At 34.5% G+C, this 72,089-nt stretch overlaps 1 protein-coding gene across 1 annotated transcript; it reads right to left on the bottom strand.

The window, feature by feature from the left end:
- Positions 1 to 37,563: 37,563 nt before the first annotated feature.
- On the bottom strand, positions 37,564 to 63,619 carry Inos (Inositol-3-phosphate synthase). Its single transcript, XM_081760456.1, has 6 exons — positions 63,444 to 63,619; positions 50,524 to 50,640; positions 47,417 to 48,112; positions 44,803 to 45,045; positions 41,916 to 42,024; positions 37,564 to 38,393 (listed from the first exon to the last, which is right to left on the bottom strand). The coding sequence occupies exons 2-6, from the start codon at positions 50,638 to 50,640 to the stop codon at positions 37,858 to 37,860; spliced, it is 1,701 nt and encodes a 566-aa protein (XP_081616582.1). The 5' UTR covers positions 63,444 to 63,619; the 3' UTR covers positions 37,564 to 37,857.
- Positions 63,620 to 72,089: the final 8,470 nt, after the last annotated feature.

The following is a 72,089-nucleotide window of genomic DNA, read 5'->3' as shown; positions in this document are numbered from 1 at the left end:
TCAAATGGAATAAAATCGACCAAAAACCAAACACGTGGTATAACGTATTGCTTACGTTTATATTTTGGCAATTTTGTACCCCTAAAAGGGAACGAGGTGGACCACCCAAATTTATCATAATACATGTTAGGGTCCAGTACTATAATACCAAATATATAAAATGAGCAATTTCTAAAATTTAAGGGGTGGGCCAAGGTACCCCTCCCAAAAATTTAAAGGAGTGCATCAATATACCCATGTCTTATGAAAGGTAATAGACTCCTATACATAACCATATAACCATATAAGGTAATAACACCTCATCCAAGAGGATAAATTGGGCCAAAAGACCAAACACGTGGTACAACGTATTGCTTACGTTTATATTTTGACAATTTGGTACCCCTAGAAGAAAATGAGGTGGACCACCCAAATTTATCATAATACATGTTAGGGTCCGGTACTATAATACCAAATGTTTAAATTGGGCAATTTCCAAAATTTAAGGGGTGGGCCAAGGTACCCCTCCCAAATTTTTAAAGGAGTGCACAAATATATCCATATCTTGTGAAAGGTAATGAACCCCTATACATGACCATATAGGATAATAACACGTCATCAAAGGGGATAAAATCGACCAAAAAACCAAGCACGTGGTACTACGTATTGCTTACGTTTATATTTTTGGCAATTTTGTACCCCTAGAAGGGAATGAGGTGGACCACCCAAATTTATCATGATACATATTAGGGTCCTGTACTATAATACCCAATGTTGAAATTGGTCAATTTCCAAAATTTAAGGGGTGGGCCATGGTACCCCTCCCAAATTTTTCAAGGGGTGCATTAATATACCCATGTCTTATGAAAGGTAATGGACCCCTGTATACGCCCATATAACTATATAGGGTAATAACACCTCATCAAAGGGGATAAATTAGGTCAAAAAACCCCGAAATTTGAATTTTTGGCAATTTTTTACCCATGAAAGGGAACGACATAGACACCTAATACTGATAGAGGTACATACTATGGTCCTAGGCTACCACACCCAATTTTTAGATTTGGCAATTTCCAAAATTTAAGGGGGGTGGTCCTATGTACCCCTGCCAAAATTTAGGGGGTGGGCCAAGGTACCCCTGCCAAAATTTAGAGGGGGTGGTCCTATGTACCCCTAGGTCATTGACCCCAGGCCAAGGTCATTGACCTTTGACCTATGACGTCACAAAAATTTTTGCTGACTCAGTTCGCCATACGGGGGGGACTACTACTCACATACATTATTCAGTGTAATAAAGGACAATACAGTATCACTAACATCAACATTTTGGAGATCTCTAATAACTCAAAAAGCATGGACAGTGCAATGGGCATCAATTGTATCTTAGCATCAAATACTATGATCATGGTGTAATGTATTTCGAATGAAGGAAGAAACAAAGTTACAAGAAATGAAAAATTTAACTTTTTCTAAAGACTTTACTTCGAGAACGTGCTGATATATCACGTCTCATCATGTAGATGCTTCCAAAAGAGTTAAGTGATCATAATGTCATTTACAACAATTGTTATTTCAAACCGTTTCAGAGATACCAAACACATGGATAGTGATTGTTTTATTGCTTAAAATAACGCATTTGTGTTAAGTTTTTATAATGATTGTTGTTTTAGTTTACTTCTATAACATTACAACAATAGTTTTCGGTTGTTTTAATTACAAGTTGCATTTCCATTATTTTAAGCAGTGTTGCCAACTTAAATAAATTGCTAAATATTATTCTAAATATAGTACAAACAACGTAACTAAGTGCAAAATATTTTAATAGCTCGTAATTTAATTTATGGTGCAAGAATGGTTTCAAAAGACGACGTTTTTCATAGTCTTTGGGCTATTTATAATGTTAATGTCAAAGTTTTCGTTCCAGCAATACATGTAAATGCAAATTGTAACTGAAATTAAATGTAACTTATAACTTTTCAGTAACACTAGTTGTTCCCCTAAGCTTTACCATGCTTAATTAAAAGTTCTAAATATACCCTAGTTACATTTCATTTGTTTTAGTTTGACCACCGACTACCTCAAATTCGATCCATACCATATAGCTATATGCAAGTATTCTAGGACTTACAGTTAGTAATACACATTGTCAGTGACGTATTTACGATTTTCTTTCGGGGGGGCTTTGCTAACTTTCGGGGAGGGCTTTGCCTGAAAATGTGAAAATTCTGCAAGATATTTCATATACTTTACTATAGTAAGTAAGATTTCGGGGGGGGGGCTTAAGCCCGGAAGCCCCCCCCTAAATACGCCACTGTACATTGTGTTGATTTTTGGTTTGGTTTTTTTTAGTTTAACGTCCCATGATTATGCTAGGGCGTCTAAAGGAGACGTGGAGCTAATGATTATAATGGACACCAAACCAACGGTCGTTCAACTGTACCCCCACCGGAAATCGAATTCGGGACCACGCGTACCGAAGTCAAGCGTGCTAGCCGCTAGACCAAATGGAGGTCCTCACATTGTATTGATTTAAATCATTGAGTCAGTGTTGCCAGATTCGAAGATCAAAAAGTAGCGTGTCTGTGCTCCTAACGTAGTGGATTTGAACTATTTGTAGGCCAAATATATACAGTAGAAATGAATTATTTGACAATTAATGACTGGTACTAATTGAATAACTTTTAACATGGACTGGAAAATGTGCTGGACATATTGCAAGAAATTATGATCGATGAACAAAAACAATTCTAGAGAGGATACCACGAGATAAAAACAGCCTAGGAAACGTTCTTATACAAGAAGGTTTGACGAAATCAAGAACAAATGGGGAGTAACCTGAAAAAGAATTGCTCAAGATAGATAGTTGTGGAGAAGACTTGGAAAGACCTTCATCCAGCAGTGGATTGACAATGGTTGATTATGATTATGGCTATGATTTTATTATATCTGGACCTCAGAGGTAAACTAAACCAAGTCATAATTTCGTAATTTTACAAGAGAAGCGAAAAACCAGTTCTTGTAAGACATATAGTACTGTTTTCAAACTATACTAAGTAGTTACAAAGTAATAGGATGCTTTTAGACTTACATTGTTACACCACTAGAAAGAACATAGTCTATTAAAAAGTATTCTTAACTCAATTTCGACCAAAAAATGACTTAGCATAATCTACCTCTAAAGTTCATGTATATATATATAATTTTTACTAGGTAAGGTAGGGTAAAAACAGATTCAAAATTTAACGAAATTCATACAGCGAAAAACAAATTTGATCCTTCATATTGCTGCAAAACTACGAAAATTAACACAAAAGAAAACTAGAAAGTTAAGAATCACTTGTTTTGCCGGGACAGAGAAAATAAATACATATAGCTCGAATTACGTATATACTTATATAATGTGTATGTTCATGTTTCGCAAGTAATTTTCAAGCAATATAAAATTTCAGCGTAATGAATGCATGATTAATGTTCTCGAATAAAGATCACATGCACCACTGAGAAAAATAAAATGAAATCTTTGAGTTTTACGTCCAACGGTTATGCCGGTTAGGCTAAAGGAGACGATGATGATGAGTAATGAATGAAATGGTGGAATGAAAAATGTGGGAGGAAACGGGAGAACCCCGAGGAAAACTACGCACACTGTGTTTATCCACCATAAAGTTCACTTGGCGGGGATTGGGATCGAACCAGGGACCCCAAGCACTAGAGGTGAACGCTCTACCACTGCGCCACCGCGGCCCCATGCATCGATGAGAACTCAGGAATAAGCTTAATCTATGTTACGGCACTGGATATATGCTTATATAATACATTACGACCTTATAAACTTGTATAAGAAACAGAATGTACTTAAAGTGAGACGCGAACTATACGAAACATAAGACTTTGAATCTAACTTGTTTAGTGATCCAACCCGAGACCACAGATAGCAAATATGAGTGCAGTAGCTCCCACCATAAGGTTAAGGAAGTGCCTGTTTTAAAGTGCCAATTAAACACTGAGATATGAAACGGTAATAAAGCAATTGATCAATTTGAAACAAAATATATGGTAGTAATAATTTACTCTATTTGTTAAGATAATGAACGTTATATTCTGTTTTTAAAATGACAATCAAAGCACAGTGTTTTGGATAATAACTGAGAAATTGTAAAATTTCAATTTCGGTACGATTAAATACATTCGTACTGCAATGTGTTGCGTTATCTGTTAGGAGTTATTAAACGATTCTGATTCAAAGGAAGTAAATAAACTACTGTATAGTACTGGAGTTAATTTAATAGAGTTTAATTGTATAGGCAGTACTGAGGCTATTTGAGACAAAGTCTATTGCTGAAAGTGAAATATGGGTTACTATTAGGATTTTATCCCAAGTATGTTACACCCACTGATGACTGAACCCGGAACACACGCATGGAAAGCATTAGCGTTAGCAATTTAGCAAGGAAGTAGTACATCATACCATAATTCTGTCAAGAATGAAGGCAAAAAGTAAGAACCGGAAACGACAGACTGTACGATAATAATACTTTCACAAATTTAATTTCATACTATTTATTTCGAGACTTTCGAGACGAGACCCGAGACGAGACCGAGACTTGGCCTTCGAGACCGAGACCGAGATCGAGACAAGCATCTGTTGACCGAGACGAGACCGAGACCGAGACGGCGATTTTTGACTCGAGACGAGATCGAGACCGAGACCGCTACTTATCAACCGAGACGAGACCGAGACTTACAAAGTCTCGTCTCGTCTCGTCTCGATACCATCCCTAGTTTGCACTAGATACATTTCCTCAATTTATTTTAAATTTTCTTGGATAAACTGTGAATAAAGCGTGTTCAATGGACATTTTTTTATAACACTAATCTCTGTTACGAACTCTCTTCAGTCAACGCTGAAGAGGAATTCGGATCACTGTCAGGGACTGAGTTTGCTAGAATGAATCCTTCGCAATAATCTAGAAAAAATATTTAGTGAATCTACAAAGCTTCTGAAATTAATATTAACTGTACCTATAGCGTCAGCAAAAGACGAGAAGTATTTTTCTACATGAAAAAGAATTGACACTTTCAAGGAATTGAATATCTCAAGAAAGGTTATCAGCATTGGTTATGCTTTCCATTGAAAAAGACCTGGCAATAAGAATACCAGATTTCAACCAGTATGTATTAGACAGATTTGCTCCAATCAAAGAGAGGAGAATGAACTTACTAATTAATTAAGGTGATTAATCGGATAGAATGTTCTGCATTTTTTAGTTTTTAAAAACAGAATTTTATTTAATATAACATGTCACATAGCATTTGCATCTAAAGTTATGCTGATTAGTCAATAAGTTCACTTTATATCTTCTGTCGCTTATCGTTCGTACTGCAACACCCGAAACCACAATCCACCGTCCGCCACTGCGTTGTAGGTTGAAAATACTCCAGGATATGTCTTACATATGGCTGTAAATATTATTAGTACAAGAAAGGATTCAAAAGTTGAGATAGGAGATTGATAATGTAAATTATCATTTTGTATCATTTTGTATTATATTTACATTGTTTTTAATGCGTTGATCAGGGGCGGATTAAGGCTTTTGAGGCACTGTAGCCGACTATTTCAAGGGGGACCTATGTTACGAATAGTTCCAGCGCATAAATTTTCTTTGCTGCCTTTCACAGCCTCATAGGTTTATCGAACCACCGAGAACTATGCTGTAATATTTTGATTTGCTCCAAGTTTACAATGATTAGTTTAGTTACATTCATTATTAACAGTTAAATAATTACATTCATTATTAACAGTTAAATGCTGCTAATGGAAAGACTTAAATCTAGCGATACCGCGACCGTAACGAGCGGTAAAAAAAAATTAAGATGGATGTGAAGCCTATAATATAATAAGTTGATTGCTATATTTTAGTATTAAACAGAAGGATTTTAAGGAGCCCCCTGAGCTTGGGGGCCCCGGAGCCTGGGCTCCTTAATCCGCTCCTGGCGTTGATTACAAAAATGCATTATTATACGCAGCAGGGTAACTACATGCCACCCCGCAAGAGAATACCCAGGGCTCCCCACCTTAACAACATTTTTTGTGGAATGATAAATAATAATAAATAATCGTATCTATGATAGGAGGACAATAGGAAGAAATGCAGAGATCTTATTAAACGCTTGCAGGGACATGGGTTTAGAAGTAAATGCAGAGAAAACTAAATACATGGAAGTGCGTCGGGACCGTAATACAGCAAATTATGGATGCGTTAAAATATTAAATAATACTTTTGATAAAGCGGATAGTTTCAAATATCTAGAATCAATATTAACAGAGGAAAATCATATTCACGAAGAAATTAAATGTCGACTAAAAGCAGGGAATTCGTGTTACTATTCGGTTCAAAATCTCTTGTCACCAATTCTGTCCAAAAATTTGAAGCTTAAAATATATAAAACGATAATCATGCCTGTTGTTCTGTATGGTTAGGAAACATGGTCACTTACTCTGAGGGAAGAACATAGACTGAAAGTATTTGAGAACAAGATCCTGAGAAAAATATTCGGACCCAAGAGTAAAGAGAATGGGGAATGGCGGAAACTTCATAACGAGGAACTACATAATTTATATGGTTCATCCAACATTGTTAGGGTTGTCAAGTTTAGGAGGCTTAGGTGGGCGGGTCATGTAGCTAGAATGGAAGAAAGTAAAAACGCTTTCAAAGTCTTGACTGGAAGACAAATCGGAAAACGACCATTAGGAAGACCTAGACGCAGATGGGAGGACAATATTAAGATGGATCTCGTAGAGATTGGAATACAACGTAGAAACTGGATGCAGTTAGCTAAGGATAGAAGTCAGTGGAGAGCTTTTGTGAACGCGGCATTGAACCTCCAGGTTCCATAGGCCATAGAGTTAGTTAGTTAGTTAGTTAATCGTATCTATGAATAATGAGTTAAATGCATGTACTAGGTCTAAATATTCATAAATGGAAACCAGTTTGTTATACATATATTTGGTCTAGGAATTAATTCGTGCGGTTGGTACGCACACATTGAAGCTGTAGTACAAACACAAAATACATAAATACCTTAAGAAAAATATTGTCCATCGCTAGCCACCACTTTCGCCCATCTGTCAGGCAATGTACGGATTCCGTGGCGAAAGAAGTCCTCATCCTTGGAAGCGATCCAGTCAGAGACCCATGTTTCGATATCTTCTGAAGAAGTAAACCGCTGTCCAATCAAATCGTTGTTCATGCAATCGAACAAGTAGTAGTCCGAAGGAGCAACGTCTGGTGAATACGGCGGGTGGGGTAAAACTTCCCATCCGACATTTTCTAAATAGGTTTTGACTGGTTTTGCGACATGTGGGCGAGCGTTATCATGTTGAACAATAAGTTTATCATGTCTGTTCTCCCATTCTGGTCGTGTTCTGGCCAGAGCTTGCTTCAAACGCATTAATTGTCGTCGATAACGTTCTCCATTCATAGTTTCACCCGGTTGCAGCAGCTCATAGTACACCACACCTTTCATATCCCACCATATGCACAGCATAACCTTTGCACAGTGAATATCTCGTTTTGGTTGTGATGGACCTGGTTCACCTGGTTTCACCCAGGCCTTTTTTCGTTTAGGGTTCTCGTAATGGATCCACTTCTCATCACCCGTAATAATTCGATGCAGAAACCCCTTTCTGCTCTGTCGTTGAAGCAGCAATTCGCAAATGGTTTTTCGTCTTTCAACGTCTCTATCTTTCAATTCATGCGGAACCCAATGTGACATCTTTTGAATCATTCCCATGGCTTTCAAGCGTTTGGAGACTGTTGTTTGATCAACGCCTAATGCTGCTGCAAGTTGTTCCTGCGTTTGACACGAATCCTGCTCGAGCAATGCTGTCAATTCTTCGTCTTGAAATTTTTTTGGCTGTCCAGCTTGCTCTTGGTCTGCCAAGCCGAAATCACCACTTCTAAACCGTGCAAACCACTTCTGACACGTTCGCTCAGCTAGAGCATGGTCACCATACACTTCCACCAAAATACGATGACTTTCAGTCGCACTTTTCTGCATGTTAAAGTAATGCAGCAGGACACCCCGCAAAAACACTTTATCAGGCACAAATTGCGCCATGTTCACTTAACTACAAACTGGTGTTGTTGACGCTTTAATCCACTGCCCTATACTACGAACGATACGCGATGACAGGGGTTTGCAACACATGTGTGGATACACGGAACTGTGGGACGCTCCGTTCGTTGCGCCATCTCTTGTCCACCCGCACGAATTAATTCCTAGACCAAATAATTTATTCAATAAGCTTCACAACAGAAGATGGACTTACCTCTTTGCACTGAGTGACATCAGTCTTCTTGCTTTCCTGTCAGCAAAATCTTTTACTAACTCCCGTACATCCATTTTTTCAGTTTCGTCCACATTTATTGAGAGCAGTTCTAAATTACTTAATCTATTTTGCCCCATTGTGCTTCTCACATAGCTTATTATTATTATTATTATTATTATTATTATTATTATTATTATTATTATTATTATTATTATTATTATTATTATTATTATTATTATTATTATGGGAACGACCTCTCCGCAGAACTGACAAAGACAGGGAGCGTGAAAAACAACAAATACGCGGTAATAAGTTCTGAAAAACTAGACGCCATTGACATATTCCATAATTGAAAGCCTTGTTAAGTCAAAGACAGAATTCTGAACACATATTTCAGATTTCAGCTGTTTCACAAAGCAAGTTACTACCATCGGAAACGAAGAACCAGAACTGTAAGTTGTTTGAAGTATCTGTGCCCTTCTTAGAATTACATCATCACCGAGATGAATTATATTGGCAGGAAACGAAAAAGAAAATCTGGATACTGTATCACGCAATGTTGTAAAATGACAATGGAACTGTGAATTTAGTATGTCAAATAGTTTAGTATAGATGTTAATTCTAAAATTTGATTCAATATTTCCCGCCGAAGGAAAATATATAGGCCTAGCCTATAAAAGCCCACCGGATCGGACCGACTTTCTCTCTTTTTTGTTTGCGGTGCTTGACCTGTACATCAAGCTTCTCAAAAACAGCTGAAAAAAAAGGAGGTTGGAAGAACATCGCCGACTAATATAAAACTGAAAAGCTTGTTGATTCGAGCTATTAGGAGGCTAGGGTGAAGGGCCCCCTTGGAAGTGTCGGACCCCCTTCCCCTGCATTGCGGGGTTTCGCGCCATAGTAGTTATTCCACTAACTATACGTGTGATTAAGATACAATCTAAAAGCACAATAGCTAGTTTTGTTACATAGTTTAAATATACATCATTGCTACAAGTGTATAATAATTAGCAGCAATATACTTTAAATATACAATATGAATAAGAATATGCTATAAGTACATAATTATTAACAGACTGGATCTTCGTATATTGCAGGTAGAGATGCAAAAAAGCCGACTTTTTTGAATCGATGGTTTTTGTACATAAAAAGCCGGGTTTTTAGGGAAAAAAACAAAATTTTTGGAAATTTTGGCTTTTTTCATTTTCATGATTTTTCTGTTTAAATAGCTTTCTTATAGTAGACTGTACTCTAAAGTTAAATAAGATTTCATGACCTAAATGCCATATTTCGCTATGGAATTCACCATCATGATGGATGGAGCACATGGTTTATGAATTAAAGTAAACATAAAGTACGTAGTATTTGAGGGCAATTTTAGAAACTACCGTATTTAACTTTATTTTAACTTCTGAATTATCGACATTTTTTCTTCTCTAGATCATTTCTTTTTAGCCATCCATTTTTCACATCTTACAGCTTAGTACTCTAGATTCTAGCACATAATTAAACTTACGTTTTTCAATATATCCATCAGAGCGTACGTTTTTCAATATATCTGTCAGTACTTCCACATTTCCCTTATACTGTAGCTGTGCAAAGATTTAACAATAATCTTCCGGACGCAACCTTGAATATCATTTGATAGAAATAATCAGTATCGGATTTAGAAAAAAATTTGGGGAGGGTTTTTTTCTGAATAATGTTTGGTTTTTCTAAAAATTCCTAACTTTTATTTAAGAGGAGCTTAAGTTTATGAGTAGAGGAGAGTTACCAAAGAGTACGCACGCCCTAAGAGCGCGCAGAGCCAATTATGCTGAAATGGTAACACAGAATTATTATTGCTACGCTGTTTGATGTGTCTTTGTGTGAGTGTTGATACGAAGAAAACAGAGGTTAACGTATAGCTCCAAACAGAAAATACAGATAAAAATAACATTTTTGAATTCTTGATGTAATATTTTAGTACTCTTAGTTAAGAAATTTTCTGATATAATAGCTAACTACAGTACCTTTGTTGCATGGTAGAAAACATGAATGTAGATAGAATTGTTTACTATGGCTTAGTTTCGGGGGTCTTGCATGTGTAGCCACCTGGATGAATTTCACTCGAATTGACTGCTGTTTCCCAAAGAGTGCGCGTTAGTGAGTTACCAAAGAGCGCGCGGGTACTCCTTGAGATAATTTCATTAAGAGTGTGTGGGGGTAGCGGCATTCATTATACAGACTATATGGTTATTCTCTGTAGTTAGTTAGTTTAAGAAAGCGGAGTGTAACAATATTTGAATGGATTGTAGAATTATTTGCAATTGTTTGTCTTCGATTCAAACACCAACTGTAAATCTTCTATAAGAAGTATTTTCAATTTACAGAATTTCTTAAATTACAATGATAATGAAGATGATCTTCTGTTCTGCCCGAAGATCCCCAGGCATGGTGAATCCATGGTAGTTTGCTATTGCCTTTCATGGTATGGCAATACCATAGAAAAAGGGAAACCTCATACACTTACAGAAGCCGTAACTTCAAACACGTCTGTTCATCCGAGATACATCATTCCAATTCCGAAATAAAAGAAATACACCAAACTGCACGTACCAAACTTCGATCTGAAATTTTTAATAGTGCTCCATTTCACAAGGTCCTTCAGAGCAAACGAATTAAAGGAAATGTTGATTCAAAAAGAAAACTTTTTCATCGTCTCAATGAACCATCCACTTCAACAGAGAAAACTGCAACTGAGATAAACCAAAATTCAAGCCCAATGTGTCACGAATTGTATGAAGAACCAGTTGACGAGGACTGGATTCAGTGCATTAATTGTGAACGATGATGACGTGTTCAGTGTTCGTCTTACGAAGGGGATTTGGGTTTCAAGTATGATAGGTGTTGAGTGCGCCCTCTTAGGGACCACAAAACGCACTCTTTGGGACAGTGGTTCTTAAGAGTACGCATTTGGTTTTTTTTTTTCACTTTTTAACGTATATCTCCATATATACATTTAATAGTAAAGTTTTCCATTTCCTACAATGTAGCTTAACCTTCAATTAAAATTATATTCAATTTATATCATTTTTACATCATTATTTTTGGAGCTTTTTCAAGATGAATATTAAGTGCGTGCTCTTTGGTAACCTTCCTCTACAGGCATAACAGATATTTCGTTTCATTTGTATATTCAGCTATAATCTTCCAGATACAACCTTGAAAACCATTTTATGCTGATAATCAGTGGCGGATTTAGAAAAGTATTTTGGGAGGGGCTTTTCTTATTAATGCTTAGTTTTTTTTCTAAAAATTCCTAATTTTTTATTTAAGGACTGCTTGGAGTTTATGAGTAAAGGCAAAATTAATATTTAGTTTGTTTTAGAACTTCCGTAATTTCGGGGTAGAGGTTTCAATCGGGAAGACATCCCCACCCTAACCCTCTTCGCAAATCCATCACTGCAGGTGATTAGTAATAACAAAGATTTAAAAACGATTAGAAAGGAAGTCGGCCAGGACTCACAGTACACGCACTATCTCTACATTCACAGATGGAATTAAGAAAAACTTTTGTCAAAATGGTCGAATGCGGGGTTGAATCCCGGACTTCACGATAGAAGCGCGAAAGCTAACCACTCACTCATGTTTGTTGTGCAGTTATGCTTAACTTAAATGTACCGTATTTACGCGTGTATGCCGCGCCCCCGTGTAAGCCGCGCACCCCCACCCCAATTTCTGGAACGTTAAAATTGAAAAAAAAAAAAAAAAACTCGTGTAAGCAGCGCACATCAATTTTCTAAAAAAAAAACGGTACAATGTATTTTTCATCCTACTTTTAATTATTAAAATCGTTATACACAAAGAAAATCCAACAATACTGTGATTATTAACAGAAATCACTCCCGTGCCTAGCTTTCTTCGTCGCCGTCGTCTCCCGAGGAGCTGGAGCACGCATCACCATCGGACTGAATAAAGTCTTCGCTCCCATCGCTGGCATTGGAAATGCAGCATTTTTTAAAGCTGGGGACGACAAGATCCTCTGGAATTGAATTCCATGCTTCAATAATCCATTCGCACAAAAGGCGAAGTGCAGGTTTCTTAATTCGGCCAGTTGGCGTAGTTTCGTGTCAGTGGCATAGCAGCTGCCCCCGCAACCCCCGCAGTGCGGGGGGGCCCCGAGGTGTAGGGGCCCCCGAAGTCTTGCTATGAATAAAGATTTAAAGAAGTAGAACTTCAACCTTACTTCTGTCGGCTTTACAACTAGGGCCCCTTCTCTATACTTTGCGGGGAGGGGGGGGGCGAAAAGTGTGCTACGCCACTGTTTCGTGTACTGTAGTCGCCATCTATTCAGTGTACAATCGCCGCAAGTGGTTCTTGAAAGGCCGATTGATGCAAAGAGGAAAGATGAGCTGTAACTTGTCATTTTATATTAAAACTTTTCTACTCTTGTAAAATTACTCACAATATTCCAGTATTAGGTTAATAAAAACTCCGCCTGATTTTAAATGCTTGGTGGTTCAGTCAATTCTTCATTTCCTCGTGTATGCCGCGCACCCTGTTTTTTGACTTCGTTTTTGTACAGAAAAGGTGCGCGGCATACACGGATAAATACGGTATTCTCTCTCTCTCTCTCTCTCTCTCTCTCTTTCTCTATGGCCACAAAAGCTCTCCATTGACTTCTGTCCTTATCCAATTCAATCCAGTTTCTACTCTGTATTCCTATTTTTGCTAGATCCATCTTCGGCCTCCATCTTGACCTAGGTTTTCCTAATAGACATTTCCCTATTGGATTTCCAGTTAAAGTTTTGAAAGCGTTCCTACTTTCTTCCATTCTGGCTACATAACCTGCTCACCTAAGACTCCTAGACTTGATGACTCGATGTTTGGTAATCCGTATAAATTATGTATTTCCTCCTTATGAAGTTTCCGCCATTCCCCATTCTTGTTCCTCTTGGGTCCAAATATTCGTCTAAGAATTTTATTCTCAAATAATTTCAGTCTGCGTTCTTCCCTCAGCATAAGCGACCATGTTTCACAACCATAAGACATAACAAGCATGATTATCATTTTATATATTTTAAGCTTTAAATTCCTTGACAGAATTCGCGACGATAAAATATTTTGAACTGAATAATAACAAGAATTTCCTGATTTCACATTCGACATTTAATTTCTTTGTGGGTATGATTTTGGTTTGGTAATACTGATCCAAGATATTTGAAAGTATCCACTGTGCCGAAAGTATTATTAGTAATTGATATTTTAACGCATTCATTATTTGCCGTAACTTCCTTGTATTTAGATTTCTCTGCATTTACTCATGTCCCTGCAAGCGTTTAATAAGGCCTCTGCATTTCTTTCGATCGTTCTATCAGATTTACATCATCAGCATACACCATAACCTGGTAAATATCATCCAACTCTAGGCCCTGGTTCCTATCTTTGATTTTTCTTATAGCGTACTCCGGAACAAAGCTGAATAATAACGGCGATAACGCATATCCTTGTTTCAGGCCAATCTCGACGTAGAAGCTCGCATTTTTCTACTCGGACTTTACTCTGGGATTCATTTAAACATTAATAAATCTACCTTTTTTCCGTATTCTGTAAGAATGTTGTACAATGTTTCTATCCTAACCGAGTCATAAGCCTTTCTAAAATCAATAATAGTTAATGTACCGGGCTACTGTATTTCCACTTCTTTTCGAGTATGTGGCTAATGGTAAATACTTCATCGATAGTTGATCGAATTCGTCTAAATCCACACTGATAATCTCCAATAATTTCATCTGCGTATGGGTCAATTTTATTAATAGAATGTTAAGAGAAATGCCTCGATAGTTATTACAATAAATTTTGTCGTCTTTCTTGTGAATTGGAACAGTGATTGATTCTTCCACTCTTTTTAAATGTATTCCATAGTTTTTCTTTTTTGTAAAAAAAAAAAAAAAAAAATGTTTCGGAACGATATGTTGAATTTTCTTGTTAAAAATTCAGAAACCTTCAGGACTGGGTAAACTGTGATGGTGGTTATATATTCTACAGCCTAGGAAACCATACGCTCAGATGAACAGTCTATTACTTATATGATCCATAAACAGAAAATTCGATACTTTCCCGATTCTGAACAAGCTTAAGGAACAGTCGGTGCACTACAGAAGTTGGAGCTTTACCGATTTTGCAGATCGGAAGCACCTGATAGGTGGTAACAGATTATTACATATGTATTCAGTGAAAAATTTGTTCGAAATATTCATACAATGTATATGAAAGTTAAAACTTAACTGAAACATTTCAAGAATGTACAGAATCACCTGAAACGAAGCTCTTGATGTGCAGATTTCTCTCAAGTTTTTCTTTATTTTGCTTCAAAAAATTGTGTGATATTTTGAAATAAAAATACTACATACAATTTTGCTAGTTATTTGTGTATCATTTTTAAAGTACTTATTGTATATAAGAGGTTAAAATATTATTACATATATTGGTTAATCCTTTAGAATTCATAATGTAAATATGTTAAGATATTTTTTTTAAAAAAATATTTTTGAAATTCATGGTTTATTTTTGAGGTTTCATATTATTATCTGCACCAACCACTAATTAAATGAGTTTTTTGTTGTAGAGAAGCGAAACAAAGTCTGCTTTATCAGTTTAAAGCAAAATTTTCAAAAAAGCCCAAAATTTCCCAAACAAAAAAGCGAAGCAAAAAAAAAAAAACGATTTTTTTTTCAAAAAAGCCGTTTTTGTTCGAGCCCTTGCATCTGTAATTACAGATTATGAATAATCCTCTTCCTCTTATGTATTATCTGTCAAGGTAATAAATGTACTCCTATTTGTAAGTGTGGCATTCTTGTACAATCTTGTAATATGAGAATTAGAATAGTCAAAGCTATAGTTTAGTGGAGAAAGGTAATGAAAATTTGCAATACAATACGAAAGAGGACAGAAATTGTAAACGCAAATAATGCATAGATTAAAAAGGTGAAGACAACATAAGAGAAATACGAAATAATCTTTGAAACTAAGAAGATTAGAATATTAGAAGATTAGAAGTGGGGACATTGAATTCAATTGTCCTAAATACATTAATGATGATGCATTCAGAGTAGTGATGAGCAAATGCAAGAACAAGACCAAGACCCGGGTGGTCTTGGTCTTGCACTGTAATCCTTGGTCTTGGTCTTGCACACCCAGTCTTGGTCTTGGTCTTGCTGTACGAGTCTTGCAAGTCTTGCTTTCAAAAAATTTTATGCTTTTCATAGGTAAATTTTACTCTTTGTATAAAGTATAATAAATTCTACAATGCGCCAATAGTGAGGAAAATACAATGATGTTTCTAAACGTAATACCGTTTAACTTCGTGTAAGTACGTATTTTACGTATGATGATAGTGTACAACATAGGTGATGATCTTAATTTTTATAAATAGGTGTCCACGCTCACTACTTATAAGATAAATCACAACGTTTCGTAATATATATATTAACAGATTCAAAACTTTACTGATTCCCAAACTGCGGAGGCTATCGGTGAGACGCATGAAGGGAAATCAAGATAGCATAGATTATTGAAATACCATGAATTGCAAAATTGTTTTTACACTCTACAGGAATCAGATTTTCTTTTCAACCATGATTAGCAAATCTTTGTATTGAACAAACTTCCAATTAAATATTGAGATTTTGCTTTACTGATTCCAATATGCACTCTATGAGGCAGAAATATGGACATTACGCAAAAGCGTTAAAAAAAATGCAGGCTTTCAAAACATGAGCGTGGAGAAAAAGGAGATAATTAGTTGTGTTGAACGGAAAACGAATGAGGTATTAGAAATAGTAGCAGTAGGGGAAAAGAAAAATTTTAGATATTGTTAAGAGGAGGTAGAGGAACTGGTTGGGATATTGGCTGAGGAGGAACTGTATTATGAGAGACGTACTAGAGGGTATGGTGGAAGGAAAGAGAGGGAGGGAGCGAAGGAGACTGTAGTTGAAGGAAGGTATTAAAACAAAAAATTGCTACGTCAAGACGAAGAGGCTAGCTGAGAAACCACCGTACATCGAAGTTTCTCAGTTGCAGCAATAATAACAGAATAGTTATGATGATGATGTTATGTTTAGCAATATTGACCAAGAAAAGAGTGAGAAAAAATTAATATAATAATAATTATTATCAAACCTCTTAATATTTTAGAATAATTTGAGTGAAAACTGAAAACGACTCAATTGTCTATGTCTTTTGTGTAAACTCAATTTATATAACTACTTTTGAACACAATCAAACTCCAAGTTATTTGAAATGACCGTATAAAATCAGTCTCACTTGTGAATATGGATTACTAGCATCAATTTCTCAGTCATTTTTTACTGTTACTAAAACGCTCTCTGATATCGGCCATTTTCGATTATTTTTATATTTCTCTCCCCTCCCACTCTCTAAGTTGCGGGGCTGATTTTGGATTTAAACGGCATCAGAAGTGTCACTGTTTATCTCAGAGACCCCGAAAACTATGGATTCGGCACTAATATAGGTCATTTTCAATAAATTTATATATCTTCCCCTCCCCCATTTTGCGAGACACGCATCGGAAGTGTCACTGTTCATTTCAATAACCTCGAAAATCATGGATTCGACATTGATAATGGTCACTTTCGATCATTTTTATATATCTCCTTCCTGCCCCTTCCCCAAGTTGCGGTACTGAATTTGCATTTAAATGGGATAAATAGTATCACTGTTCACCTTAGCGTACCCGCAAACTATGGATTCGACACTAATATTCGTCATTTTTAAAAATCATTTTTATGTATCTCCCCCTCCCCAAGTTACGGGGCTGAATTTTGATTTAAACAGCATCGGAAGTGTCACTGTTTATCTCAGCGTCTCCAAAACTATAGATTCTACACTAATATATTTCTTTTTCGATCATATTTAAATAGCTCTTCCCTCCCCCTCCCGTATGCAGAACCGTCAAAGTGATATGACAGAAACCATCTCAGGTTCGAACCTCATCTATGTTGAAAATTTGATCGCGATCGGTTGGGTGCTTCAAGAGATTAGAAGTCACAAACATAGTCATTTTCAATTTTATAATATAGATTTATTGTTGTACGTATATTGTTATACCTCGCTGTGCCGTATACCTAAGGTAGCTAAAGGTTATATCAATAAACAATTATTCAACGTATAAGCATCCGGGTCACATGCACTAAGTTTTTGTCAATGTCATGAAAATGTTATTTCGATATCAATTTTATGAGCATTTTCAACGGATGCTTGAGACTTGGAACCAAGGCCATACTCATGTAGTCGGCACCTATGCGTACGGAATTACGATGATCAATACCACATTTCTCTTTAGTTTCAGAGGAGGAACACCACTAATGTGCTTTGAAATGAAATGAAGTATCTAGTTTAACGTTGCACGATTATGCACCAAGGCCAGAGTTGGGTAATTATGCGTAAAAAAAGGTTTTCTACGTGACGTGTAAAATACGCGTAAAAAACGCGTAATTTACGTAAAATACGTAAAGTACGTAAAAAATTAGAAACAGATCTACAAATTAAAAGAAAACGTTCTACGCGCTGAGCTTAAAAAAAAATTCTTCCTAAAATTGTATGGAATCTAGCTAGATTTTGCAAAACTTAACCCGTAAGCATAAACTGGGAATTTTGTATTGGCTTTGTAAAGTAGCATTGTATAATACGGTTTGCATGCGTGACTGCTCAAAACCAATTTCATCATGTTTCATGTTTTAAACCCTTTGTAATCGAGAAAAGTTTTATGCCAGAGAAGCCATAGAAGAAACTATTGTGCAATATAACAACAATGGTAAGCCTTTGTGGTCTCCATTTGTGACGACTTTCTGCAATGTCTGAGAAAAGCATCACGAACAAGTAGAGGAATTTCTGTTGGAAAACCTCGGCCCTTCAGGAATAACTAGCTACCAGCAATATCGGGGAAAATGTGGAAATTTTGAAGAATTTATGAAGAAGGGAATTACAACACCACGCACATTCTGGTATTTCGCTACTCGGCAACATAAGGAGTTGTCGGAATTTGCTATGAAGTTACTGAACATCCTAGCATCTTCAGCGCAAATTGAAAGACTTTTTCTCAAATTGGTCCTTTGTCCATAACGTCACAAGAAACCGGCTCAGCTTCGAACGTTCGAAGAATTAAGTTGAATTAAAATAATGGCTAATTCAATTAAAACTTAGAATTAAAATAATGGCTAAGTTTTAAATGAAATGATACACGCAGTTTTATTGGAACCAAGTGAAATATATTCAGTATTCGAACTAGGAAGAAAGACAAATTGTTTCTTTTTTTTTTTTTTTAAAAAAAAAAAGTAGTTCAATATTCTGTTGAGTATTTTCTTCAGTTTTGTCTATTTATTATGAGCATGAAAAATGTCTATATTAAATGTTCAAATGATAGTCAAGTGCTAAGGGAAGTAATATATTTAGTGTTGTTGTTGGACTTGGGAAGAAAAGAGCAAAATAAATTAGTTCATTCCGAAAAATTTAGTATAATGCTCTGTTGGGTGCTTTTATATTTTTTCAGTTGTGAGTGTTTAAAATGAGAATCTAATAACTTTTACATCGAAAATTCAATATGTCCCAGTGCTAAGTGAAGTGGTATATATAGTATCGTTGAGATGTGGAAGAAAAACAAATCAGTTTATTCTAAAATTTCATTATTTCAATATTCTGATCAGTATTTTTCGTATCAGTTATGTGTGTGTGTTAGTGTGTAATATGAAGGTGAAATGAGCCTAACAGTCAATCTCTTTTTCTTTTCTAATAGAAGTTTCAAAGTATACTGAAATGTTTCGAGTTTTATACTAAAAGCTGCAAAGGTATAACAATAAATTGTTATAATCAAAAGGTTACTTGATACTTCAAACATATCCGAACCAACACATATTTTTAATGTGTGTGCTTATATGTTGGGTGGTTGTGCTTGGGTGTGCGCTAATAGGTGGAAAGTAGTAGTGAGCCGGCGAGGGGCTATCCAAAATTATCTTTTATTACTATGATTTGGCATGAAATAATTACTTTTAAATATAATGTTTAGAAGATAATAATGTTTTAATGCTTAAATAAGAAAACTAAGCTTACAATATACACCGTAACCGACTATTCAAAATGATCTTAGTTTTAATGAAAGAAATATAGTTTTCTACGTCTGCGTAAAAAACTGGTTTTCTACATGACGTATATTACTAGTAAATTACGCGTAATTTACGTAAAATACGTAACAAGTAAATTACCTTGCCAACCCTGACCAAGGCTAAGGAAGACGGTGATGATGAGAAATACCTGAAATGGTGGAATGAAGAAAGTAGCAGGAAACTGGAAATCCCCGAGAAAACTTACGTGATGATGAGAAATACCTGAAATGGTGGAATGAAGAAAGTAGCAGGAAACTGGAAATCCCCGAGAAAACTTACGTGATGATGAGAAATACCTGAAATGGTGGAATGAAGAAAGTAGCAGGAAACTGGAAATCCCCGAGAAAACTTACGTGATGATGAGAAATACCTGAAATGGTGGAATGAAGAAAGTAGCAGGAAACTGGAAATCCCCGAGAAAACTTACGTGATGATGAGAAATACCTGAAATAGTGGAATGAAGAAAGTAGCAGGGAACTGGAAATCCCCGAGAAAACATCGTGAAATTGTGTGTCAGAATGCCAGAATGCATCTTAAATAGCCACAGCATTTGGTTGTGACCGATGAACTGTCCACAGAGTTTAGATAAGCATAGAATGATGGACTTAAATAGGCAAAATCACCAAGATTAAGTAAACCTAGGGCAACACCATTATCTCAGAATGAAGGGCCGATAGAAGACGTGAGGAACAACCCAATACAGTACATATCTTTCCCAATTTGTGATCTAAGGACAACTAGGTTTTGCTATATCAAATTTATTGGGATCCGTGACATGACTAAAACCGGTAACATAATGCCCACCTAACCTACTGTACATTTCAACTACTTCTACTACTCAGATGCCAAAATTTAAAGGTCTGTAGGTCTACCTTGTCTTACAAATAAAAAGGGAGTCAGCAACTAACAAGTAATTGGGAACCATCACAAGATGCCATAAAGCCGTCTTGCAGGACAAGGCTATACAGTACGGCTATTGACATAAAACAATATGGTAAAGATTAAAGACAGCCTGCAAGAGGAACTAAGATCTTTTCTCACAGAGGCGCACAAGAGAAGATGGGCATAAAAATGGGATCTAACAATATGTAATGATGAGTAGGTATTTCAATCCGAACAGCGAGAAACACTCATGCTCTATAGTCGCAAGTGAAAAGGAATGTGCCTCAATATGTTGTACAGAGAGAACATTTCGGAAAGATTGCGGCATACTTCTGAAACTACATGACAGTAGTTTGAACAGGAAAAATTATTCCAGTGCCGGGGCAAATCACTAGCAAAGTTTACATTCTTAAGGTTCTGGAAATCACCTCACTATACAGTCTTCGCTTAAATTGTGCAGACCAAGAGGAGTTTGTGTTTATGTACAAAAATAGTACCAGTAATATCGATGAATCTCGCTTCGAGTTGAAAGTATTTTATGTGAAATGGTACTAAAAGGGTTTAGATTTCACTGATTTCTTAAGAATATTCAACATTTTTACTGTTTTTTTCGCAGTGTTACCACTCTAAAAAATCACATTTCCGATAATTTTGGCAATTATACATTGCAATAGCAATTACTCAATGTATATTAGCATTGTACTTTTATTACTCGCTTTACATTGCGAATTACCCTTACACTATTTATAACTCTAGATAGACTCTTTGTAGCAAATGTACTTAAAGTTCCATTTATTTAACTGTACAGTAACTATAAGCTGATAAAGTATAAGAAAATGCGAACTGAACAGAGTATACAACTTGTAATGCAATCGGGTAAAAATGCTAAGAGTCTATTAGTGCAGCCAAATTAGCAAAAAGTAAGGAACACATTAGTAACAAGCTGAAAATTGGTACCGGTGTTGGGAATGATGTTCTAAACAACATGCTAAAATTTCCCTGAAATCCCAGGTGACCTTCGCCGCCATATTGGAAAATGGCCACCGGAAGTGTCAAATAAACAATACCCAGATAAAAATAGCAATATCTTCGTTATAGTTGAACATAAAGAAATAAATTAATGTAGTTTTATAGAACATAGGTAAGACAATATTTTTTATAGAGAAACAATTTTTCATAAAACGCATACTTTTAGAAATATTTAGCTCTAAATTCTAAAATTCCGAAAACTACCGTCAAACTTATTTAAAATTTTATTGAACTTAAGATGTAATTATTAACAAGTTAAAATTTGACATAGATGTTGATAAGTATTATTTAAATGACATAGTAAAATCCCACAACTTCTTCGTTCGCCATATTGGAAAACGTACAAATGTCCGAAGTAATTGAAAGATATTTTGTTAAATGAAACACAAAATCTGGACCGGGCTAAATATTTGAGAAACGGTAAATGCAGTCGATCAGAAGCCAATTGCGATCAATGGTGGTGAAAGGGAGAAACATTATGACGTGTTTAAGGTTGTCCTCTCCATCTTGGTGACCGCCATCTTGGAATCAACTTGTTTATTTTAAATGGCAACATGGTCGTGTGACATATTAAACAACATTTTCGTCCGCAGAGAAACCCAATGGTAAGGTTATTTTTCCAAAACCTACAACTGTTTTGAAGTTGTGAATAGATTTAGGATATGTAATACGCTGTTAAGTTATTAATTGCATTAACTGAATGAGTTATAATGTAGAAGCAAACGTGTATATATAATACTTACCAAGTGTACTTACTGTGTCCTTCACCCAAGGTTAATAGAGTAGTAACGTTAAGTGATATCGGGAACATGACGTTAATTGGCTGGTCACTACAGGAGCAGAGCGAGAAGATCACAGCCACAAACAGACGATACTTTGCGTTTGCAGAAGAATTAGTGATGTTAATCACTGCGTACCTTTTTTCTGGATGATTGTTTGATTTGGGCTTTATTTTAGCTGATTTTTGAATGCTATTTTTCCTATTCATGTACTTCATGTGAATGAACATTCTGGTTTATTTATTTATTTACTTACTTATTCACTAAGTTTCATATAGCACAAGGCCAATTGGCTTAAACAGATCAACGTAAAAAAATATAAAATCATAGAAAATAAAAACAAACAAACAAACAAAAAAGAGAATAAAAATAAACTAACAAAACAAATAGAAAAAAGAAGGTTCATCTTTCAATATACAATATTCTCTTCAGTTTAGTTCTGAAGTTTCCTTCAGAAGTAAAAATGTTAAGATCTATTGAAACAGTATTTTAATCATGCGCTAGTCTGTAAAACAGTGTTGAGGATGCTTGGATTGAAATCAGAAATTGCATTAAAATTTCATCAAAAGAAAAATTGGGACACGCGGAAATACGTAGGACCAGGAATGCATTAAACTAGTAGAGAAGAGAAAACTGGCAAAATTACGTTGGCTACAAAATCCCAGTGAAACAACTACACAAAATTTCGTAGACAACAGCCGGGAAACTTTTAGAACAAAGAAACGCGATTTTCTGAAAACTAAAATTAAGGAACTTGAAGATAATAGGAAAAACAAAAATATTCGGGACATGTATAAGGGTATCAAAGAAATTTAAGAAAGGCTATCAACCGCATGCTTATATATTAAAGAAAGCCGACGGAACCATTCTCACTGATACAGATAGCATCTTAAAGAGATGGAAAGATTTCTTTGACGATTAACTTAACACGCAGCAAAAAAACTAATGTACGTGGAAAAGGGGAAATGCACACCGCAGAACCATATATTCCAGAACCTAACCGAATGAAAGTGGAAACTGCTATAAAGAAATTAAAGAAAATCACAAATCTCCGGGTGTAGACGAAATTCCGGCTGAGTTAATTTTAGCTGGAGGGGAAAATTGTGGAACAAGATACACAAACTTATTCTCCTTATATGGAACAAGGAATTGCCACAAGAGTGGAAAGAATCAATCATTGTTTCAATTCTCAAGAAAAGCCGACAAAGCTGATTGTAATAATTATCGAGGAATTTCTCTTCTGTCAACATCCTATAATACCCTTTTCAAACATTCTATTAGCAAGATTGATCCCATACGCAGATGAAATTATTGGAGATAATCAGTGCGGATTTAGACGAAATCGATCAACTATCGACCAAATATTCACCATTCGACAATACTCGAAAAAAATGGGAATACAATACACCGGTACATCAACTATTTATCGATTTTGGAAAGGCTTACGACTCAGTTAGAAGAGAAACATTGTACAACATTCTTACAGAATTTGGAATACCGAAAAAGCTAATTAGATTAATTATGACATGTTTAAATGAATCCCAAAGTAAAGTCCGGGTAGGAAAACTTTTGTTCATGAGCGTTCAATTCGATAACGGAGATGCGTTATCGCCATTATTATTCAACTTTGTCCTGGAATACGTTATAAAAAAAAATCAAAGATGGCAACAAGAGCCTAGACTTGAATGGTGTTCACCAGGTTATGGCGTATGCTGATGATGTAAATTTAATAGGTGATGATAGGAGAACAATAGAAAGAAATGCAGAGGCCTTATTAAACGCTTGTAGGGACATGGGTTTAGAAGTAAATGCATAGAAAACTAAATACATGGAGGTTCGTTTGGATCGTAGTACGGTAGATAATGGATGCATTAAAATATCAAAAAATGAAATGAAATCTTTAAGTTTTACGTCCCACGCTTATACCGGTAAGGCTAAAGAAGACGGTGATGATGAGAGATGAATGAAATGGTGGAATGAAGAAAGTGGGAAGAAACCTGAGAACTCTGGAAAAACCCACGAGCACGGTGATTGTTCACCACAAAGTCCACAAGGCGCGAGCTGGGATCGAACCAGGGTGCCCAAGCACCGGAGGTGAACGCTCTACCACTGAGCCACCGCGCCGTTAAAATATCAAATAATACTTTTGACAAAGTGGATACTTTCAAATATCTAGGTTCAATATTAACAGACGAAAACCATATTCACGAAGAAATTAAATGTCGAATTAAAGCAGGGAATTCGTGTTATTATTCTGTTCAAAATATCTTGTCGTCGCGAATTATGTCCAGGAATTTGCAACTTAAAATATATAAAACGATAATCATGCCTGTTGTTCTGTATGGTTGAGAAACTTGAGGGAAGAATGTCGACTGAAAGTATTTGAGAACAATATCCTGAGACGAATATTCGGACCCAAGAGAAAAGAGAATGGGGAATGGCGGAAACTTTATAAAGTGGAACTACACAATTTATATGGTTTACCAAACATTGTTAGGGCCATTAAGTCTAGGAGGATCAGGTGGCCAGGCCATGTAGCCAGAATGGAAGAGAGTAGGAACGCTTTTAAAGTCTTAACTGGAAATCCAATCGGAAAACGACCATTGGGAAGATTTAGCCGCAGATGGGAGGACAATATTAAGATGGATCTCACAGAAATAGGAATACAAAGTAGAAAGTGGATCCAGTTGGCTAACTATAGAAATCAGTGGAGAGCTTTTGTGAACGCTGCATTGAACCTTCGGGTTCCATAGGCCGTAGAGTTAGTTAGTTAGTCTGTAAAACAAGGAGCGCTTAACAATTGATAACCTAGGTAATTAAAAGAGCGACTTTGCCGCGGAGGAACCCGAAAGTTAATCTGCGATAGTAAAAACTCAGAATCAATTTTACTATTGATAATTTTATATAGATAAAGCAAATCAGCAGCAGCAAATGGGCATCGTTTATCAAGAGTACATAATTTCATTAAAGATATTAATTCTTGTCTTGAGTGATCACGTAACTCAGGAATCCTAAATCTAACTATGGCAAGCAAGATGTTTAAAACCGAGTAGATTAATAGGTACTGCAATATTCCATACAGATTAACAATATTCAATGATTGGGGAGATGAAAAAAGTTTAAAACCGAGTAGATTAATAGGCACTGCAATATTCCATACAGATTAACAATATTCAATGATTGGGAAGATGAAAGAAGTTTAAAACCGAGTAGATTAATAGGTACTGCAATATTCCATACAGATTAACAATATTCAATGATTGGGGAGATGAAAGAAGTTTAAAACCGAGTAGATTAATAGGTACTGCAATATTCCATACAGATTAACAATATTCAATGATTGGGGAGATGAAAGAAGTTTAAAACCGAGTAGATTAATAGGCACTACAATATTCCATACAGATTAACAATATTCAATGATTGGGGAGATGAAAGAAGTTTAAAACCGAGTAGATTAATAGGTACTGCAATATTCCATACAGATTAACAATATTCAATGATTGGGGAGATGAAAGAAGTTTAAAACCGAGTAGATTAATAGGTACTGCAATATTCCATACAGATTAACAATATTCAATGATTGGGGAGATGAAAGAAGTTTAAAACCGAGTAGATTAATAGGTACTGCAATATTCCATACAGATTAACAATATTCAATGATTGGGGAGATGAAAGAAGTTTAAAACCGAGTAGATTAATAGGTACTGCAATATTCCATACAGATTAACAATATTCAATGATTGGGGAGATGAAAAAAGTTTAAAACCGAGTAGATTAATAGGCACTACAATATTCCATACAGATTAACAATATTCAATGATTGGGGAGATGAAAGAAGTTTAAAACCGAGTAGATTAATAGGTACTGCAATATTCCATACAGATTAACAATATTCAATGATTGGGGAGAAGAAAGAAGTTTAAAACCGAGTAGATTAATAGGTACTGCAATATTCCATACAGATTAACAATATTCAATGATTGGGGAGATGAAAGAAGTTTAAAACCGAGTAGATTAATAGGTACTGCAATATTCCATACAGATTAACAATATTCAATGATTGGGGAGATGAAAGAAGTTTAAAACCGAGTAGATTAATAGGTACTGCAATATTCCATACAGATTAACAATATTCAATGATTGGGGAGATGAAAGAAGTTTAAAACCGAGTAGATTAATAGGTACTGCAATATTCCATACAGATTAACAATATTCAATGATTGGGGAGATGAAAGAAGTTTAAAACCGAGTAGATTAATAGGTACTGCAATATTCCATACAGATTAACAATATTCAATGATTGGGGAGATGAAAGAAGTTTAAAACCGAGTAGATTAATAGGCACTGCAATATTCCATACAGATGAACAATATTCAATGATTGGGGAGATGAAAAAAGTTTAAAACCGAGTAGATTAATAGGTACTGCAATATTCCATACAGATTAACAATATTCAATGATTGGGGAGATGAAAGAAGTTTAAAACCGAGTAGATTAATAGGCACTACAATATTCCATACAGATTAACAATATTCAATGATTGGGAAGATGAAAGAAGTTTAAAACCGAGTAGATTAATAGGTACTGCAATATTCCATACAGATTAACAATATTCAATGATTGGGGAGATGAAAGAAGTTTAAAACCGAGTAGATTAATAGGTACTGCAATATTCCATACAGATTAACAATATTCAATGATTGGGGAGATGAAAGAAGTTTAAAACCGAGTAGATTAATAGGTACTGCAATATTCCATACAGATTAACAATATTCAATGATTGGGGAGATGAAAGAAGTTTAAAACCGAGTAGATTAATAGGTACTGCAATATTCCATACAGATTAACAATATTCAATGATTGGGGAGATGAAAGAAGTTTAAAACCGAGTAGATTAATAGGCACTGCAATATTCCATACAGATGAACAATATTCAATGATTGGGGAGATGAAAAAAGTTTAAAACCGAGTAGATTAATAGGCACTGCAATATTCCATACAGATGAACAATATTCAATGATTGGGGAGATGAAAGAAGTTTAAAACCGAGTAGATTAATAGGTACTGCAATATTCCATACAGATTAACAATATTCAATGATCGGGGAGATGAAAGCCTTAAAAATATCGTAAGGGCAGGAGACTTTGTATTTCAGGAAATCTAAAAAAAAATAGATCAAGTAATTTCATTAATTTCGTAGCTATGGATGAGGTCGATATGATGTGATTCGCAAAGGAGAAGTTTTATTAAAGACAACACTTAGATCTTTACGAGACGAAACATGTTTGATTGATACGCTGTTCACATTATACATATTTGGCGAAGTACATTCTTTTTATAGAGATGGAAAGGGTAGAACATTTGTTTGGGTTTAGAGACAGAGTCGAGTTAGAGCAACAGTTACTTAACATACCAGCTTGAAGTGAAGATGCATCACCTACAGAATTAATGACCCTAAAGAGTTTACAGTCATCAGCTAAAAGCAAAATATTTGTTGAAGAGGATGAAAAGATGCTAGGTAAGTCATTCATGAGGAGTAAAAACAAGAGTGGACCCAATACACTCCCTTGAAGCTCTCCGGATATGGCAGGAATCCAGGAAGAGAAACGCGCTGTACTCTACCTGAGAGATAACAATCTATGAAAGAGAGGATCTTGCCATGAATGTTATATCTATTAAAGAGTTTGTAAAGGAGTAGTTTGGTGTTTACGGTATTAAAGTCCTTAAATACATCAAACTGAGAGTTAGCCGTGATTGCTTGGGTCGCCTGATAGATTAGTAAGACGTGAACGTTCATGCTGAGAGCTACTTAAAAAGGTTTAACAAAGCTCAATAATCTGTCTTTTACTATTTTTTCGGAGAGAATAGTCACTGAAGAGAGAAAGAAATTGGTTTATAGGATGAAACTCGTTTTCTATTTCCACACTTGAAGATGGTATAATATTGACTGCCTTCCACAAATTAGGAAACACCTGCTGAATAATAATGGCAGAGAGTAGGCAAGTGAGTGTGCTGTGTTACAAAGGAAAATTGTGCTGATATTAGCAGGACCAAAAGAATTGCGAGAAGATAGTGAGGAAATAATTGATTTCACTTCATCAGGGAAGGTAGTAATTGTAGTCAACGAGTGTGAACAGTAGTAGGTAGGTTGGATGTTAGTACGTAGTCCCAATCTTAGAAAAGTTATTACAAAAATGCTCATTGAAGGCAATAGCTCTATAACTCCCCTCAGAACTATTTGAGTTGTAGTCTACTTCTTGCGGGATATCGGGTTCTGCCTCCGGGAATTTATGAGCGTCCAGAAGCTGCTCGAATCAGACATGAATTGAGGTGATAGGTTTTTCACATATTTCCTAAATTTCGTACGGAGAAAATATTTCGAGTCCCGCCTAATATTAGAAAAATACCTATGTTTGTTCGTTCGGAAACTGCTTCCACAGCAACAAAACACGCTGTTTATTTCGAAGAACAAACTAAGCTTTTGCACCAATCCAGGAAGGGAACTGACGCAATAGTTTCGGTTTACGCGGGACAAAGTCATTAACAACCGTAGTAATAATATCCATAAATAATGAGACAATATCATTAATATTATCATCATTTAGTATGCACCATGATTTATACTGTCCTACCGTGCCATCTTCCATAACTAAATAAACTGTTTAGACTCAAATTTATTGATTCGATGACGGCCTAGGTAAAAGAATATCAGCGTCTAAAGATTCATGATCAAATAAAAATAAACTTCTATTACACAAATCATCACGCCTCCAGCACGGCTTCCTCGATCACTCCTATAAATGTTAAAATATGAGGCTATAGATAATTCATTGTTATCTACACTTTCATTTAACCAGGTTTCAGGAAAAACTGAGCATTCATAACTAGTTAATTCACCTGTATGCATTGCAAGTCAGACAATTAATTTTTCATAGTTTGTAAGTTCTGGTAGTACGCAGTAAATACAGGACCACTTGCTGAAAGTCCAGGATTTAACTGGACATCACCAGCAAGAAGAACTAAAATCAAAAGATAGGTAAAGGTGCACCTATCATAGTCTGGATCTGCCTCTCCAATTTTTACCTTCTAGATTCGCCTCTGGTATGGACTTCTTAGCTGTATGTTATATTGAAATGTTACTTCCTGACGCAGGCGGGAAACCATTGTTCTCATAATAGTTCAATTAATGGTTCATGCACAGGATATTTGTCACGTATTTTTGCGAACATTTTTTTTTACTGTACATTATGTTGCTGCCAATTACATAATTGAAAACTAGCTCGCGAACATGGAGACAACCAGCGCCGCCGATTTCTGTACAACTTGGGGGGAGAGAGCTTCAGATATATGGATCTCATTTTTATTACTATAAGGTTATGTTCAAGGATATAATTTAAGTTCAGCTAATTAACTTGAATGTATATTTACAATAGGCGAGAACACTTTGAAAGAAAATAGAATTTTTATATACGTACTTAGAGTTTGGATGTCTTGGGTTCGATTCTGTGTACAGAATAACATTTGTACCTTACTGAATTGATAGAAACTGAAACCATAACACATACTAAAGTGTGTTAAATGTTTTGCAGTTGAATGTTATAGTTTACTGCTCCCTTAAGAACTCTGACTATTGTACATTTGCTGTAAATGAGTTTTGCTTGGGAGTCGAATACTGATATCTTGCAGCAATGACGTGTACGATATCCAGTAGAAAGGACAATTGTTCTTCGTGAGAAAGAGATGATTTCTTTGACAAGTTTGAATATATGGCTTTGTGAGTAAACTTAACTATATTGGATATAAGACTATCCTGAGCTCTCTCCTCACATATTTACCTTTTGTCATACTTAAACTGCATATATTTTACGCAGTACCGTTTGAATTACAATTTTCAAATATATTTTCGAAATGAAGATATGTTTTATTCAGAATATTTGGTCATTTGAGTAGTGTCAGAAAATTATAGACACGATGATATTTATTTGTATTTTACTAAGTTGAATACTACTGAATAGATGCACTGGAAACGAAATTCAAAGTATTGCATACGATAGGTACCTACTGCATGATATTAATTTTAAGTATTTTGAATGTAGGAGAAATCGCAGAAAATCTACGTATCTGATGACCTCTACCGGAATCTCATGACCCGAGTATCAAAGCAGAACTATTTTGCGTCAGAATTGAGTGCTCTAACATTGATTGACAGATATTTCTTAAGGCGGAGAGGGAATTTTTAAACTCTTTGCTGCGTAATTGTGCATAGCATCCCCTTTTTAAAAAGTCATAACCAGGTAAAAATTTTGTCTAGGGTAAAAGGGGAAAGTCAGAAATTTGAGTTAGTAAACAATTTTAGAACTAAAAATCTTATTAATTTAGATGTATTTAGCTAAAGTGAGTCCGATGGCGGTTGTAATTTACAGGAAACAAAATGTTCTCTAATAGAAAAAAAAATTGGCAAAAGCAGCATTGTGTAACTGAATGGTTCAATGCGATAAATGAAAGAAACAAAATATATACGAATTTACGTAGTAAATACCAAAATCGGGTAATTAATGTCGAATCTTTAAAAGAATTAAATTTTGATATAGCACAAGAAACAAAGTTTTTATATGAGTCTTATGGAATATGAAATTTAAAAAAAAATCTCATGACATGCATAAAATAAACCATGTTAATGAAATCAATCCAAAGTATGCAGTGGAAAAAGGCAGTTCAAATGTTGAACATTTCACAATAGAGAAAGAGAAAAAGACAATGGAGAAGAAGTACCTGAAATACATGAACTTGATGATCAACAAAAACAACTTTATGTTTTGTTATAGGCATGTTTTAGTGATGTACCAGATAAATGTAATTAATTTGAGTATACTATAGAAGTATCCCAATGAAACAATTGTTAAATGACAGTATCCATTACCATTTAAATTTAAGAAATTCATTGAAAAACAAATCAATGTATGGCTAAAATGTAAAATTATAGAAGAATGTGTATCTATACATTAGCATTCAAGAGCACTTCAAAATTACGTTCATCTAGCTCCTTCGAACAAACATGTAAAATTAAAACAGTTGATAATTAATAAAATTGTTGACTTTGTTATTTTGTCACAATTTCGTCTTCTCTTAATAGTATTTGTTTTTCTATTAATTCTGTTAAGAGCTTATGATCATTATGAATTACTTTAAGTCGATCATATATTAAATCAAAAAGTGTAAGATAAATAAGTATTCTTCATGCCTTAAAAAATAATAATAAAAAAAATGTTGACTTGTTATTAAAATGTCAAGGCATATGCTATGCAAGTTGTTTCAGTTTCTTCGGATCATATTTAATGTTTCCCTTTCTGAGAAATGTAGTTTTTTCATAGTTTTTTTATTAAAATAAAAATGTATCAATTTACCCGAAACCCATTTAGATATTTAAATGATTCTGTAGCTGTCTAAAATCTGTCCTAGGTGCTCAAGAGTATGATCAACTAGTGTGTTACATAAATTATGTTTCTGTATCTTCTATATCACGTGAAGAACAGTTACGTTTGTTTGATGAAATATTTACCAAGGTATACAATGCAGAAATGACGTCGAACTTAGAGAAATGTTCTTTTTGTAACAAATTTTTAGGTTTTAAGTGAATTCGCAAGGTGTAACTAGAGGTCTACCTTATGTTAAATTATCATGATCTTCCACGTCCTCAAAATTTAAATGAAATACAAAGAGTTCTTGGTATATTTCTGTGATATTCTCCATTTGTTAGTAATTTTGCCTGTAAGGCTGAACATTTGATTTCTCTTTTGACAAAGAAAAAATGGGACGAGAGTTATGAAGTTAGCTTCAACCAATTAAAACGTGATTTAGTCCGAGAAGTATTGTTAACTTTCTCGTTCAGATCACGATTTTTGTATCATAACAGATTGTAGTTTAGTTGTCATAGGTAACATTTAGTTTTAGGAACTTGGTGGTGAACGTCATATCCTCGGATTTTGTAGTAGAACATTAAAACAAGCTGAAAAAATGCTACAACTGAAAAAGAGGCTTTCTCAATTAGATGCAATCAATTATTATATAGCAAACATATCAAAATTTACACTAATCACCATTCTTTGACATACCATCATAAAATAAGGAACTGGAATTCGAGATTAGAAGGTGGAACATAGAAATACAAAGTTTCGATGTAGAAGTAATTTACATTATAGCAAAATATATTCAACTAGTGATGCTCTCTCATGAATTACACTGCAGCAAGAAATAGGCCTTCATGTTTTGGAAATCATAGTGTTGAAGAACTTAGAAATAAATAATAGGAATATCCAGAGTATGGAAAGATAACTAAGCTTTTGGAAAATCCTAATGATCCATAGTTAAAGTTAAAAAACGGGAACTATAATATTTTCACAAATTGGATAATGATGGTTGTTTAACAAGTTATTATTTCCCAGATTCTTGCAACATTTGCATACTACCTTCTTCAGTACAGGAAATTGTCAAAAATGTTCATGAAAAGAGGCATTTGGTTCGAAATAAAACTATTGACTTCATTAAAGAACATTGTTACTAGAAATCAATGAGAAGAGATGTCATTAATTACATTAGACTGTACAGATTGTAAGTTATCAAAAGTATAAACTTCCCGACCAACTAAATCATTACAAACTATAGCGGTAAAGAACATATACGAGATGTACTCTCTTTAGATATTTTAGATCTACCCTACTTCTCGCAATGGAAATAAGTTCGCTTTGTCAGTGGTACATGTTTTCAGTAGACGCTATATTATATTTCCAATCAGAAATGCTACAACCAGATGTGTACTAAAATGTTTAGAACAATATTATTTTGGTTAATAATGGTAGTTGTTTCATTACTATCAAATACAAAGAAAATGAAAGAACATGGAATCAAAAGTCAGTATGATAGCCCATATCATCCACAGAGCTCGGCAATCGAAAGGATTCATAGAGACGAAACACCTGTATAAATTGTTGTGTAATGTGGGGAAAGAGTATCCTTCAAATTCACATTTTATTGAATTATTCTGTATGTAGTAGTTTAGGTGTAAGTCTAGCCAGTCTTCACCTTATATAAAACTACAATATTCTGTGTTTTGGCATCCTGGAATTGTGATAAATGACCAATATGATGAAAATAAACCTTTAAATTTTGAAAATGAATTTATGACACACTTTCGTAGAAAAAAGATCTGGAAACGAAATGAAGAAAATGATTTGGTATTTTTACTTCAAAGTCATCTTAGTTCAGCGGTTGACAAGAAAATTAATAATTATTTTTCATTCACATAAAGGACCGTTATTTTGTAAACAAAAAATCACCGACAGAGTTTTTGAATTTGTAGATCCACTTATAGGTAAGTTCTGTGGAACTCATTTAATAGATCGTATGCAAATTTGGAAATCTGCTAAACAAACTAGGCAATTGTGGTTAGAAATTATATAGCATTAGATTAGAATTTCATATTCATGAGAAAAGTTAGATCTGGAAATACAAAACTGTCAAAACGTAGATTCATAAAAACCCAAAGCAACAGTTGATGTGGCTTTCAGTCATACTACTAAAATTGATTTGTCTGTATTCAATTTTGGCAAGTCATAAGCAAACCACTAAAATGTTAAAAAAAAAAAAAAAAGGAAAAAAGACGGAATGGTTTATATTTGAAATACTTAATAGATGAGCATAATTGCTGTACTTACGAGTTAAATCATCTTGCAAGTCGCAAAATTAGCAAATTGGGATGGAAGAAAGCATGATAAGGAAATTAACAACCTGTGCCTTTTACTATTGTTTTGATACATATACAGAAATTTACTTTTATGTAATGGTAATGTTATTTCGTCTTACTTATATACAAGCTATTGCAGCAGGTATTAAGACCTCACTCCTCCTTTTGTTAAGGGATCTGTTAGATGCATAGTAAAAGAAGATATCAAGTGTGTGAAAATAGTATGCAAAGTAAATTTTTTATATTGTTATACTATTTTGTACACCTAGAGAAGATTTTGCTATAACACGGAACATGTTTTTCAAGGCAAATGGCCACTAGTATTCTTCAATTTCAGATTACAATGTCAAAGGTCCCCTTTAATCTATTGTTTCTTGTAAAAAAACACCTCATTATATTTCTTGTTGCCATTTTGTATGGATCAGAGAACCAAGGGATTTAATATGGGTGCTTGGCTTCTTGATATAAGATAGGCACTCAATGAATGTAAAATGAATGTAATGGTGTGACAAACTACCCACTACATGGTCCATTCCTTATAGTTTGATATGAAAAGAATGCTTGTGAGATGATAAAGTATACAATAAATGACTGAATTTTTTATATAAATTATTAGGCTTGATGACCAAATGTTAACGTGATACATGTTATAAAACAAACCTATTGTTTTTAGCATACTGTTCAATTTGTGTATTTTATTATTGTATAGTGTTAGTAATACGTTACTAACCGAGTCTTTTCTAATCCTATTTTATAATTTCATTGGTTTGATTAGGATTTCAAACATAATGTCGTGAACGTTTTGTAATGGACAGTACTGCTTTGCTGTCACATATATTTTTCATGGTGTCATGCCAGAAATCGTAGAATGTGTTTAAAAGCAATTTTAAATAAACAACACATATATTTATTTATTTATGTATGTATGTATATAGTTTCTTGAACTGTTATAATGTGATAATAATAATTATGCAGAAACTATTGTATATATTTACTAATTATGCTTTTGGAATTATTACTTAAAATAGACTTTTCAAGAAAATTTTTGGTCACATATAAAGATAGCATTTTCAGTATTTTGTCGTTTGGATTTATGTTTTATTGATAATGTGATAATATCATATTTCAGTGGTTTGAATAACAGCAGTGGCATAATAGCATAACAGCAGTAGCATAATAATAAAATAGTAATGTAAATTATTGCACAATAAAAAGCAATTTTGTTTTTAAAAAACCTAAAGATAAAGCAAGCGAAGTGCCTAAGGTTTTGTTATTATTACTATTATATGATTTCATGTATTATTTACTTGTTTAATATCGCACCTTTTACAAATAACCGCAATCGTTTTCGGAAAAGCCTCATATTCATATATGTAATAGCGAATAGACTTTTTTATCATGGACTACATTATAAACCATTGGATGAGGTATATGGTGAAAGCTCTTTTTAATTGTCAACTTGGATACCTCTCAGAGCTATTTGTGTGAATGATATATTCCAAGATTTACTCCCAGTGAATATTGATATGGATAATAATGATGTCCAATACGAAATTTTAAACTTTAAGTTAATTTCAGCGCTTCGTCAAGAATTTATATAGTGATTTGTGACACTGCTTACTAATTGCAGTAAACTTTATATGATGTTATAAAAATGGTTGACCAGAGTTCTTGAAGGTTTTCCCATAATTGAAAGCTCTTCAGTTCCTACAGCCGCCTATGTAACACTCAAGTTTCTCATATTTTTCAAAATAACAAATTTTACAAATATTTTGGGGAATTTTTTACTCGCTTCCAGATCTGCTACCATAGCAGACAATGACTTGCAGCTTTGATTAATGGTGGTGTATGGCGTGTGCAAACGAAAGCGAAAAACTGTAAAATCGTGTGTTAGTGTGGGTAACGGTGAAGTGTAAAATGAAAAGACCGTATATGCAAGGGCGCCGATCCCAGGGGGGCCGTGTCCCAAAGCTCATGTGAGCCCCCGCATTGTATTTATGAATATACAATATTTGACATAATTTGAATGCAATTTGTCTTAAAAATCCTCATATATGCCTTCTGCATCTGAATTCCACCCCTCCCCCAAATTTCCAGAGAAATCGGCGCCCTTGCGTATATGGAAAAGAATGTAGTGAAATGCTCTCAGACAATCTACTACCCCATATTTGGAGAGAAATGCGTCAGTCTTAAATCGACTGAACACAGTAGTGGACACGTTAGAGGGTGTGTTTTGGAAAGAACTTAGACGAACCTTATCTAATATTTTTCAGTGAATTGTGAAGTGACCGTAGAAACAATTACCATTTTTTTAGAGGCGTAAAATGTGATATTTTTATTGATTAAACAATGTTAAGCGTTCGCATAAATGTTCCATCAGTTTTTCGCGTCGCGTACTAATACGGCTAATGACTAAACATTAAGAAAATTATAATTAGTACTGTTTTTCTAGTGTAAATAAACAACATTTAAAGAGTAAAATACGTAAAGTGTGCTTCCAAAGAATAGTTTAATTTTTATATTACACAATCTAGAATAGAATAAATTTACGTAAAAGTACGAAAGCCTCCAGACCTCTGGAGTGAGTATGTTGGGAAGTTGCGACAGGTGTAACTGAACTTTACTTGTATCTCAGCTTTTCCGTTTTATCTTTCTCTTCAACATTTGTAGTATTAATTGATGGGCACCGGCAGACGAGAACTGTAGGGACCTGTAAAGGTCAATATTGAGTGCTAGGCATCGAGTGATGCGTTTCCGGATATAAATCAGACTTCAAAACCGGAAACCGGATAAATAATCAAATCTTTTAAACCAATAATGGTCTGAGACAACTTCACCAAACGGCATCGAGTAAAGTCACTATTGTAAACTGATCGATTACTGTAAAACAATAAAGCCCTATTTTGGTACAGATGTGTTGGGTCTTTTGTCAAATATTCGGGTACTTTCTGTCTTCTTTATAAAACAATTTGACAGCAAATTATTCGTGAGTCGTTGTTAGTTTTTAAAACCAAAAGATCCAGATTACAACTAAGGTCCTCTTGAGTTTGCTGTTGTGAGTCTTGTTAATTATATTATTATCAATATTAGGCGTATTATGTTTTGTGTTTTGTCTTTTGAAATTGTGGTTATTATTTTATGTAATAAAGTACTTGTTAGGTCTGTGCCTCCTACGAACATTAAAGAATATAAACCGTAAGTCTTTAGGGTATTAAGATTCATATGTTTCTTAATTACCTGTTTTAACCAAATACAAACGATTTATTTTGCCATTTGCTTATGTGTAGTAAAAGAACAATGAACTAAAATTTTCAGTTTTATATATTTTTTATTTGATATAATTTTATGTACATGAAACAAAGAGTCTTTGCAACTGAAATTACCTTTATAATTTTAAAATATTTTGAGAAAGAAAGGCGTTGAATTTAGGACAAGATGAACACGCATCTAAAGGAGTTGTCCAAAAGTTTGTATCACAATCTAAAAATAATATATTTACAATTATTTCTATTTACATGTTCACGATGTACAAGAATAATAAGTACCAAGCTTTATTTTCCTTTGTATCACAAGCATAATAGGAACATTCAAATTTTACATCGAAATCGTTATTAAAATATAACATCTTTTTCATGTGAAAGTAAAATATATATGTATATATTTTTGGTTGGAAACAAATATGTACTGAAGAAGAAAAATAGAGTTCCGTTCGCTAATTCAGACTTCAATTACAATTACTTATCTATGTTATCACCGGTTTTATATGCAAAACGTCCGAAATAGTTCAAATACGAAAGAGACAAAAACAAAGCTCAAAGGTGGAACACATTTAATTAAGAGTATATATAATTGTTTATATAAATAAATGCAATGTCGCTGAAATAAATAATATACATTATGACTTATGCAGAAACTATAACATTCAATAATTTTACAAGAATAAAGCTTGCAATGCTAATCGACGGTTATAAGATTGCCATTAGTATAACAATTTTTTGATGTCTTGTGAATGCCGTTTTCGAGAGGCTTGTGTACGCCATTTGTAGCTGATTGAGTGATGTCGCTAATACGCTTCTTGGTTCTGACCATTTCATCAATTTCGGCGGCGGCTCTTTTGAAGTTCTCTGGTCTCTCCATCTTGTGCTCCAGGAGCATATGGTTGATAGGAGGAAGACCAATACAAGCTCTCAGGACGTTCTCGATGCAAAGTCTCTGCTTGAATAGGGCGTTGACCACGGGAGTGTTGGCGGGCACCAGGGGTGCTTTGCACAAGTAGCTGAGAATGGACAGAACTGAATGAAAGCCCTGGTAACTTTCAGACTGTCCCACTTTGAAGGTAATGCGCTCACATAGCTCTGCCAGAATGACCAGATCCAATATGATAGGGCTGGCCAATAGAGAGTCTTCACAGGTGTTGTGAATGGCGATTGTGTTGTGTCCTCCAAGCATAATCTCTGACGTGTACTCGTCCATCGCTCTCTTGCTGTCTCCTGGAATACAACACAATTGCGAGATAAGAATAAAGTGGCTTGAGTTTTTCCTAACACTATATTTAATCTTATTCCGATAAACTTGATGGTATCACACTAAAAGAATAATGTGTAAATATGAAGCGTTCCCAGTAGAAAGGGCGAGCTCAAGTTGAACTTTCTTCTAGAGTGGAAATTGACAAAAAATTCCTCTATCAATGAGTTACTACTATTATTATTATTATGGAGAAAAAGGGCAAATTCACTTAATTTAGTTAGTGCAAGTGCTATTATTGCCACACATCACCTTTGGTAAATGGAAATAATTGGTCCAATATTGAGTTCGTTCTGACTATTCGGAACACCTCATATTTTCTTATCGTATCTCGAATCTTTTCGAGCTTTACAGGTTTTTGTATTACTTTCCTTCATCTCGACTTCTTTAGTTTGGCTTATCAACTTAAATTAACTGCTACGTACATTTATGCTTGTCTCATATATTCAATACACAATGAGAAACATCCACTTGTTATTGAACTTTAAAGAGACATAATTTACAGTTTAAATCTACCAAGAAGTTGTTTTCTTTATTTAATTTTAACTCACGAAGATGAACTTAAGAAAGAAGAAAAAGCGTAGAAACATCTAGAACTATATCCGAGGAGAGCTGTTGGAATTGTATGTCAGAAATTTTATAAAACCTAATCATTACACTTGGTTGATTGGTTTGAAATTCAGCACCAAGGCTACATGAGTTGTAGAGCTACAGCTTAACGTTGGATCGGAACCACATGCGCTCTCACTAGGACAGAAGTATTTAAACAATGCCCTTATTCGCATTTTTTAAATATACGATAGAAATACAAAGATACGAAATAAAAGTCTGGAGGGAATCCTTATTTTATTTAAAATCCTCAGTACATCGCTAAATATTATTTGCATCCCAAAATAGTGTTGTTTCTTGTTTTACTGCTGTGAGATAACATCAGCCTCCTTAGCCCTTCTGTTGATACGGTGTTAAACCTGATAAATTATTTATGAATAACAATAAACCAAGGAATATTTTCTTTCTTCTACAAAATCTTACAATATGGGGATAGATGTATTGAACATATGCATTAGACGATGACAAAATTATATGTTATAATCAGACTGGAGACAATGCTTAACCTAAACATGTCGCCTGATAGTCTTGCTTTGAATTTCTTCTACACTATTATGCAAACAAGATATTCATTCTAGAATAGCTGAGACAAAAAAGGCATGTAAAGGGAAAAGTGAAGGCATATGTATAAAGTATGGTGTTGTATGGATCTGTGGACATTGATAGAAGAAGAAAAACGGAAGGTTTCAATGGTTCTATAGAAGAATGTTGGAAATTAGATGAGTGGATAAGCTACAAACGAAAGAGTGATGGGATTGGTAGGAGAGAAAGGGAATGTAATGAAAACTCTTTCGAAAAGCAAAGATAACATGCTTGGACAGTATACGACACACAGGAATCATGCTATTAAATATAAAAGAAATGACAGAAGGAAAATTACTCGGAGGAAAACCGAACCAAATAATATAAGATGTAGGAAAGAAAGCAGTGTCATGTATACACCATGTAACGAAGTTTAGTTTGTATAACGTGATATTTTTTCAGTTAATATTGAATCTGAAAGTGGTGGTAGATTTCCACGACTTCTGGATTCAGTTGAAAGATTAGAGTGCAAATGGAATCTAGTCTTGATACATCTAATTCATTAGAAAAGCCAGCCTATCACTATCTGTTACGCATTTCATACTATACCGATGCCCGTTAAAACCTAACGTGGGTAATTTTATGCCACTTCCGGTTTTAATAGAGATTAGAGTGTAATGTAATCGTGGGATACTTAATAAATTGCAGAAAACCAATTGTCGTTACCTTTTACTCTATAGTTAAAAAAAAAAAAAAAAAAAAAAAGAAACCGGTAATGAATGATTTCTACCACTTCCGGTTTGAATATCTCTTCCGACAACGAACTCGATTTCTAACTTTTAGAATCCTGACCAAATTTCGAAGTAATTTTAATACTCTTTTTATTTTCAGGAAAATCAGGGTAAATATATAAAGAAGTCTTATTAAACCAAACTTGTTAAAAAATAAAATTAAATTAAGAATATGCCTTACAATAGTTAAGATACGAAAGCTGCGTCAAACCAATCGAGAAAAGGATGACTGACGACAAACTATAATCATATATTGAATAATACTTTCATATCGTATTTCTTCCACTTCTATATATGTGTATTATTTTGTGTATAGTAATTATTATTATTATTGTGTTACATACAGTATTGCTCTCCTCATTAATTTTTTCCTGACTGCTTGGCGCTCTTATTCAACAATTCGTCCCGTGAATTTTTATCATCCGTCCCAATTCTATTTATCACAATTGGCAAAAAGTTTCACTGTCATCTTGGAAGTCATTATGGTTCCTGATGATTCTGTTGTTTTCTTTCCTTCCTTCTTCTTCTTTTCTTCCTTCTTCTTCTTTTCTCTCTCTCTCTCTCTCTGTCTGATGAAACATCAGCAAAAGCTCTTCCTCCTTGTTTACTTTTTCTTCATTCACTTCAATAGCCAATCAAATTTCCAATGCTTATTAATTTTTACACTACAAGCAGTGAATATAAGTTATTGTGAATATTTTGAAAGTTGATTGGGGTTACGATGGCTCAGAAGTAGAGCGCTCACCTGTCCATGATTCGATTCCAGGTTATGCGAGTTTCTGGTGAACAGTATCGTGTCTGTAAATTTTTTTCAAGTTCTCCCGTTATATCCCACATTTTCATTTCACGAATTCCTTAATAATCATTCCCTTTCATTAATCATCTCTCTCCTTTAGCCTAAACGTCGGACGTAAAACCAAAAACCTCACTTCATTTAATTTTTTAAGAAAAGTTATCAGATCTAGTGTGTTAAGAAAATGTGCATTTGTTGATCTTACACAAGTCGTAAGGATCTCCACAATTAATCCTATTGTAATATCAATCTGTATCCCTAATTTAAAACTAAGATGTTTGTCAGTTACTACTAATGGTTCACAATCAGGCAAAGCTGTCACCATTTACGCTATCTGACGCTGAGAGATGTCGCTAGCGTGCAGGGAATTTGCAAGTGAATCGAAGGCTCGAGGGGAGCAAGAAATTTACGTAAAGCAACTGTTAAGTTGCTGTTTCAGTAGTGTAATGTTTTAAATATTATTACTTTATTATTTTGTATTTTACTATATTATGTAGCAATGTTATTAAGTATATATTCTTATTTTGTTGTATACATTAGTCTTTATTACCCATTTTTTTGAATTTGATATCTGCGGAATTTTAATTTCAGAAAACACGAATTCTTTATTCACTAGCAGGAATTCAATATGTCACGTAAATCAACGGTGGGCGCATTAATTCGTTAATTCCTCTAATATGTCGATTTGTTTTGAGCTCAATTTTTGAAACGTCAAGGATCTCATCTTTACCTAGTTTAATATGGAAAATCAATTGAGATGTGAATGTACTCACCTACGTAAGGGACGTATTTGATGACAACACAGTGGTCCGGCTTTTCGTTCGCTTCGTACAGGATTGAGTTTGAGTTGACCATGTCATCTACGACGTTGCTTTTGGAGATCTGAAAAAGGAAACAATGTATTAGTATTATATAAGAATGCTGAATCTACATTGTCATTGTCATAGGCGGAACTAAGATTATTATTAGGATGAGAAGTGGTTTAATTTACATAACGAAGTTTTATATAGTACCATACAGAGCTGTACGATAGTATCATACATCTTCAAATGAATCTTTTAGGTGCAACAGGTTTATGAGGAGTTGCAAACACAGAAGATAAAATTTTGCAGGTGTTATTTCAAATTTTATGCCAAAATTTTACTTTATTGTTATTGTTCCCATTTGCCTCCGAAACTATTATGTTCTATATTTCTTGAGAGGAAATTGACCTCCCTTTGATGTCACTGATCAATGATTGGAACGAAATGGACCAGTTGCAAGCACTGAAAACAAAATGTCTAAAATGTCTGTATTATTTCAACACATTGAGAAGATTGCATTAGTAATTACTGCAAAGGGGGCAACTGAAAACCCCAAGTTTTGAAAGTAGTATTTGCAGTAAGAGCTGGTTCATGATTTAGGTGTGTCCGTGTCTTCATTTCACAACATAGTTATTTTCAAATATTTTCATTGTATACACACCTGTTAGTTTGTTTAGAAAGGATTTTCATGTATAGTAGTTGATAATAGAAAAAAGAATGAAAATGTTTTCTCAATGACAATATAGGATAAATGCACCAAAAGTCACCCATTTAAGGGTGAATTTTATTTTATATAGTTATTACATATACGATTTCTAACTAGAAAGTCATCTTAGTGTGTAATTGGAATTCATGAAGATAGTTGAATAATTGATCATTCATGAAGAACTTTTCATCATTACCTATAAAAATCCAATAAATAAGACTTCTTTGTTTCTGCGCAATACATGCATTATGTCCTGCATAACATTTTTCCTATACAAGTGCATTGGAAAAAGTAACTGATTATACGTAAATGTTATTCTTTTATTTAACAATATTTAATAAAGACCAACTACTGTTGGAAGCTGTTACTGGCGTTTCTACCCCATTCGGTTTTCCATAAGTAGAAGCTTTGCTTTGTATATACTTAAACACAAACAAACTATTTGCTGAGCAAAATAATATATTCACATTCTGATAGACAGTGTCTGATGAAGCGAAAGTGTTAGTTGGCAAAACTGTAACACGTATGTAGTTTTTTTTTTTTTTTTTTTTTATGTGAATATATTATTTTGCTCAGCAAATAGTTTGTGTTTAACTATTCGGTCTGTGATTTAGTAAATTCGTCTTCTGTTATAACGAGAACATCAGGATGATCTCTTCATAGATGCCCTAAAATAGAAAGGAAGTACAAGGGACCAAGGTAACACACTCTACCATCATGTTTGTGCTTTAAAGTCGATCGGAGTGTTACATAGCTTTTGCAACTACTTCTGACTGAATAATTTCGAGACGAAAAAAGTTGAGTTAAATGAAATATAATTTTTCTCCTCATTAGATTACCAACTATACTTTAAGCGACTATATATAGGAATAAATACTTTTAAACAGTTTAAAGAGATTAAATTTGACGAATATTTTAGACAATTTTCTCAATTAATTCATTCCACTTTATGTCGAGTTCAAACATGTTGAAAATTATGATTAACATGAATAAAGTTTGTTCCGTAGTTCTTACTTTTGAGGCAAAGTCAAACTTAGTGGTTTGGCTTTGTGACTGTTTTCTTTCATTCACTATCAAAATGAGTGAAATGCAGATGATGGTAGGGAACCTCACTAATTCCGTCCTCAACCACATACGCTACGGTATTTTTGTGCTACCTCATTTTGCTATGGCCTTAGTTTCAAGGTGCAACGGAAACAAATGTTTGCAATTGTTGTGAAAAGAGTCAGAAGTGCTTCCTTCTTTCTAGGAGCTAAGTACCAACACATGTTCTTTAAAGCCCCTCACTAGTTCTTAGTTTTCCTGAACTTCAAGCCTTATAAAATGCCACTGAATGAACCAATGATGTACACAGAATTTCATTAATACGGTTTCCGCTTCCACGTTAATATCATTTCAGGTGCTCGTTACACATCTCAATATGGTAAATACTTATTTCTAAATTATATCTTGCTCAAGGAGTTTAAACTCCGGATCCCTTTGTGTGTACACCACTCGATAGTTGTTTTCATCTTTTAGTGCACGATAACTATGTCGTTATAAACTGTGCATCCAAATTTCGGGGCAAAGGAAAGGCCTGGAAGATATTAAATTCATTTAATAGTCTTCAGTCCCCAGTTTGATTCCAGGTCATGCGAATTTCTGGTAAACAACACCATGGTTATTCTCCCACTCCTTCCCACACTCTCCCTCTACCAATCATTTCATAATAATCTGTTTACATTAATTATTTGTCTCCTTTTACCCTTCAGGGCATAATAGTAAATATTTCATTCGAGCTTTCCAAATATTATCTGACTCATTTTCTACATTTTTATATTAAATTTTTTTAAAAAGTGCTTTTGAGGAGCCTAGAGGAGATCCTTAAGAGATTTCTTAATATGTATGGCGCGGTAAATATTGTCATTTGTCTTTACTTTCAATTCTTAATTTGATTTTTTTTTTTAACCTGTGACTTACGAGCCGAAATTTTCTCAACTTCTGAGGTAATGTAAATGTTTTAATTTTTTTTTTTTTTTTTTCGTAGCAAAAGACAGAGATACTCAACAGTGATCTACTGTACATTAAATCAACTACACGAACAACATGCAAGGACAACCTTTTGAATTTACTAAATATTAAATATGGCCAAATATAAATATTAATACTTACCTCTTTGGATCTGAACTGTTTTGCCGCTGACAGATTCTTTCCATCATTGTTGCCCAAATGGTTGTAGCTGACAATGGACACTGGCTTTATTCCTGCGCTCACCAAGAAGTCAACGAGGACTGATTTTAGTTTCGTTTGACCAGATTTGAAATCGTCTCCTGCAATGAATACTTTGTGCTTCTGAGCCAACTCAATACAGCCAGGTACGAAGGTGTTTTGTGGCGAACCATTAATAAAGGTACACTGCCGATGATAAAAGAATATTGTCCATTTTAGTTACAATGTAATGATGATACAATTACTTGAAAGCTAGTTTAAAAACTGATATTATAATTTGTTTATATGGGTGATCAGAATTTCTTCAACAATACAATACCACTGAAAATAATTTCGCAGGCCTATGTATCAATACGAAGTCTTCCATTTTTTGAAGTGTGTAATTTCCTCATTAAAACAGTTCGAATATTTCGGTCTAATATTGCTTGCAATGGACAAGAAAAGGATTACTAAAGAATTAGTATCTTACAAATCATAGATTTTATAATTCCATTCCACTGCTTAGTAGTGAAACAAATAAATGATGTCGAGGTGTCGAATCATGTTAAAATAACAGCCATGCGACACTTTGATTGCATAATGACAACTCGAATTAAATATGAGAAAAGAAGTGGCGACTCGCGAGGGAAATCACATTGCTATAAACTAAGGGATGAAAGCTCCTCCAATGTCCTAATTCATGTATACATCGTTAAAAAATCATTTCTTAGCTTCTGACTTTTACCCCTCATGAGCCTCCACTGAACATGAGTAACATGAGTACATTTAAGGAAACTCCTAAAACCAAAACGGTTCTTTCCATAGAAATGAAGCTCCACATAATGACACTAGTATGTATAAATGAGATTTCTGTTTTTATCTTTTTTAAAAAGGAACCAATCCTCTTTTATTATATTGAGGACTTTTCGAACTAATGCAAAACAGAAGAAAGCTGAAGATTACCAACAACAACGACGTTGAAAATATATAAAAGAATAGGAAATGAGATCGTTCGTAAATGTAGACTTACTAAGAAGAAGTAGATAAGATAATAAGATGAGAAACTAGGAAAAGATATGAACACAGAAAAAGCACATAGATTAAGAACTTCAAACAATGAAGTTCAAAGAGCAATATACTAAAAGAAGAAGAAGGAAACCCATGAATGAAACTAAAGATAAAGGGTAAACGTGGAAGAAATATTTAGAAAGAGTCTACGGAAACGAGAAGCAATTAGAGGAACTGGGAAACAGCAGAACGGCCAAGAGAAGGCTTCATAGTAAGATCTTAATTCGCTAAAGTCTTACAAGATCTGTTACAATGAAAAGTCTGATGAGATACAAATAGAAGGCATACAAAATGGCGGGACAGGAAGTTCCAAGTCAGGTTGTATAAATTAATTAATAATATTTATAAAAAGGAAAGGTCTCTTCAGAAAAAAAAAAAAAACTTGATAAAAGCAATTGAAAGCCGAGATAGAAGTACTAGCAAGAAGACCTGTTTAGTTTTAGGGAAAATATGTAAATGTGAGATCTACTTACGTAGATTTGTATACTTAGAGAAAACATTTATAATATAGAATGAAACGAAATATTTCTGAAGGAATCAGATATAAACTGTAAGAAGCGAAGAATAATATATAATATATAAAAAGGCGAGAATTAGGTAGAAACAGTGAGAGAGAGAGAGAGAGAGAGAGAGAAAGAGAGGAGAAACAGTAATTCGAAAAGAGGTTAAAAGAAGAGGCTCATTTAGTCTCTACGTAGAATTAAGCAATAAAACAAATGAAGGACAATATATAAATAACTATTAATGAACAGCATACGCAGACTTGCTTAGATTTTCGAACGATATCACGCTGTTAGTAGACACTGAGACAATATTAGAACCAGGTCTAAATAGCATGCAACAAGTAAATTCGACTTGAAAATCAACAGAGCAAAACAAAAGTTGAGACGCACAACAAAAGAAATATCAAGGAAAATGAAGATCAACTGATGAAAGTAATGTAAACAAGATGTAAAATGGAATTCGAAGAAAAACAAAATACAATTGGAAACTCCGATATAGAGGTGAAAAAACTACTGATGAAAGGATATATCATCAGCGACATTGTTAGAAAAAAAGAAGGAAAACAGAGATTGGAATCCTTCGAAATGTTTGGTGTAGAAGAATATTTACAAATAGATGGGTGCATAAGGTATCATATAAACGAGTATTGGAAATGGTAGAAGAGAACACGAATACGTATGATTATTTAAGAAAGATGAGATAGGATGATTATAAGTTGTGAACAATTGATACTATTAGCTAGAAGAAAAAAGTATCTAGAGGAAGGCCACGAACGAAATAATACAATAAGTACGTAGGGACGATACAGTTCACGCGTATGAAGATGTGTCAAAACAACTAAACATTTTTGACCTAAGAAGAAGAAGAGTTCATTTATTATAGAATTCATTTTGTGATAAGAAAGAACGCTCAAAGTTCCTTACAACAAACACATTGTATCGATTAATATAATGAAAGATTAGATATTTTCAAAAAGTGAGAAAGAAACTAATTATTGTGTACTTACCCCTTCCAAAATGCTGGCAATGGCGAATAATGTTGACGGAGATACTTCACTGGCGTTTGCCTTAATAGCTGCCATTAAATTTTCTGTTGTATCATTTAATCCTTCTAGGACGTCACAGAAACGCTCGGTGTTGGCCGTCCACAGAACAATAACCTTGTCGACCTTGGCTGTTGCCTTGAAGTCCCTGATATCCCTTCTAATCTGTTCCATCTGCTGCCATTTTGTCCCAGAGATCACATTGTCTGCTCGAGTGGACTGATTGGCTGCAATGAAGTCTGGGAAATAAATAGAGGGCCTTGGTTTTAGGTTTATCATGTGAGGCCTTAGTTGCCGTTGGAGATCGTAATCCAAAACTTTGGCTCTGGCCATTGCATCTGCCAGATTCAGGGAGGAGATATCCCACCCGTCAAAGACAATGTCGTTAGGGTTGACCATGGGGAGGAGGTTGTGCATTGGGATGTACACATCACCGTCGTCTGCAGTTCCAAGGCACACGGTTGACGCCTGTGTAATGGAGCCAAAGTAGTTGGCTTTCTTCAAACCTTCTTTCGTCTGCCATGTTAAACCCAACTTATTAGCAATGACTGCCGCCGTCACTGTGCTTCCATTGTTGCCTCCCCAGCCAACCAACATCACGCCAAGCTTTGGAACATTGCGGTTGGTGCGGAAGTGAAAGTCAGTTCTTTGTGGAGATGCCTGCAATTACAAGAAATTGTGTTACCTATGACAGTTTATGTTCTCTTAAGCTAAAGGAGTACAGTGCACTACGCTATTCTTTTTTTTAGCCCTTTATTTATTTTTCAGCTTTCTTTGAAACGAACTAGATTTTTAGTGATTTTTTTGTCCTTATACTTATTCTTAAATGTTCCTTATTAAAAAAAAATGAATTTGCATTAAATATAAACCAATTGTTGCGACCACCTTCGGCCCATCATCGCTATCCATTTTGAAATAATTACATTGAATAAATGAAGTTGCAATTAAGTCGTCACAATAATTTAAATCAGCCCATCTATCGGCATCCGATAAGAAGAGCACGAGCAGTGACTCACAGACTGAGATGTTCTTACTATAAGAATTTAAGTTTACTTAACTTGGACTTCACAATATTTTAGTTCAAAACTTTGTGCTTTACTCAGAGATCTTTTTTTTATGTTAAGTTACTAAAGCAAAGCTAATATAAAGCACATAGAAATATAAAAGAATTAATTTTAGTGAAGGATGAGACACTTAAAGAAATTTGAAGAACACCTCGCTCTGTATCTGAGTTTAATGCGCAATCAACAATTATAGAAATCAAAGTACATAATTCTGGCTGCTGTATTTAAAATGTTCAAAAATATCGAACGAACTTTTAAAATTGTGCTACATTTGTTATCAAGAAAATAATCAAACATCAACTGGTTACCTTAGCAAGTGCACAATATAAGATTCCCTGCAGAACAATGTTACTTAATTTAAATTAATATTTAGGTAAAGGAAGATATAGCTCAGGACCGGTGAGCCAATTTTTTGAGTGACAAAAATAATTCAAGCTATTTTTTTTATATATAGTTTTGAAAGTTTATAGTAAACTCATGCTATCCCTATCATAAAACCTGGTTGTGGCCGTCCCCTGTTTTTACCTCCTAGATCTGCTCTGATTTAAGCACCATTCAGCGAAAGAAATCTTAATGTACGATTGCACAGAAAGTGGATAACAATCACATACGACTATGATTGACATAGATTGAATATATAATTACTTATATATATGTAACGATCACAGGTTACAGATCTATTTTTTAATAAAAAATGTAAAAAGTATGAACCAACTTTTAAAAAGCACTAAAAGGCAAAAAATAATAAAAATGTTAAAAACAGGCAAAAGTAATAATACAGCACTTGAAAGCAGAAAATAACTTATTAGTATTATCAATAAAATATTTTTGAAGTCGTGCCAAGCCGAACAAATTATTGCCTAATATGAAATTATTTCGTTTACAATACTTAAGATTGAGTGCTCTTTGATGTCGCAACAATTAGTTGGTTCCTATCTTTTTCCAAAAACAGCATTATTGAGAGCAATCTGCGTGCGAGGCCTTGGAACTGAATTATGGACTTCGTACATAAAACTTGCTTCCACCGGAGTCGACGGACTTAGATGATTAGTATCAAATAGAGCTGGGTAGTTTTCGTCAATGAACAACGTTGAAGTAGATGAATAGCCAATCAAAATATCCGAAACAATTCCCAGGTATTCTCAATATTGATGCTATGTCATTAGTACGCTCATAATTTTCATTTACTGTGGATTTCCTGTATTATTCAAGGTAATATTAGTATCTCTGTGTCGTAGTTTCAATGTACAAAGTTCCAACCCTGGAAGCGCGCTCTAGTGAAAGGGAAAACTTCCTCACCTTTTACACAGGACCTTCACTTAGGGGACAACTGTCCCCCGAAGATTGATATAATCAATATTATAGTTAACATACTAATGTAACTCAGTGTTAGAGTGCTGAAGGGTTGTCCAGTTTCCTTCCACATTCTTATTCTGCCATTTTTTTTACAATCATGCACTTTTACTAATCATTCATCTCTGTTAGCCTATAAAGCGTAATCGTCGGACGTAAAACTTTCATTTCATTTTTTAATATATCAATGAAAAACGTGAAACGCTACTTACTTTGATGTAGAATCTCGCTGATGCTCTTAAACAACCGTTTTATTCTATTTAGAGTTTCACTTTGCCATTTAAACAACATGGCTCGCTGCTTGTCTTAAGGAAACTAGTGAGGCCCGTGGACAGAGACCCAATGCGAGGTTTTGTGACCAAGAAATTCGAAGGTTTTAAGATGAAGTATCAATTTAAATTCCTGAGATGCGTTGATTAAGGTAACATAGAAATCAGATTTAAGTGTATCCACTCGATGAAAATAATCAGAAATTCATAAAAATAAATATTAAAAAAATACTTTAGTTTATATTGACGACTACTGACGCTTGACGACTACTGATTGTTATATGATCTAAAGCACAGCTCATCAAATGATTCCAGCGGAATAAAATAAACAAATTAAATATATGAACATAGACTTAGCCTGTGTAAATAAAGAAATAAAACGTACCACATATTTGTTGCCGACCTTCTTCACTTTCGTTGTGTCATATTGATAATCAGCCTCAATGAAGTCTTCGGTGTACTTCACGTTTGGACTTTCGACAACTACTTCGGCGTTTGACATCTGAAAATAAACCATAAACCAGATTGAACACTTGAAGGAAAGATTGGAAAAAAAAAAAAAAAAAAAAAGGAAATTTGGAGAAGTGGGAAACGCCAATTCTCGGAAATACATCTGTTCTTATATCCGCTGCAGGGTCTGCATTATTTCAACAGGAATTAAAAGAAAAAGTTAGAAAGTGAGAGGTTGTAAGTGTAGCAGCATAAAATGTAGCGCTCTGTATTTATGACACCATTCATTGTTCAATTGATTCTTTTAAATAAGAGTATGAGTTAAATAGTAGTTAAAAGATTCAAACCAGCGACTATCAAACTTCCAAGGACTTACAAAAGGACACACAAAGAAAATCCCTTCAGAAACTAAATTCGCTAAATTAACCACATGCTGAGGTTTAAAAGCAAACTCGTTGATTTTTTTTATTTACGTCTTTAACAGAACCCAGGTTATGAAGAATGACAACTACAATTTACATCAACTCCGAACACGCTTGGTGCAGTTGGCGGATACATAGACCATTATTCAAGATTACTTGGCCGTCCCCCACCACACTATCCCTCCTCCAAGAAAGCAGCACTAGAGGACCATCCCACAGTCCCTGGTAAAACTAAACATGTTTATACTCACGGAAGGACGATGACTGTTGGCCACCCACTTCTTCTCGTCTCTCTCTCTCTCTCTCTCTCTCTCTCTCAAAAACTGGTTATTTTCGGCAAAATATGAAAGTGCATTCAGTCTATTTCTGCAGTTGGTTTTACATGAATGCAAGAGCGCCATTTTGTTTTACCCGAACATAGAGTACAGACTGATAGGACCTAGTTAATGCTCTTATCAACAATTTCAGTATCTTGGTCACTCAAAAGTAGTTAAGACTTGAGTCAGGATTTCGCGACCCACAAATCCATTCCCCGAAAACCATAATGAATGGCGACTTATGAGCAGGGGCGGTTTTTTTACCACTAGGCTCACTATTGGTGGGCCGGCTTAGGGGCTTATGCTGGGCAAAAATTTAAAAAGCAAGATGAAAAAAAAAAATAGTGCAAAAGTTGAACAATAATAATAAACATGATTAAAATAATAACCACATTTTCGTTTCTTTCTTCTGATTCATTTACTATGAATAAACAAGATGAGTTGGAAAAATGGTTTTATTTCTTCTAATAAAAATATTTATTCTATTCCTATAAATTATAGTTTTAGTGTTTGCAGTTATAACTGAAACATTTATTAGTGAAATATGAACAAAATTTTCATATTTTATGGACGTTTTTCAGAAAATCGTCCGAAAAAGCACCTCCAATCAGAAAGTACCACTTAAGGATTTTCCCATGGAAATGACTTATACTTTGCTCATGAAATATTGAAGTGTGAAATATAAATAAAATCTTTAGAACCATTTGCTAGAAAATCGCGATTTTTTATTTCCATCCTTCAGTAAACTACCTTTATTTTTGAGAGTAGAGAGAAAAATCGAAGTCTTTTGGGGAATCTTATAAAAGCCTTTTATTTTAAATTTGGTCGAAACGTACGGCCTCTGGCGAATGAACACATTTACACTGAGACGGATGGACGGACGGACTGACATCTAAAACTGATTTTTTTTTTTTTTTTTTTTAGCATGTGAGGGCCATGAAACGTGTAAATCCATTGAAACCTCGAATTCAACTATTTTCGTGATTCTCTTGTCTCCAAAGTATAAATAAGACTCATCATTCTCTGTAACTTGATTTTAAGGAAATATATTTATAGTAATTCAATTCTTTATTTGCAAATGAAAATTCATTCAAATTTATACATCATTCAAATTAAGGTATACATAATATTATATAAGTTTATTAACTTTTTGCTTTAAAATTCTGTAGGCCTGTGTCACGGGCGGCAAAACGATCAATCCGGAACTGCCCATAAGTTGATAATCGCTCTTATTCAGTCTAATCAAACTACTGTGTTCACCCAGTATTTTTCAAATCGGAGGAAGGAGGAGAGTGCAATGTTTACAAATTACCTTACAACAACGCTTCTCAAACTGAGGTCCTCGAGGCTTTCTCTTGTGGTCCTTTTAGATTGAACATTAGGTGAAGAAAGAGAAAGAGGGAAAGTACAAGTAGATTGCATAGCTGACAGTTATATAAAATGTAAGCATCTTTCGCTTTCCCTCTAAGAATTGAATCATTAAGAAAACTGATTCTCTGGTGAGTACGTAACAAAAACTTCATATTGAAATAAATTAAATTTAAGGTTTGTTCTTTACACACCAAAACCAACGCAATTGCGAGTTTCTTCAAGATAGCCTACACAGTAAAGTTCCTTTGCAACCAGAGGCGATATGAAATACAGACCGCTGCGGAAAATAACTCAATTTTCACTTCTGTACCCGATAGTTATTTTCTTGTATTATACTAATACCAATATATCGGGAGTCGTGGTGACTCCACGGTAGAGCTCACCTTTGGTGGGACTGGTCACTGGTTCGATCCCGGACTATGCGAGTTTGTGATGGACAATATAGTGTTTCTGGGTTTTTCACATTTCCTCCCACATTCTTATTCCACAAAATTTTTTCATCATCAGTTACTTTCATTAACCATTCGTTTCTTTGGACAATGTGGCATACTCATGGAGTTAAACTAGAAATTTAACTTTATAACAATTTAAAAACCTGTAAATAGAGTGATATTAACAAAGGCTCAAAGCTATTCAAGGGACAAAAGTAGGATCAACGATAAAATATTATTACTAATAAAAGTGGTCCCGAGTTGGAAAAAAAAGGTAGAGAAACGGTTCTGAAGAACACATTCCTCCGTATTGCACGGCATTATCGTTGTCTAATTTGAGAGATAGCTTCGGAAGAGTGGTATGAGGTCTGGATGACTATTTTTAATATATATAAACTATTTTACTGTGACTACAAAACGTTTCATTAAAGGTATGAACGTTTAAAACTATTTACCGTTCCATTTCACATTTTAAGCAGTCACTGTGAAAAAAGTAGACCTACAAAAAGTGTGTTTGCAATAGGGATGGCCAAAATTTTCCGGAATCCGGATTCCGGAAATTTTGTTTTCCGGAATCGGAAAATTTACTTTCCGGAATTCGGAAAAATTCCGGATTTCGGAAAAATTCCGGAATTCAGAAAAATTCCGGAATTCGGAAAAATTCCGGATTTCGGAAAAATTCCGGAATTCGGAAAAAAATCCGGAATTCGGAAAAATTCCGGAATTCAGAAAAATTCCGGATTTCGGAAAAATTCCGGAATTCAGAAAAAATCCGATTTCGGAAAAATTCCGGAATTCAGAAAAATTCCGACATTCGAAAAAAATCCGGAATTTAGAAAAAATCGGAATTTTTCCGAGATCCGGAATTTTTCCGATTTTACTTTCCGGATTCCGGAAAGTAAAAATTCTGGAATTGGCCATCCCTAGCTAGTAGCTGTTAAAAGAGAAACACAATAATGAATATATATACTGTATTAGTTTCTTGTAGTTGGATATGTCTTTATCACTTACGTAGACAATTGCTACTGCAGTTATTTACTGCTTTATGAGAAGGTCTTATTTTCACACACAAAAAAGTCGCCGGTATGTCTCAAACATTATCGCGTTCCCACTTGCAGCTGCTCCAAAGCACTGCAAACCACTTTTTAATCAGGCGAAAGGCAGTGAAGGAAAAGAAATCTCAACAAATATTCTAATAACATTCGCTTATTGTCAACATACCTACAGTGAGCGCAGAAAGTGTTCGTACACCGTGCATACTTTATATTGAAAACAGCTAGCATGAGAACGGGAGGTGGAAAATATATATATAACCAGAATTAAGACTACACATTCATACATTTTATTTCTATATACAAGAGAAAGGCCAAACAAAGACAATCACTGTTTTGCTCAGAAGAAAAGAGAGAATTCCTTTTTTGTAAACGCAAAAAGTCACCGTACACTTATGATTGAATTAATGCTTATAAAGTATATTACGTTATTTATTATTTTGTGGGATTACCCTGTGCGTTAATGATTGTCTGTAGTCTTCGTGGCATTGATTTCACCTGTAGTAGTTCGTAGTTCTGTAGCTTCGGGACTATAGAAGTCAGTGGAGAGCTTTTGTGAACGCGGCATTGAACCTCCGGGTTCCATAGGCCATAGAGTTAGTTAGTTAGTTAGTAGCTTCGGGACTGATTATGTCCCATTCTTCTTGAATAGCTTTTCTCAGGCCTTCTTTAGTAGAGAAGCTGTGCCTTCTGATTCTTGTCACCAGAACAGACCATAGATGTTCTATGGGGTTCATGTCTGGGGATTGGGGAGGTGTGCGAAGCTGTTTCAAGGTATTATAGAGTAGCCACAATCGAGTATTTTCCACTGTATGTTTGGAGTTGTTGCCTTGCTGAACAATAAATTGTTTTCTGCGCACTAGTATGGAGATTTTCCTTTAATATGTTAATATACACTTTGTGGATCATCACTCCATCGATAAAGTGGAGACGACCCACTCCTGAGGCACTCATACAACCCCAGACGAGCACGGACCCTCCTCCGTGTCTTACTTTAGGGACGAGATTTTGAGGATTCATCTCTGTATTCACCTTGCGTCATACCATACGCCTCCCATTGGATTCGATAAGATTAAATTTACTTTCGTCCGAAAATATGACCCTATTCCAGAAAGAAGCCTGATCCCTTATCTTTATACTCTTTTTCAAACTTTAGTCTCTTTATACGATTTGTCTTGTTCACCCATAACATTTTCCTGGCTATCCGAGCATGATACCCTACAAATATTCCGCACTGTACTGGCTGATACTTTAACACCGCGTGTTTCCAGATCCGTTGCCAATTGCACAGCACTACTTTTCGGAAACTTTTTTCTTTCCCTAATAATGTAACGTTTATCTTGTTCACTCAACACTCTTGGTCTTCCAGTTTTTTTTTTTTTTTTTTTTTTTTTCGCACAGTGATAGAAACATTATACATCGCAATTATTGTTTGTACTGTTGAACGAGGTCTGTCTGCAAGGTTTGCTATCTTTCTCAAGGATTTACCCTTCTTATGCAATTTAATAATTACTTTTCTTGTCTCCTCATTTGTTTCTGTTCGGTTGCTTCCCAGTTTTACAGCCCACCGTGCAGTTTTTTCACTCCTATTCACAACTAAACTCATTCTGTTATTCGTCATGCTATAAACAGAGGTGTATAATCAGGTGAATACTAGTGAACCCCAGTTGTGGTATCTTTGTTTCGTATTCGTACGTCAGGTGTACGATCTCTTTTTGCGTCTACTCTATACACTTTCTACGGAATTTATTTACTTTCTGACCATTAAACTTGTCTTTTTGTTCTTTATTGGTATATTCATAAAGCTTAGTTTTCATTATTCATATTGTGTGTGTTACTACACTTCTTAAATTTTCTGTTTCTTTTTCGCAAGCATTCTCGTTTCAATAGCATAGGTGTACGAACACTTTCTGCGCTCACTGTATGTACAGTAAATACAAATTTATAATTTTTGACTTTACGAAGTATACAATGTAATTGTTCAATAATTAACATAAGCAGGCATTCATTAATTTATATTAATATAATAATTAATAAAACTAATAAGCGGGTGATTGATGACTCAGTGGTAGAGTTTTCATCTATGGTATTCTAACCCAGGACATGTGGGTTTTCGATGGCTAATTTTGTGTTCGAAAATTTTTCCGGTGGTAGGCCTACTTTTGGTTCCCTTTCTTATATTTGTTCCATCATCACTCATTAACGAATTTAGTTTATCAAAACTCTATAGCCATATATTCATTCTGTCCGTCAGTGAAACAAACAGTCTCAAGTACTATCTGATGGATTATCATCAATTTTGGCCACGATGTACAGAGTCAATAGTTAAGAATCGAGTTCCCTGATGAATGTAATATTCAAACCGGAAGCGGTACAAATCAACCACTTCCGGTTTTAACGTTAATCATTATATAGTAAATATGGTAATAGATAGCGAGAAACGGTTTCCAGTAATCGACATATATAACATTCATGTAGATAGAATGTTACCTAATTTGTGCATCTGCTGAAAATAATGAGCTTAGGTATTTAGAGAGCATTTTCCGCTTTAGAAAATGTGTGCTTGGTAAAGAATGTAGAGAATTAGCTGAGTCAGGCACGTAGCTAGAATATGGTAATAGGAAGGGGGGGGGGGGTCTGTCACGAAATACTGTGGTTATTTACCAGGGGCTCAATCATTCTAAATTATTTTATTGGCAACATATATTGGTTCGTTTAGCCAAGATTTCTAATGGAGGGATGATATGAAATACTGTGGTTACACACCAGAGGCTCGATCAATCTAAATATTTTACTGACAACATACCCATATTGATTGGTTAGGATAATAAAATGAGGATATATTAGTAAGTATTTTAATAAGAAGCTATGAAGATATCTCGAGTAAAAAATTATAAAAAAGTATTTAAAAAGATATAGTCTTCCGAGGTCATTCGAACGGTGTCGAGAATTTTGCGTCTGGGAAATTTGCGCCCTACCTCAAGAACAAGGAAAATTGCGCCTGCAATGTACCTCCACCGGGAAGTTTGAGCCCTGCGAAATAAAAGAACCTATTCGAGCTTACGCATTTGCTCGGAAGGGCTGACATTACAGCATAAACAATCCTCCCCCCACAACCATGCCATTTGTGATTTATTTTCATTGTGGCTATATAAGGGGAGAATAAACTTCAATATAAGCCAAAAGAACACAACGGATCAACGCAATCACTGCTTCTTCCAGAGATGATTTTGGGGGAACACTGGCCTCCCCAGAGCTCTCAAAATGCCCCCTCGGAGGAGACCAAAATAATACGTCTATAATATAATAATAAATAGAATAGTACCAGCAGTGACCCCCTCCGGAATACTAAGTGTGCCCCCCGGAACATTTTTTCTGAAAGAACGACTGAACGCAATTGTGTGTTTAAAGTGTAATTCCAGCAAGTAAACACACTGTACATAGTTTTCTTGATAATATTACTGAACTGATTTTACATTCACTTTACATTTTCTTTTCTATATTTTGTGTCCTAAAAAGCCAAACAACTCGCAAGGATTGTGAACAGAGATATCTGGGTAGAGCCAAACAGCCTTTTGTAGATTAAATTATACTCTTTGATTATATTAATAAATAATTATATATCAGTCATTTATACTTTTATTGTAAATTTTGTAGTATAATGAAAAATTGTATTTGTATGGATTGCCCTTCAGTGAACTAAAATTGTTTTTTTTTTTTTTTTTTTTTCATTTGTTCGGAATATTATAACGGATGGAGTAACTCACTGAGACGATGAGAGGCAAGCCTAGTTCAAGTGTGAGTGGAAGTTACTTTACACAGTACAAAAATAAGTTGAATTGTAGGGCGCTAACATCCCAGTGCAAATATATAGCCGGCGCATTTTCCCCTCTTTTTGCGGTAGGGCGCAAACATCCCAGTGCAAATATATTGCGAGCGCATTTTTTCCTATTTTTGTGGTAGGGCGCAAATTTCCTGGGCGCAAAATTCTCGCATTCAAGGGAAATATAATGTCCGTGAAGTTGACAAGCCACTTATGTCAGACTCCAATTTCGACTTTAAACGTCGCTAGTGCTATGTTAGTGTTCGATAGTGACGCAAATCGTTAGCACTCCACAGATAACGTGTGCTTTTTAAATAATGGATATGTCTTCTAACTGCATGCCAACACGCCCACTTCTAAGAATCATCTCAAAAATGAGGTTAACCGTTAGAGCAAGTAAGTGCTCATTAGTACCATTAACATTAACGTTAATGCCTCCATTGTACGGCCCTTTGAGTAATAATTACACCACGTATAGTCTCAATGGGTCCCTATATTCTCGCGAACATTCTGACGTGCCCAAGTTAGTTACTTTTTTTTGGAACTATTGTTTATCTGTTATTGTTTATTGTTTATTGCTAGTCTGCAGAGTAGTCCTTACATTAATATGCCATTGTCCTTGATAATCATTGCGTATTTACAAGCAGTTTGTTATTACTGTTAGAAGATATCAAAAAACAACAGATAAAATCTACTACTTAACGGTTCATATTTTTCTTTTACAGTACACAAACGATTAATAATAATAATAATAATAATAATAATAATAATAATAATAATAATAATAATAATAATAATAATAATAATAATAATAATAATAATAATAAGACTATTCCAGCATAAAAGTTATCAATTGCATCACACTGGCAACAAGCGACGCATATTTTAACTTCATAAAAATTCGTTTCTCACGATTTTCTGAAAAACTACGTATAATATCTTCATTCTGTCAAGTTGTTTATCTCAGTGTGATATATGTATTACCTCTGGACAATATCACAGTAAAACAAAAATTAAATATTAGGAGTGCATCGTACTTTTGGACTACATCTCATTAACCATGGGAAGATTGAGTAGTGTATACTTTAGGATGTAAGTTTCAGCTTAACTTGCATCATACATTCTTAGGATTACAAAAAGGAAATTTGTTCGTTTGCATTTGAACAAAATTCTTAGGATTACAAAAAGAAAAAATATTTTTTCCGAATTCCGGAATTTTTCTGAATTCCGGAATTTTTCCGAAATCCGGATTTTTTCCGAATTCCGGAAATTTTCCGAATTCCGGATTTTTTCTAAATATCCGGAATTTTTCTGAATTCTGGAATTTTTCCGAAATCCGGAATTTTTCTGAATTCCGGAATTTTTCCGAAATCCGGAATTTTTCCGAAATCCGGAATTTTTCTGAATTCCGGAATTTTTCCGAATTCCGGAATTTTTCCGAATACCGGAATTTTTCCGAATTCCGGAATTTTCCGATTTTACTTTCCGGATTCCGGAAAGTAAAAATTCCGGAATTGGCCATCCCTAGTTTGCAAGATGGTTTCTGGCTTTAATCTCCCTTGTCAAGGTATTACGGAAAATAAACCGTAATATATACACAAATCGCTATATGCGTATATACAAATCGCGATTGCCCTGAAAGGATAGGGAAGTGAAAGATTGACACGCCTTTGATGAAATTCTGGGTACGCCACTGGGTGTTTGTATTAGAAATGTAGATGATAATTACAAGTAGGGTCAAAAATGTTAATTAAATTCTCAATTAGCAGTACTTACTAAATAATTTGACGAATTTTAAGTGTATAATTTTTATGCACATTAATTTGAGAAATAACTCTCGTTGATAAGTAAATAATCCTTTCTACCAAAAATAGAAGCTGATAAGAAATTCGATGTCCTCCGTAAACCTTTCATTGAGGAGTCAGTGTGCTTTTATTGATTAGCCGCGACCTTGACTCGGTTCACGAACAAGTGGATTGCATAGGCTCAGCGTTGCCAGGCATACGAGAATTCGCTTACAGTACGTCAACATTTGTAGGGACAGGAGTTATAAAATGCAGAGAATTATAGAACTCGTTATATTTAACTAACACGTTTAAGTCTTTGAAGTCGTTCAGCCAGAAACAATGCCAAGACATAAAACAATTTCCTATTTGTTTTTTAAGCCTCCAACAATAGTGGGAGAAGTTATTAGTTCACGGGGTTAGTTCTATTATAAACTAATAATTGCAAATAGTGCTTATAATTGCTTTGAACGTTTAGTTACAAAGCGAATAAAATAATTTATGAATATAGAATAATATAACTTACTATTTTTTAATAGATTGTGCACTTTCGTCATTTTACAATTAACTGAAATCATTTTAAAAGTGAACGGGAATGTCGTGGCTCAGTGGTAGAACACTTAAGACTGGTGCAAGGGGTCCATGGTTCGGTTCCAGGCTGTATGAATTTATAGTCAAAAACATCTTATACTTGGATTTTCCTCCTACATTCACATTTCATTAATTCTTTTAATCTATCACTCATCATACAGGCATTAATAGTGCACAAAACAATCATTTACAACGTTCATAGTTTTCATTTTTACAACGTTCATATATTCAAATAATTTTAACTATTATTTAATTTACAAAAATAAGTGTTTTTATTTATTAGCTTGTTTCCTATTAAATATGTAAATTCGACTGCAAGAATTGTTTTCTGACCATTCAAAGTGACGTATTGTTTGTGAAAAAGCAATTCAAGTAATTCGTTGATATCTAGAGCCATCAAGCTAATAAGTAAAATAATGTTTGTATTTTTGCAGACAAATTACAAAAATCTTCAACATCCTATACACTATACAATAGGCCCAGAGGTAGCGTTAGGTGCGCGCGGGACCTAGTGCCAATAATGACCCCGTGGGGCCCAAGTACTGGTAAAAATCGCCGAGAGCCGACATGCTATTTCTAAAGCCGATAAAGCAGTAAGCAACTTGTTCAGATGCTTGACTTAAATTCCTATACCTATATTTTTTTTATTAAATATTCTCTCTCTTTTCTTTTTTTAAAAAAATATAAACAACGGTTTCTTATGAAAAAAATGTATTTACTTCTTGGACGAAACATGCTCAGAACGAGCCCCCGAAGCGCGGAGCCTGGGGCGGTTACGCCATTGGCCACTCCCAAACTCCGCATCTAAATATACTTTTTTAACAATAAAAAATGTAAATAACTATCATAGTTTCTTGTCAATCAAAACAAGTCATACGGCTTTCCTCTTTACCTGTTCAAGAATACTTACATAACTCACAGATAACTAATTATATTAGATTTTCAGTTAGCAGCGACGCTATATGGGTCGTAGGCATACAGCTTAATGTGAGACCTGAATCGTATGAGTTCCCGCCTGAGAATCGAATTCCAGTCTTAATTCAGTCTTACGTAGAACTTTTTTTAGCTTATACAATATTTACACTATGTAATTTAATCACTAGAAATGATCAGGTATTTGCTACTGAACTTAGGTGTACGTATTACGAAAAGCCTGTTCTGTTACATAAAACTTCATGAAACGCAACAAACAAATAAATGTTTCTTTTTTATTATTTGACACAAAATATAAATGCTATCTTTTGATACCAGTATTTGTATTGGAGAATTTGGCAACACTGAATTAGTTTGTAGTATTTAAAGTTTCGTGTTTATTTTTCTTTGTGTATGTTTATGATTCCGTTGATAAAGTCCACATACTTCCTAACTCTATCTACAAACAGCGGTAAAATGATAGCATTATGCTTAGGGGCACATATATTCATTCCTACCTATTGCATGTTTTCGAAAGATAATGAATTATATAATTAACTGTGAAACGAATAATCAAAAAATCCTCTATTTCATACGATTGGTTTTCATATTACCTAATTTCAGATTCGTAGCCAGGGAGGGGCAAGAGCGGACGATTCATACCACTCAAAGTTGCTATAATATAATAATATATATTTCTATGTTAATGGCAAACCTTCTAAGCTTTTGATTTATATAGAGCTGCCGTAATATTTGCTCAAGGGCGCCGATCTTGGGGGGCCAGGGGGATCCGGTTCCCCCAAAACTCATGTGGGCCCCCCTATTGTATTTATGAATATACAATATTTGGCATAATTTGAATGAAATTCGTCTTAAAATTCTCATATATATACCTTCTGCATCTGAATGCCCCCCCCCTGAAATTTACAGAGAAATCGGCGTTTTTGGGTATAGTAAAAGAAGGTACGATTCTGTTCCAGGTTCAATAAATAATAAATGAAGAGTTTCGTGATGATCTCAGTATTCATTTCTGGTCCCTCTAAGAAATCGGACTGGTTATGTGACCGTCTAGTTGTAACTATGATAGTTGTATAGAAATCATTGGTTGTTGAACTCAATTGATTATTTTCAGCATAAAGTCTATCCTAAAACCTGGATATAGTTTAAAGTGAAATTGAAACCATGTTAACGCCTTGAATGCTGTCCTACTAGGAATTGAACCCGGAACCAAGTGCGGTAACTAACCACTGACCAATGGGGAGGATCACACTGCTGATTATTTCAGATATTATATTAAAGGTATTGCTTTTAAAATAACTCATAAATCTACAAAAACAACCAAATTAATGAAATACAATTAAAAACAAACAAATCAGAGAAGACTAAGGAAAGAAGCATATTTTCTGATTCGATTTTTTAAAATGTCATATTACACGTTGTAGTCTGAACACGATTAGGAATTTGACTTTCTTTAAGAAACTGACAGACTAAATTTTATTAAAAATAATAAAGTTTCAATCATTTAAAAATACTTTAAAACAGATTATTAAATAAAATGTTGAATAGAAATTAAAACACATCACGTAATTCCAATGGTTTTACATTATCCTCCACATGTGCGTCGATCTTGAGGAGCCGAGGGCCCCCGGGCCACCGAAAGCAGGGGCGTCGTTTAGGGGGGCAGTAGAGGGCAATTGCCCCCCCAAGAGTTTGAGGAATACATACTTTAATCCGTTGTCTACTAATATACTAGTACAAAACGTGAAAGTCTTATATCGGTGGTGCTCTTATCCCCCCCAAAGCGAAGTCTGAAATGACGCCACTGACCGAAATTTATTTTTTTTTGGGGGGGGACACGAATTTTTATTAAAATTCTCACTAAACTCTTGTAGATGATATCTGACAATGAAACAGACATAGCGTACCCCGTCCCTGCGAAATTTATATAGAAATCGGCGCCACTGATCCCTAGTAAAAATATCTTTTCAAGTTAGTAGAGAAAGGGAAGTGTTATCGAAATGGACGAAACCGTTAAAGAGTTTTCCATTCTTGCTTATTGTGAAATTATACAATAATATACCAACAATAACAGTGAATCACATATACATTTAGCACATTTAGCATATACATAAATATTAGTTATTGAACATACCTTTATCGGATTCAGTAAAAGTCAATTTGTATCTGCGTAGCAAAGCAAGAGCTCGTTTTGCACACTCGGTGGACAACTGGATTCAAAGTTCGTTTGCACATGCAGTAGGCAACGGTGACGACGTTTATATAGTGGATCAATACGCCGTGAGTTGTGGAGGGAGGTTGGTTCGAAAGAAAAGAAACAATTAGAATGTTCCAGAGACCTGTTGTGCGTTGATCACATGGACTGTTGGCCGCGCCGCGCACAGGTCAAAGTTTTCGGAAGAAAATAGAAGCTGCATGACAGGGTTATCGCTAGGTTAGAATTTAAACAACGCAGGGTCAGAAACGAAAAAAAAAAAAAAAAAAAAAAATTCTTATCAACTACACGGTGTATGTGTGAACACAGTGTGATTCACCGTAAAAAATTAGCATAGGCTATTTCATAATCATTTTTACATGCGAAAACTAGTTAATTTAATAAAATTAATAAAATTACTGAGATGTATGTTTGGATATTCATATGGTGAAACTGATGTATATTTATTTCGTAAGTTAAACCACATACTATGAAGTATTAATTTCAGAACTATCACTCATTTTTCATTTCTGTTAGCCCACAGGAATATAAGGAATACATACCTTAGATATCGCGGTTTTTATTGTTACCCATATTTATGAGTTTGTAATAGGTTTATCAATTCAATTTTTAAGGTGTGCCCCTCCCCCCCCCCAAAAAAAATTAAAATTATATTGTGCATGTCTGTGTGCCCGTCCCAACACAAAATCTCAAGAAATGGGTCTCCATTAATTTTGAACAAGATGTAGAGAGTCAAATGCTACGGATTCAGTTCGCCGATGGAGGAGATCCATCAAAAATCGTTTCCTCATGTATTCCTTTGGGATTAATTACGTACTACATTACCCAGAGATAGTGAAACAATGGCCCATAGGTCAAACGCGGCCCCTTGAAAAGTTCTGTTCGGCTCGCGAAATAGCTCCTAGTCTAGGGTGACCAAATCGTCAACTAGAAAAAACGGGACAACTTTTTACTTTTGGATAGGTTGCTCCCCTAAATATATATTTTTACCTCTCCGTTGTCTCTCCCTCTCTTTCTCTCTGTATCTCTCACAAAAAGAGCAAATTTACATTTTTTCGTTTTAAAACCTATTGAAAAGGTTGTGGAATTAATTAAATAACAAGTAACTATCAGCAATTAATAAAAAATGAAATTTTGAAAACATTACTAAAATATATGAAACATTCATCAATATCTGTCAATCAACAAAAATCTGTCACCGGCAGAATTTATAACAAACTACTCTCAGCATCGGATTCAAACTCCTTTTATTTGCTTTTCCTTACTTTTAAACATTATTTCACTTACAACTAGTTTTCTTTTTACTTTCACTTTTATAGTTCTATATTTTTGTTCCCCTCTCGTAAATGACAGTATGTTACATCTTAGTCAACACGGAAACACTGTACTGTACTGATGACAGCGCCTCAGTCTTCCGCCACCCGAAACAGAGATTAAAAACAGTTTGTTTTTCATAAGACTTTCAACCTCTTTCACTATTGTCTGCGGAGTGGGTGTGTTGGAGGGAAACAGTGCAGCCACCACATCCAATATCGCAAACGTCGTAATGACGTTGCTCAGTAATTAGACATATTCCAATATAATCACATAGTTTAGAAAATAATACTATAAATTAGGAAGTTTTAGATTGGAAAGTTTTTTGGTACCTAATGTACGTAAATACGGGACATTTTGGCGTCCCGGGAAAAAATTTCGGGACACCGGAAATGGTAGTGAAAAAACGGGACAATCCCGTTTTTACGGGACGGTTGGTCACCCTATCCTAGTCTGAGAAATGAAAGCAACACAAGAGTAACTTGTAAAGAGTTGTATTAAAAAGATAATTGGCAGATGAGCATTCAACTTCTCTTATGAGAATGAATGCATCTCGGTTGGAATTAAATGGTTGAGAAACTTCAGTTATTAATAGGATTAAGAATTTTGTAAACTATATCACTGTTGTTTTTAACAAATAATATGGCTCGCCAAAAGTCTTTGTTTTTCCTTTGTCTTCTCCTAAACAAGTTTGACCATCACAGTGCTGTTAATATTCAGGATACAACGTTCTAATCTGTCCGTGGAACAAAGCAAAACTACATGACTTTCTTCTTCACAGATCCATTGCCAGTTTTCAAATATTCATTCATCTCATTGAAGTTTTTGAGTGCGGAATGGAGGATGAGGACAAATACATAAATTCAAATTTCAATTTTCACGTTGTATCAGAAACCAAACTCTTTGACTTGGAGTACCCTGTGTCAGTATTACTTCCTTTAATAATAAGCAAACTGAAGCAGTAAGTAGCAGGTTTAGAAGGGATTCGATTCGAATGTTGGCTCTAATATTAGTTGCAACTAAAGGATAGGATGACTCACTGATTGAGCGCTCATCTCTGCTATGAAGGTTCCCTGGTTCGATTCCAGATAACGTGTGCTTGTTCTCAGGCTTCCTCCCGTTCGTTCCGGTATTCATTTTTGACATAGAGTTTCAATTAACAAAATGTTACTCGTCACTATATTTCGCGCATGATTATCTTTGCAATGATTCAAACTTTCTAACGGCAAAGTTCGAGATTTCTCCAGGGATATTCAAGCAAATAAAACCTATAATGTTTCCGCGCCTCTAGCGGTTGTCTAGGTGTAGGTATCTATACAAAAGCTATCTCAAAAATAACACATTTCCTTCCCTCGAGACGTTTTTGGAATTACTGAAATACTAGTAAAAGATATAAACATTTTCGAACCATATATACAGTATTGTGAAATTAGTAAAAAAGAAGGAAGCTATAGAAAGGTATTGCTCGTACTCCGTTAGTTTCATGGTTCGCACTTCAGTCTGTTCAGAATGGAGTAGGCTTAGAAATGTTATCACATACATGTGTCACAATCCGTAATTCTCAAAAAATTAGATGCATTTCGTTGAAATTTTTAGTGGAGAGGACTTTTTATTATATAAAGAAAAAATATTTGGGTTGTGTAGCGGGGCATCTCCGGCACATTCAGAAAAAGAAAATTTCAAAATATCCTACGATATAATAAAAGAATACCTTTTGTAACTTTTAAACTAATAAACAGAAAACGCTGCAAACATCGGATGGGGACATTCTTTAACATACTCTGATATACTACCAGGCTAACAGTGTTGCCAACCCAGTTGTATTTTTTTAAATGCATTATCCGGTTATTACATCAAATATTCACATAAAACGAAAACTTTCAATGGCACACTTGTCATGTTATTGCAAACCGAAGACTCTACAGTATCACAAACAACGGAGGTTCTACAACAGTAACAACGCAGCATCTGGTCGAATACTACAGTCATATCATTTGATGTATTTTCAACAAGTAGAAACAGAGTTATAAGTATAATTGAAAATTGATATTTGACAAGAAAATGTTGAGATTACGTACATAATTTAACAGACATAAAAATCATAATATCGTTTACAGCAATTTTAAATCTCAAACTATTTGGGAGATATGAAGGAAAAGATATCATTTGATATGTTGCTTAAACTGGCATATTTGTAGGAGAATTTTAAAACAATTTTTCATTTACTTTGCTTCTATAATGATACAAGAACACTTTTTGGTTGGTGTAATTACAAGTTCTTGGAATTACATAATTTAATCAGTGTTGCGAATTTTAACAGCTTTTACCATCTCTCTCGTGCAGCTTGAAATATCAAACGGCATTTTGATTTCACATCTATTGAAAATTATTTATGAAATTAGATGAGGTAGTTTATCGAGAAAAAGGGCTTTTGAAAAAAAAATATTCAATCCCTTGTATTAGAATTATGGTATGGTGTACCTCTTCATAGCTAATGTGCTAGCGCTAATACTTTCCATTCGTGTGTTCCAGTTTCAATCATCAGTGGGTATATTATACCTAGGATAAAACTCTAATAGTAATACAGTAGTTTATTTCCTTCCTTTGAATCAGAATTGTTCAATACCTCCTAATGGATAACGCAACACATAGCAGCACGAATGTATCTAATCGTAACGAAATTGAAATTTTATAATTTCTTTATTACCAATTATTATCTCATATATTACCCAACACATTCTGCTTTGACTGTCGTTTAAAAACAGAATATAACGTTCATTATCTTAACAAAAAGAGTAAATTATTACTATAATATACAGTATTTTGTTTCAAATTGATCAAATGCTTTATTACCGTTTCACATCTCCGTATTTAATTGACACTTTATAACACGAACTTTCTGGACCTTGTGGAGGGAGCTACGACACTCACCTTTGCTATGTAGGATCTTAGTTGCATTACCAAACAAGTTAGATTCAAAGTCCAATGTTTCGCATAGGTATGGCCTTTTTCGAAAAATCTGTTTTTCGATTTTCGGAAATTTCACTTTTCAATTTTTCGTTTTTGCAAAAAATTTCCGTTTTTTGTTTTTCGAAAAAAATTGCTTTCGGTTTTTCGAAAACTGTTTCGTTTTCCGTTCTTCGTTTTTCGAAAAAGTTTTCCGTTTTTAGTTTTTCAATAAGAATCGTTTTTCGTTATCTGTTTTTCGAATTTTTTTTTCGCTTTTTGATGATTTTTCGCTTTATCGACGGAAATCATCTGGTCGTGATTAAAATTAGTAGTTATAGACTTTAACGTATTTAGTATACATGATTAATATTATTAAATATGGGCTTTTGGTTCTCAAAATATTCTCCAAAAATTTTGGGTTTAAACTTAGTAAAATCGAGAAATGTCATTAAAACTCATTAAACTTATCCTATATTCGTCAAAGTTGATATGGTCACAAATTATGCCGAGGCTGGTATGAGTGCGAGCTCAGAACGAAATATTGTGTTGTATGGATCTCTGATTCTCGAGTTATTGGCCATCAAAATTGGGTTTGGACTCTGTGAAATCAGGAAATTTCACCGAAACACGATTCATGAAACTCATCCGATTTTTATGAAACTTGGTGGTAGACTTTGACGAGCTTAGTAACCATATATAATATTATGGTGTGCAGGTCTTTGATTCCTGTGTTATTAGCCATCAAAGTAAAGTTTCGATTTCACGAATGAGTATTGTTTAATGCAAAGTATCGACGGAAGTCGTCTGGTTTTGACCAAAATTTGTATGTTGGTAGATCTTGGCATACTTAGTAAGCATGCTAAATATTATTGTGTATGAGCTGTTAGTTCCAGAATTATTGATTTCAAATTTGGATTTAAACTGAGCGAAATCAAGAAATTTCGCAAAAACGTGTTTCATTAAAGTCACCGATGTTGACGAAAATTGACATTGTAGCAGACCTCATGTTGAGTATGTGTGTAAAATATTATGGTGTTGAGACTTTTGGGTTTCAGAGTAATTAGCCATCTAAATTTGGCTTCGACTAAAATTTGGTTGACATAACTTATCTAATCTTTACAAAACTTGGTATAATTGGGAGGTGTTTACGAGTTTAGTATGCATGCGAGCTTAGTATGAAATATTATGGTGTAAGTTCTTTGGTTCCCAAGCTATTGCCCATCAAAATTAGGTTCAGAGTCAGTAAAATCAAGAAATGACATTAAAACATGAAAGATGGAATTAATCCAATGGTAACTAGGTATTCATATGAGATGTTATGGTGTGTTTTGGTTACCGAATAATTGGCCATCAAATCTGGAGTTTTCACTTTAGTTTGAAATTAGGAAATATCACTAAAACTCAATGGAAGAATCTAATCTTGAATAAACTCAACATAGTTGTAGATCTTGAACTACTTAGTTCACAGTGCAATCTTTATTGTTGAGAGTCATTCAATGAATCAGTCAGGATACATAACGTACGTAATGTCCAAAGATGATTCAAATGATCAGAAAGCATGTTGTATTGAATTCAACTTGAATTTAATTCTGAAGATGGTCCATCCAAATACATCTCAAAGTAGAAAACAAGAGAATTTCACATTCGGGCCATAAATGTTTGTTACTGCTTATTAATAAGAAACTCGTTCGTAAGTAAATATTAGTTTAAGTGTTACACGATGCTCCGAGGCTAACGGAGACGGTGACCATGATGATAAACAAAATCGAGGAATAAGAAAACTTTAAACCCCGAAAAAAACACATGCACATGATGTTTTTCCACCACAAAGCCCATTTGGCGCAAGCTATAATCGAATCAAGGACTTCACGCACCAGAAATCAGCTCAATCCTCCGACTCCGCGACTCCTCGAAACCAAACATATATGTGGTTTCACCATCAGTGTAAAATTGTAATTACACGCTGATGAAAAAGTGGCTACTATTTCAAGGCAACTTCAGCAAAATTTTCACAATTTCACCAATTCCTCAGTTCATTTCTAGTTGCGGGGTTGTATCGTATTCCATTTTATAAAATTGTTTTGTTGATATAAATTAGAAATAAAAATTATCAAAGGTAAACAATGTAAAATTGATATTTTACAGAATATTAAAATTATCGACAATATATTTTATAATGCAAAAACAAGACTAGCAAATTACCAAAAAGAAGGTTCTTGTATAAACTGATCGTGATAGTATCAAAACTCTCTAATAAATGATTTTAACAAAACATGAAACATGAAGTGATTATATATACTAATACTGATCCTTACTAAGATCCCCCATTCATTTCTCTTATTTTCCGTAACTAACTAACTCAGTAACAAAAACAATTTGGATGCTTTCAAAAATAGACAATTTAATACTAACAAAATACTATTGAATGGTTTATTTATTCTAAAGTGTTTTATATACGGTAGGACAGAGAACTAAGTATATGGCTATAATAATCTCATCAAACGCGAATTCAAATTTTAAACAGATGGGTCTTCGTTTTCGTAATTTTTACTACTACAAGTTTCAGAAGAAGAAATATTTTTATTTGGTTGGTTGTTGAAGATTAACGTCCCTTTTCACTATTGACACTTTACAAGACGTGAACATACATTTTAAAGTGGAATCCGAACCACCGTAATACGTTCAATACTTTCCCACCCAGGACCACGTACACCAAAGGAATACGCGCTAGCCACTAGACCAGTGGGAAGGGCTTGAAATCTTTGATTGAGATTATAAGAAAAAAAAAAACGTTTGTCATACCTTTCTAGTTCTATGAGAATCAATATTGTAACCGGAGATTATAGTAAGTATTTATCACTTTCGGTTGTCATGAATTTGGAGAGGGAAACTACCATCGTGGCACAAAATCCATATCAAAAACTGCTTCCGGCTTGGAAACGATAGTTTAGTAGTAGTAGTAGTAGTAGTAGTAGTAGTAGTAGTAGTAGTAGTAGTAGTAATGTACAGGTGTCATAAAGAATAGAGGTAGCCCAAGCCATCAAACCAGTATACGTCACTGTTGTAATACATTTCTCGCCTTACTGTTTTGGTAAGAAACAACCAATCTATGCGAATTGAATACTCAAACTTTCAATACAAGTAGCACAACTAAAACTTCTGGTTGCAATAGATTAATAAGATTAAAGATATAATCTGTATCCGTATAAAACAGCCATTATTAGCTTTATCTTATCGTTTCTGTTGCATGGCGATAAAGAATGGCTAATTTCAACCACTTCTGGCTTGAACAGTGTGTTAAGGGAGTAGATGGAATCTATTCTTAGGAAACTGAATCGATTGCAAAAACCTCTTCTCGATATCTTTTGTAGTTTTTGCTCTGAATATTAGTACTGAAACCGAAAGTAGTAGAAACACTTCAAACATTTATGGTTTCAGAACAGGTTATGACGATATGTTCTCTTAAAACCATGAATCGTTTATAGAAAATTGCTTGTCGCCATCTATTATGATTTTTGTTCTATGGCGACAAGTTAATGGTTAATTTGACCGGAAATGGTCAATTTGAACACTTTGAGTTCAAACAGAGGGTTAACGAAGAAGGTGGAATCTATTCTTGAGAGGCTGGATTCATTGCAAAAAAACTGCATCTCGATATGTATCACCGTTTTTGCTCTATGGAAATTAGTGTTACATATAAAATCAAAAATATCTTCAATTTCTTGCACCTTTGTCGAGTGTTGCGGATTGTAATGGTATTTCCTCTTCAAACCCTGAATCAATTGTAAGAGAACCATTTGTCGTTATCATTACTAAGAACCATTGTCGTAATCAAACGATTGTAAGAACGATTGTAAGAGAACCATTTGTCGTAATCACTAATTTGAACCACTTTCGGTGTGAATAAAAGATAGGTCAAGGGAGAAGATATAACCTATTCATGGACAGTTGGTCTGTAGCGAAAAAACGTATCACGAATTCTCTTAGTTTTTACTTTATAAAAATCAGTGTTGAAACCAAAGTACTCCTAAATGCAACCACTTTTAGTTTTGATAGAGTGTTATTGGTTGTAATGATACTCTTGAGACGCTGCGCTGTATCGATTAAAAAAAAAAAAAAAAAAAAAACTTGTAGCTATCTATTACTATTTTTGTTCTATAGCGATTAATGTTGAAACCAAAAATAGATAATTTCAACAACTTTCGATTTGAATAGAGGATTAATGGAAAAGATGGACCTACCTTTTGGAAACTGAATCGATTGCAAAAATCTTCATCTCGATATTTCTTATTGTTTTTGCTT

Source organism: Thermobia domestica, chromosome 5, assembly GCF_964235325.1.
Source record: "Thermobia domestica chromosome 5, izTheDome1.hap1.1, whole genome shotgun sequence".
NCBI classification, from domain to species: domain Eukaryota; kingdom Metazoa; phylum Arthropoda; class Insecta; order Zygentoma; family Lepismatidae; genus Thermobia; species Thermobia domestica.
The sequence above is the reverse complement of the archived record's forward strand: the minus strand, read 5'-3'. Positions and strand labels throughout refer to the sequence as shown.

Excerpts from the sequence above, each read along its gene's own strand:
- Inos (XM_081760456.1), bottom strand. The coding sequence starts at position 50,640 with ATGTCAAACGCCGAAGTAGTTGTCGAAAGTCCAAACGTGAAGTACACC. Across the intron at positions 45,046-47,416 it reads TTGCCAGCATTTTGGAAGGG|TGTACCTTTATTAATGGTTC; the intron begins GTAAGTACACAA and ends TATCATCGGCAG. Across the intron at positions 42,025-44,802 it reads AACAGTTCAGATCCAAAGAG|ATCTCCAAAAGCAACGTCGT; the intron begins GTAAGTATTAAT and ends TTCCTTTTTCAG.